Below are 72,089 nucleotides of genomic sequence, written 5' to 3'. Positions count from 1 at the left end.
GGAAAGACATTGAGCAAGGTCCTCAGGTAAGCAGGCTAGTGACATTTGTGTTTCTTATTGTTGGTAGTACATTAGTAATATATCATGGTTACATTTTTGGAATTGCTAGATCGATTCAGAGCAATTCGAGAAGGTTATGCGATATATAAGATCAGGTATCGAAAATGGAGCTAAGCTCGAAACAGGAGGAGAACAGTTTGGATCAAAGGGATACTACATTCAACCCACTGTTTTCTCCAATGTCAATGAAGACATGTTGATTGCACAAGATGAGATATTTGGTCCTGTTCAATCTATCTTCAAATTCAAGTGAGTTCTTTTTTCATTCTTTGTACCAAGTACAACTAAATGTACAACACCTTTTTTTTTGTTTCAAAATTATGGGACTAATGAATCAATCAAATATTGTTTCATCATCTATTTATAATGTAGGGACTTAGAAGAGGTGGTTCGTCGAGCCAATAACACCCGCTATGGGCTAGCAGCCGGAGTGTTCACCCAGGACATTGACACTGCTAATACCTTATCTCGTGCATTACGAGTTGGCACGGTTTGGGTGAATTGCTTTGATATCTTTGATGCAGGCATTCCATTTGGTGGGTACAAAATGAGTGGACAAGGAAGGGAGAAGGGCATATACAGTTTGATGAACTACCTTCAAGTCAAGGCTGTAGTTACTCCTTTGAAGAATCCTGCATGGCTGTAGAAGACATACATAAGATACAAGGGCTGGCAATTCGTGCCAGTGGGTCGTGTTCGTGTTTGGTTTCGTGTCTATTTCGAGTTGACCCCCAAATGTATCATAAATGATATAAAAAGTGGAATAGTTGCATAATATGACAATTGTAACTAATCGGGTTGACTTCGTGTCATTCGTGTTCGTGTTTTCTTAGTAACTTCAGGTCGGGTTTGTGTCATGTTATTAGGTCGTGTCAGGGATTGCCAGCCCTATAAGATACTACTCTCTCCGTTTCCGGAAGTTCTTCATTCTTTGACTTATTTCCTCTCATAAAAAGATTCGAAGTGGGAACAACAAAATAAAACGGATAGAGCAAGTATTTTGTTGTGATATCCTACGGCATTTTTCTACCGACTGAAATAAAAATGGGGTTTTGTTTGTCTTGATTTTATTTTTCTGACCATATGTTCTATTGTTTATTTGTCTTGAATTAGTTTATTAATTTCAATATGTTTAAATAAGTCAGGTCGATTAACAAAAGTAAGATTAGCTTGTAACAAGATTTGAACCCATGACCTCTTGCTATTATAACATGACACAATTACCATCTCAACCAACTTTTACTCATGCTTTAAGTATCCACAATAAAAATTTGAATTACCATCTAGTTAAAGACATAATACAATAAGAAGCCACCAGAGAATCAACCCTCTTGGTAAAAATAAACTCGGAGGCCATCGCTTTGCGTTATGAAAAAAGAAAACCTCACTTACAGAAGTGGAAGTAAGGATGTGCAAATCAATAAACATTAAAAAAAAATCTACCAATCTATTTAGCATGGAAACTCTCATGAAGATGATATTTTCCATTTTCGAAACTCGAGAGGACAATTTTTTTGTGTGTTGACCCTTGAGTTTTGAAGATGACCTAACCACAAAAGACATAGTATATTTTATTTCTGTTGTTGCAAGGTAATTCATGCTCGAGCTAAGAGAATACTTGATTGAAGATTAAAGCGGAGAATTAATCAAGATCGAAGTAAAGATGTTCGAGAGATGAAGAATCAAGATTGAATGAAGATTAGAATCATTAGGGTATTTATTAATCTTCTTGTTAAGGTTGAGTAAAGCTTAAATTAAGTTCGTGGTGAATTCTCAAGGAACTTGGTTCTGTTCCCATGAAAGGAACAAACCTGACACTATAGGAACAAGGCTAAGGAACAAGACTTAAAGATTAGGGAACAAGACTTAAAACTAATTTAGGAACTCCTAAGGAACTCTAATATTGTGCGCCTAAGTGAAATCTGTGTCCAATATAGTTGTTAGAGTTTTTAGGGATATTTTGACTAAGATCCACTATTTTAGGAATTTAGTTTAAGTTTGTCAGGAAAAGATTTTAAAAGATTTTCTGATTTTAAATTAACTGATTTTCAAATATTATCTTTTTAAAGTATACTTTTAATCTTTATATTTTATTTAAAAGATTTAGTTTTCAAAAATTTAATATTTCCGGTTTTTAAATGTTTCGGATTTTTTAATGTATAAAATTGTTTTTCCGGTTTTATAAAAGATTTTGAAAAAGATATTTTTCCTAAAAACTAGCTAAAGTATTTTATTTATTTATTTCCTAAAAACTAGATTGCACGCCTAAAAACTACAGCTACACGTTTTATGTAGTTAGTGGATTTAGTGGCTTAGTTAATTATCCTCCAAGTATTTATTTAATTAAATAAGTTTAATTAATCTCAAGTTTGTAAAAACCACGTAATGTGTTACTGCTTCTATGAAGTGAAGTAGTGGATTAGTGGATGCTTTACATGACATGGAATAATTAATTTAATTTAATTAATTAAAACATCATGGAGATCATGTGATAATGGTCAATTAGTGGAAACATGTCTTGTCTTAATTGTCTATAAATAGGCGCCTAATTCATTTGAGCAAAATTGTGTCTGACTTAGTTAATTTGTCTTAAGTTATCTAAAGTGTCAGTGCCTTTTCCTTAAGAGAATTCATACTTACATTAATCGAGTTTATTACTCTTCCATTATTTTATAAAGTGTATTTTTGAGAAAAAGGGTTTGAGTGAACTCTTTGTAAGTGTGACAAAGCTTTGAGTGAAGCAAGAGAAAGAGAAAGAGAAAGAGAAAGAGAAAGGAACTTCGAGTGAAGTTTGAGAGAAAACGTCAGTTGTGGGAACTGTCGTTGGGAACTTGAGTTGAGTGACTTAAGTTGAGAATCGAGAGAAAAGTAATAGGTTGTAATCAGAGTTGTTTTGGCCTATTATAGTGGAAAGTTGTTTAAAATCCCTTGTGGTCGAGGTTGTTTCTTCCTACTAGGCCTAGGAAGTTTTTCCTCGTAAAATCTCTCGTGTTCCCATTTTTTGTTCCCAAGTTTACTTTTAATTCCGCAAAAAGTATAGCTTATTCTCTCACTATAATTCACCCCCCCTCTTATAGTGCTCATATTATACAACATTTTGACAGACCAGCAAGTTTCCTGCCTCAATGATCTTCAGTAACAAAATGATATTTTCCCAATTAAAAATCAATTAGCTAACTCTATAGTCTATATCCTATTATATACATCTTTTGTCGGTAATAAACAAAACTACAACATATTTCTATGCAACAATAATTATTTAATCCTAAAATTAGGGTTTCATTGGAAAAGAGTCAAGTGGCTTGGAACGAATATATGGATGCATTTACGTTCGATTTGACGGCAATTTTGGGTTTCACTAGCAATGAACAAATGCATCGTTCAAAGGCTTTTCGAGGCAATGCAAATAGTGCGAAATACCTGCGCAACATTATAAGTCACGTGGGCTTTCCTCGGAACGTTTCAAGAAAATATGACCATGCCCGGAGAAGTCCAAAAATGTCCCAAAACAACTAATATTGAATGTTATAATACACGCTTTCGGACTTTTCCTAGGCTCGAGCTACTTATGCCACATGATGTCCCCTGAGAACATGGGAGGTCATTGGAAAGAAGTAACGTGGTTTGGAATGAATATGTGGATGCCTTTATGTTCATCTCGAGGCAAATTTGGGTTTCACGAGAAATGAACAAATGGGGTGTTCAGAGGCTTTTCGAGGCAATGCAAATTGTGTCAAGCACCCGCGTAATTTTACAAGTCACGTCACCACTCTTAGAAATGTTTGGGGATCGGAGAAAATATGATCAGGCCAAGAGAAGTAAAAAATTGTCCCAAAAACAGCCAAAATTGAAGGTTATATACATGCTTTCGGACTTTCCCGGGGACTGAATTCCGAACGCCACAGGATGACTCCTAGGGACATGGGAGAGCATTAGAAAGGAGTCATGTGACTTGGAACGAATATGTGGATGCCTTTACGTTCAATTCGAGGCAATTTTGGATTTCACAAGAAATGAACAAATGAGGTGTTCAGAGGCTTTTGAAGCAATGAATATAGTGCCAAGCACACGCACAACATTACAAGTCATGTCGGCACTCATAGTAATGTTTCGGGAGAAAATATGACCAGGTCCGGAGAAGTCTGAAAATGTTGCAAAAATAGCCGAAGTTGAAGGTTATAATACATCTTTTGGACTTTCTAAGGGCCTGAGCTCCGAACGCGACGGAATGCCTCATAGGGACATGGGAGGTCATTATAAAGGAGTCATGTTGCTTGGAACTAATATATGGATAACTTTAAGTTCATTGCTAGGAAAATTTGGGTTTCACGAGAAATGAACAAATGAGGTGTTAAGAGGCTTTTCGAGGCAATGCAAATGGTGGCAAGCACATGCGCAACGTTACAAGTCACTTCAATACTCCTAGTAATGTTTCAAGAGAAAATATTGTTGGAGTATGTCCTACGATCAAGTGCATAACTCAAAAGTTATAAATTATTAATTATATCCCATATAGTTTGGGTAGTCATGATGCTTTGCTAGGAGCCAATCTTGGCTTGTAATATTAATAAAGTATAATATTTATTACTAAACTATATATTGGACCTACAGGGTCACACATAAACTACATTGTTGATTAGTTAGTCTTTTTAAGATTAATATTATACAATAATACCAATATGTTCTTTTGTCCATAATAAGTTATGGGTAATATCTTGTTATATTTTGGATCAATATCAATCATAGGATAATTGATTGATATAAAGATATTAATTGATTGAGAAAGTCAATCAATTAATGGATTGATATCCTCTCAATTGAAAGGAAATCAAGTCCTTCCTTATATATATGCCAACAAGAAATAAATAGGCATGTAGATTAGTTTGACTAGATCATTCATATTATTACAAAGTTGCCGTGAGTTTTGGTATGTGAGCAAAAGGTTTCTCACAAGATAGAAAAGTTCATATAAAACATAAGGGTTTGTTTTGGGTTCTAGTAAACCTAGGTATAATCAACTTGTGGTGGTGGACCTTTGTAGAGGAACTTCAATTGACGTTCTTAAACATCAACGAGGCACGCTTCAAAGATATAATAACTTAACTCCCTCCTGTAGATTCATTATAGTATTTTAGGGTGTTCTTGGGAATAGGTTTTGTACAAACTGTTTGTATTTCCGCATCGTAAATCCTATTAGTGGTATCAGTCGCCTCCCTATTTATGCTATTTTGATCTTTGAGATGCATATTATTTAATCTTGTTAGTATTAAATTTGGACTTGTGAAATTGCAACGTATTTTTTGTTTTTTTTATTGAATTCGAATAATATTATATGATATTTTTTTCGTTTTCAATTTATTATGAATAGTTTCATCAATTTTTTTTTTCGATTTGTCTTTGTTTTTGATTGAATGTTATTTTTATTAAATTTAATTTATTTTAACAATAATAAAAAGAAAAGGTTGAAATCCCTTACTCAATTTTTTTAGGTGTGTATATTTTATTTCTTAAATTACGCAAATTTGTAGGCAAGGGTGTCTAATTTGTTTAATTTTTCAAATTGAAATTACACATTTTAATTATTGACAATGAGATTTTAATTTTTTTTTTTTTAAAAAAAATAAAATAAAAGTCTTTGGCAGAATGTTTACAATCTTTGGCAGAATGTGTAAGTCCTCATCTCTTGATTAGAATAAGTAAAACGTTTTCATGATCAGTACATGTAAAACGTTTACATGATCAGATATATGTAAAACTTTTTCAATCTTTGGCAAAATGTTTTTTTTTTTGATTGTCAGGCTTCTCACGAATTGTGTTGTTTGGCTTCCAACGTCTGGGCTGGACTTATGTCTGGCCTGGACAGCTGGGCCGGACAACCAGTCTGATTTGCTATCCTCTGGGTCTGGCAGTGGTTCTTGTGTGCCTACTGTTGGGCCTGGGTTATAGCATGTTTATTAAAAAAAAAATATTTTCGGCTTGTTTTGCTTGTGTGGACAACATTACTTACACTTAGTTTTTGGGCTTAAAATATGTTTAATAAATCTCAGTTTCTTCAATCCAAATTTTGAACCTAATAGTTAGGTGATCCATTTCTTAGTGGGAGTTAATTAGTTTAATATTTAACTCTAAAAGTGTTTGGACAAAGTTGCAATTTTATTATCATGATAATATAAAGTCCAAGTATAATTTCTAACATATTAAATATTTTGTTAGTTTTGAACTAATTAAAATTGTTGATTATTTAACTAATTTTTTTTATTAGAATCGTCTAATATAAACTGGGTCACTTACTCTAAGTAAGTGAATGAATGAATAATTTTATGCTTGAATGCCGGATGACTAGTATGGCCCAAATTAGGATAGAAAATACGGTCTGCGTACCATTTATGTATTTTTGTATCTTAAATACGACTGCGCGCCGTTTTGTATTTTTGTAATTTTATTTAAATTTCAAATAACTTGTATGATGATTCGAGAATCAAGCTTTGATGGAGATCAAAAGGCGGATACAAGGAAGCATCTTCAAGTTTAGATTAAGATGTAGGGGCCATACTAGGATCATTTAAATTATGCATTTAATTATTGCTTTTATTTTGTTATTATGCTTTGTTCTAATTACTATTAGTTCACTAAATTTAGAACTGACATAGTAACTTAAGTCCTCCTTTTAATTTTTGAATAAATTAGATACCCACCCTTACACACCTCTATTCATGTCTTTGATCATTGGTAATAGGCTTGCCAAAGCAAGGTATTATTTTTATCTTAGAATTTTAGAGTATATTTAAGATATTTACAAGTATGTAAGGTTTTATTCAACAAAGTATCCAATTAGGACTTGGGCTTTGGGGTATAGGAATGGGTTTTTTCATGCGATGTTTCCCATTAACCAAGAGTTATGGAGTATAACTAATAAATGTTATTTACCTAAATCATTTATTCTTAGGTGACCGGCCAAAGCTGGCTTAGGATTAAATGAGTTGGGGTCTTGGAATCTTTTAGCCTAATTGAGGACGTTTTTTAGACTAAAAGCCTTTAACTTGTTTTAACTTGGTTAAAATTTGAAGTTATTGTTTATAATCATAAACCTAAAACTTTACTTTTTCATTTGTAGATGGTTACTCCTAATTCAAACTCCGCTATGTCATCTAATGGTATTCGCTCTATTCTCGAAAAAGAAAAACTTAATGGCAACAATTTTTGGATTGGTATCGCAACTTGAGAATAGTTCTTAAGTCTGAAATGAAACTGGATGTCTTGAAAATCCTCTCCCTGCTGAACCTACCCTTCGAGCATCTGCTGAGACTCGAAAAGCATATGATACGCAGTAGCTAGATCTCTTGATGTCACATGTTTGATGTTAGCATCCATGAATTCTGAATTGCAAAAACAATTTGAAAATATGGAGGCTTTTGACATCATTCATCAGCTCAGAGCTATGTTTCAAAAACAAGCAAGAATTGAGCGCTATGAAACGGTTAAGGCTATCCTTGAGAGCAGTCTCAAAGAAAGTGAACCTGTTGGTCCACACGTTCTCAAAATGATGGGTTATTTTGAGAATCTGGAACGATTAGGTGTCACTTTAGGTGATGAGCTACCAATTGACATCACTCTCCACTCCCTTCATAAGGGTATGACCAATTCGTGTTAAACTTTAACATGAATGAGTTGGAGAAGACTATGAATGAGCTTCTAGGAATGCTCAAGACTGCTGAACCAAGTATCAAGGTTGCACCTAAGAATAATGTTCTTATGTTCAGAAAAAGAAAGGGATTTTCAAGAAGAAAGGCAATAAAAAGCAATACCCACAGAGTAAGGGTAAGGGCAAACAGGTTGTCAAAACTAAGGCTGGAGCTACTCCAGACCAAGAATGCTTTCATTGTCACAAACCAGGTCATTGGAAGAGGAATTGTCCTAAGTATCTAGAGGACAAGAAGAATGGCAAGATTCCTTCTACCTCAGGTATACATGTTATTGAAGTAAATCTCACTATTTCTAATTCTTGGGTATTTGATACCGGATGTGGATCTCACATTTGTACAAATGTGCAGGGACTAAAGAAAAGTAGGACTTGGCTCGGGGAAGTGGACCTACGTGTTGGCAACGGAGCAAAGATTGCAGCTTTAGCCGTAGGCACTTTTAGATTAATAATGCCCTCTGGGCTTGTTTTGGATTTGAATAATTGTTATTTTGTTCCAGCCATTTCTAAAAACATTATTTCTGTTTCCTGTTTGGATACAGAAGGGTTTACTTTTGAGATTAAGAATAAATGTCTTTCTTTTCAAAAGGATGGAATGTTTTATGGTAGTGCTCACTTATTTAATGGGCTCTATTTACTAGATTTAGAAAAACAATTTATAACATTGATACTAAAAAGGCCAAATCAAATGATTCAAATAAAACTTACCTTTGGCATTGTCGTCTTGGCCACATAAATGAGAGACGTATCCAAAAACTTCAAAAGGAAGGACTTTTGGAATCATTTGATTTCGAATCATATGATACATGCGAATCTTGCTTACTTGGAAAAATGACAAAAGCTCCATTCACTGGTGTAAGTGAAAGAGCAAATGACTTATTAGGTCTCATACATTCTGATGTTTGTGGACCAATGAGTACAAATGCTAGAGGCAATTATCAGTACTTCATAACATTCACAGATGACTTCAGTAGATATGGGTATATCTACCTTATGAGGCATAAATCTGAAGCTTTTGAAAGGTTTAAAGAATTTCAAATGGAAGTACAGAATCAGCTTGGCAAGACAATAAAAGCCCTTAGATCTGATCGAGGTGGTGAGTATTTAAGCCAAGAGTTTGATGACCATCTCAAAAGTTGTGGAATTCTTTCCCAACTAACTCCTCCAGGAACACCACAATGGAATGGTGTGTCCGAAAGGAGAAATCGAACTCTATTAGATATGGTTCGATCAATGATGAGTCAGGCCGATCTTCCGATATCATTCTGGGGTCATGCCTTGGAAACTGCCGCACTAATCTTAAACAGAACTCCAACCAAAGCTGTTGAAAAGACTCCATATGAGTTATGGGCTGGAAAAACTCCAACTATGTCTTTTCTTAAAATTTGGGGATGCGAAGTTTATGTAAAACGTTTACAATCTGACAAACTTGCACCTAAATCTGACAAATGTTACTTTGTGGGTTATCCAAAGGAAACAAAGGGGTATTACTTCTATAATAAAACTGAGAACAAAGTGTTTGTGGCTCGAACTGGTGTCTTTCTCGAAAGAGAACATCTTTCTAGAAATTCAAGTGGGAGAAATATTCACCTCGAGGAATTCGAGCTGAAAATGAGCCACAATATCAGGACCATCCACAAGTTATTGTGGAAACTGATAAGACTCCACAACCTGTTGAGGAATCTACCTCTGTGGCACCACCCCCTCGTAGGTCTACTAGGAAAATTTCAGCACCTGAGAGATATGGATTTCTCATGTCTGATAATAAAGAAATATTGCTTTTAGAAAACAATGAGCCTACTACCTACAAAGCAGCTATGGCTAGTTCAGATTCCGACTTATGGTCAAAAGCCATGAAATCCGAAATGGATTCCATGTATGAAAATCAAGTTTGGAACTTGGTTGATTTGCCCGATGGGGTTAAACCTATTGGATGCAAATGGGTTTTCAAGTTGAAAACTGACATGGATGGAAATGTATATATCCATAAAGCTAGGCTGGTGGCACAAGGTTTCAAACAAATTCATGGTATAGACTATGATGAAACCTTTTCACCAGTAGCTATGCTGAAATCTATTCGGATACTTCTAGCAATTGCCTCATATTATGACTATGAAATATGGCAAATGGATGTTAAAACCGCTTTCCTAAATGGTTTTTTGGAAGAAGAAGTGTACATGACACAACCAGAGGGTTTTATTGATCCTAATGCACCTAAGAAGGTATGCAAGCTTCAAAAGTCCATTTATGGATTAAAGCAAGCATCAAGGAGTTGGAACCTCCGATTTGACGAGTCAATCAAAGGTTTTGGTTTTTCAGAAATGAAGAGGAATCTTGTGTTTACAAGAAAGTTAGTGGGAGTAAGATTGTTTTCTTGGTCTTGTATGTAGATGACATACTTCTGATTGGAAATGACATTTCCATGTTAGAGTCTGTAAAGATATGGCTTGGAAAGTGTTTCTCAATGAAAGATCTTGGTGAGGCTCAATACATACTAGGCATTAAGATCTATAGAGATAGATCTAAAAGAATGATTGGACTAAGTCAAGAAACTTATATTGATAAGGTTCTGACTAGGTTCAATATGAAAGGTTGTAAAAGAGGTTTTCTACCCATGTCTCATGGCATAAGTCTGAGCAAGACTCAGTGTCCTTCGACAACTGATGAGAAAGACCGCATGAGCAAGATCCCATATGCGTCAGCTATTGGATCCATCATGTATGCCATGATATGTACTAGACCAGATGTTTCCTATGCTTTGAGCATGACCAGTAGATACCAAGCAAATCCAGGTGATGACCATTGGACTGCTGTGAAGAATATTCTAAAGTACCTTAACAGGACTAAAGAAAAATTCTTAGTTTATGGAGGAGAGGATAAGCTAAGTATAAAAGGTTATACTGATGCTAGTTTCCAAACAGATAAGGATGATTTTCGATCGCAGTCGGGATTCATATTTTGTTTAAATGGAGGAGCGGTGAGTTGGAAAAGTTCCAAACAGAGCACCATAGCAGATTCTACAACTGAAGCTGAGTATATTGCTGCATCAGAAGCAGCAAAAGAAGCTGTCTGGATTAAGAAGTTCATTTCTGAACTAGGAGTTGTTCCGAGTATTGCTAGTGCTTTGGATGTTTATTGTGATAATAATGGAGCTATAGCACAAGCAAAAGAACCAAGATCACACCAAAAATCCAAACATGTACTCAGGAGATTTCATCTGATTCGTGAAATAGTTGATCGAGGAGATGTTAGGATATGTAAAGTTCATACGGATAGCAATGTTGCAGATCCGCTTACTAAGCCACTTTCTCAGCAGAAACATGAGACTCATATTTCAGCTATGGGAATTAGGAACATTGGAGAATGACTATTAGTTTTTTAATATTGAACACATTTCATTATTGAAATAAAAGGTTTATGTTTATTTTTATTTTTTATATAAATATATGTTTGTTTAAATTCGGTTTAGTATTAAAACAAATGTCCAAAGTAATCAGTTGTTTTAAATAGGATGTTGAGTACGAGACTCAACTATGGAACCCTATTAAGTGAACTAAAATAAATGATTACCTGATCCCTAATCAGGTCATTAAGTAGGTACATTAATGACCTATAATGATTAGTTTATAGATTGATTGATGATCATGTTTCATGGATCATAGGGGCATTGGAGTCTAATCAATTATATTAATGTGAATTGGTGAATACACATTGGATTTGACCCACATAGAGAAATCTTAAGAGCTGAATGTCATAAGTTTCTCTTAACTATATAAACGAGTTGATTCCTCAGACTTGAGTTTACCACTGATTCCTTACATTGATGACTAGTACACTTTGGCATTGTCAAACGTCGTGCCGTAAAAGGAGACTATAAAGGCGATGTTCATGTTGCTATGAGTCGTGTGAAGGATAGAGGGTAAATAAGAAAGAATTGTCCTCCTATTACATAGGAATGTTGTTTTGGGCCTCTCGGAGAGTTTAGACTGTAAAATGCATGGCCGTGCTCGAATGGATTGTGATTCAATCATTCGTTTGACAGTTGAACTTGAGACTGAGAAATATTCTGGACTTCATAAGGATGACAAGTTTTCTTACCTTATGTTCAGATATAACAATAAGAGACAAAGGGATTATAAAGCACCACTTGCTCTAGGACAAGTGGGAGATTGTTGGAGTATGTCCTATGATCAAGTGCATAACTCAAAAGTTATAAATTATTAATTATATCCCATATAGTTTGGGTAGTCATGATGCTTTGCTAGGAGCCAATCTTGGCTTGTAATATTAATAAACGATTAATATTTACTACTAAACTATATTGGACCTACAGGGTCACACATAAACTACATTGTTGATTAGTTAGTCTTTTTAAGATTAATATTATACAATAATACCAATATGTTCTTTTGTCCATAATAAGTTATGGGTAATATCTTGTTATATTTTGGATCAATATCAATCATAGGATAATTGATTGAGAAAGTCAATCAATTAATGGATTGATATCCTCTCAATTGAAAGGAAATCAAGTCCTTCCTTATATATATGCATACAAAGCAAAATAAATAGGCATGTAGATTAGTTTGACTAGATCATTCATATTATTACAAAGTTGCCGTGAGTTTTGGTATGTGAGCAAAAGGTTTCTCACAAGATAGAAAAGTTCATATAAAACATAAGGGTTTGTTTTGGGTTCTAGTAAACCTAGGTATAATCAACTTGTGGTGGTGGACCTTTGTAGAGGAACTTCAATTGACGTTCTTAAACATCAACGAGGCACGCTTCAAAGGTATAATAACTTAACTCCCTCCTGTAGATTCATTATAGTATTTTAGGGTGTTCTTGGGAATAGGTTTTGTACAAATTGTTTGTATTTCCGCATCGTAAATCCTATTAAATATGACAAAGCCTGAAAAAGTCAAAAAATGTCCCAAAACAACCAAAATATAAGGTTATAATACACGCTTTCGCACTTTTTTGGGGTCCGAGATCTCAACGGCATAGGATGCCTTTTAGGGACATGGTAGATCATTGGAAAGGAGTCATGTGGTTTGGAACAAATATGTGGATGCCTTTACGACGTTCATTTCGAGGGAATTTAGGTTTCACGTGAAATGAACAAACAGGGTGTTAGAGGCTTTTTGATGCAATGCAAATTGTGCCAAGGACCCACACAACGTTACAAGTCACGTCGGCGCTCATAGGAATGTTTCGGGAGAAACTATGACCAGGCCTGAAAGAGTCCGAAAATGTCTCAAAAACAACCAAAATTGATGGTTAATACACACTTTCGGACTTTTTCGGGGCTCGAGCTCCGAACGCGACGGGATGCCTTATAGGGACATGAGAGGTCATTGGAAAAGAGTCAAGTTGCTTGGGACTAATATATGGATGACTTTACGTTCATTGCTAGGCAAATTTGACGGTTAATACACACTTTCGGACTTTTTCGGGGCTCGAGCTCCGAACGCGACGGGATGGCTTATAGGGAGATGGGAGGTCATTGGAAAAGAGTCAAGTTGCTTGGGACTAATATATGGATGACTTTACGTTCATTGCTAGGCAAATTTAGGTTTCACTAGAAATTAACGTTAACAAATGAGGTGTTAAGAGGCATTTCGAGACAATGCAAATGGTGTTAAGGACCCTTGCAACATTATAAGTCACATCGGCATTCCTAGGAATGTTTCGGGAGAAAATATGACCCAGACGAACGAATTCAAAAAATGTCCCAAAAACTGCCAAAATTGAAGGGTTATATACACACTTTTGGACGTCCTCGGGGTTCGAGATCCAAACACCACGGGATGCCTCCTAGGGACGTGGGAGGTCACTGGAAAAGAGTCATGTGTCTTCGAACGAATATTTGGATTCCTTTACGTTCATTATGAGACAATTTTGGGTTTTACGAGAAATCAACGATTGGGTGTTCAGAGGGTTTTTGAGGCACTGCAAATTGTGCCAAGCACCCGTGCAACGTTACAAGTGACGTCGTCGGCACTCCTAGTAATGTTTCGGGAGAAAATATGAGTCAAAAAATGTCCCAAAAACAGCCAAATTTGAAGGTTATAATACACGCTTTTAGACTTTCTCGGGCCCGAGCTCCAAATGCCACGGGTGCCTCCTAGGGTCATGGGAGATCATTGGATAAGAGTAATGTGGCCTAGAATGAATATATGGATGCCTTTATGTTCATTGCGAGACAAATTTGGGTTTCACCAGAAATGAACAAATGAAGTGTTCAGAGGCTTTTCAAAGCAATGCAAATGGTACCAAGCACACGCGCAACGTTACAAGTCACGTCGGCACTTCGAATAATGTTTCGGGAGAAAATATGACCAGACCCGAAGATTTAAAAACAATGTCTCAAAAACAGCCAAAATCGAAGTTTATAATGCACGCTTTCAGACTTTCTCGGGGACCGAGCTCCGAACGCCACAAGCCTCTTAGGGGCCATGGGAGGTCATTGGATAGGTGTAATGTGGCTTAGAACAAATATATGGATGCCTTTACGTTCATTTCGAGGCAATTTAGGGTTTCACGAGAAATGAACAAATCGGGTGTTGATAAACTTTTAGAGACAATGCAAATGGTGCCTAGCACCCGTGCAACGTTATAAGTCACATCGGTACTCCGAAGAATAATATTTCGGGAGAAAATATGATCAAGTCCGGAGAAGTACAAAATTGTCGCAAAAACAACCAAAATTGAAGGTTATAATATATACATGCTTTTTTCGGACTTTCCTGAGGTCCGAACTCCGAACACCACGAGATTCCTCCTAGGGACATGGTAGTAGGTTATTGGAAAGGAGTCATGTGGCTTAAAACGTATATGTGGATGCCTTTACGTTCATTTCAAGACAATTTAGATTTCACGAGATATGAACAAATGGAGTTTTAGAAAATTTTCGAGGCAATCGAGAATTTCAAAACTAAAATCCTCAATTATTAATCGAGAAGTTCAAAACTAAAATCCTCAGTAATTAATCTCCTACTAGAGAACTTCGTCTTACCTAAAAAAAAAAAATATATAACCATGGTTGCAAAACTTGCAACAACTCAGGTTCGTTCAAGGACAAAAACTATTTGTTCAAGCACAGAGATGACCACACTTAACACAATAATACTTAATAAATTATGTATGTGTACCATGTGATTTGTGATCATAAGATCTTCTTTTACAGGTATGTCACTAACAATTGCATAGTTGTTCACTAGTTTTGTATACTTATTTTGTACATCTATTCAGCAAGTTGCTATATGTTTAGTACTTGCTCCTTTCATCTGCAAATGTGTCCATTAAACATAATCCAAATATTATCGAATAAATATCACATTTTTGGATAGGAATCTTTTGTTTTTCCAAAAATAGTCTCTTCTTAAGTGCTTTAATTTATTTAAAACATTATTTATTTTAGATATTCTTTCTCTCTATTTCTCAAATACGTCTTCCCTCATGTTGCAACTATTGAATTATAACATAGAAAATATAAAGTAATTTTTATGTTTCAAAATACACATTTCTCTTAATACGTTTGTCAATGCATGTTTTTAACCATTAATATATCTCTACTTCTTTATATGAGTAAGAATTACAAAAAAGTCAATTTCTTAAAAATATACACGGAGCCGAATCTAACAAGATCTTATGTTACCAAATTTTTTTCTCACGAAAAGATCACAAAATACAGTCAAATGAGAGTGTATGAATAATGCAACAAAGTCAAATCATGTCAAGTATTTTAAAACTGAGTGCTGTAACAAGGAGTGATTTTATACTTTTATATTTAAAAAGATATCCTTATGATTTCATTTCATCATATGTGCTGAAGGTCAAATTATATCGAGCATAAAATAGTGCAAATGATTATAGATTAAGCCATTGTTTAATCTTACACACTAATCAATAACGTATAATAATATTAATCTAAAAAAAGAAGATGAAGTAATAACACCATTTTCTATATAAAGTGATCAATATCAAGATTTCAAAATGTACATGCTTTACTGCCTTCAACTTCAAGTGGTGGGTTGTTGCCATTGTTACTGTCTTCTCTCTTTATTCAAAATCACACTAATTGTTTCATTAACACTAATTTGTTTTTGTTTGATGCTTTGCAACAGAGAACAAAAATGGCTACCCACAAGTTTTCATCTTTCCTATCTCGCACTTTAGCTTCTTCATTAATCCGTTCTCATTCTCATGGTACACTTTCTACCTCAAATTTTTAACTTTTGAGTATGTATGAAAACTAGTCTTATCCTAGGTTGTTCGATCTTGGGTACCATGTCTGATACGAGTATGTGTTTAAATATCTTACTCGACTATGTTTTTTTAACTCTTTTAATTTTTTGGCCTATAAAGATTTGACACGGTACTTGACGTTAAAGTCCAAACAACTTAGCTCTTGGCTATGCATCTTCTTATTGTATATTTGTATATGATTTGACGTATATTTTCAAAATATCAATGTATAGATAGTGAAAAATTTCTAATTTATTGAATGAACATATTTCATTTTTAGACGTTCTTAATTTTTGACAACTTTTATCTATCTATCTATATATAAAATTAAGATCTTTGTACCCCTACCTCATTTAAGAGCAATGAGTCATTAAACTTAAGTTTGCTTGTCAAAAAAAAAAAAAACTTAATCTTGAAATATTTAGATGCCTTGAAAGAAGGAAGCTAAGTACTAATTTAATTAGTCCTTTCAATTCTCTCTTTTTGTATCCTATTTTGGATGATTAATAAGTTCATTCATCCGGTAGCTCATTTGGAACTTTTCTTTTTAGTACATTTTGCTCATTTGAATTATTTCAAACGAGCAATGAGCAAAACAATAGCCTTTTGGTGTACTATGCGCATGGTACACCCGGTGTATGATAAAATTTGTACTGGTTAATTGGTTCTTGCAACTGGCTTTGCTACATCATTTCATTTCCACACAGTAATTTGTGAAGCTAAATGGATCCTTTAATTCAAATAAATGTTTCTCTTTTTCTAGTTAAGCAACTAAATACATACTGATCATAATTCTTATTTTGATAGTAGATTACAATACTTATAGTATACACCCTTTAGTTTCAATTCATAATTAATTGACTGTTAATTAATTGACTTTTAGTTTTATTCAAGAGTGAAGACTAATGCTGCAGCTTCTACAATTGTTCAGGAAGAACTCATCAATTTAGAAGGGTGGTGAGCAGATACAGCACTGCTACTGCATCTGAGGAACCTATCACTCCACCTGTGACTGTGAAATACACCCAGCTTCTTATTAATGGACAATTTGTGGATTCCGCATCAGGTGTGTAACCTCAGAAACACGTATACCTTTCGTATATGAGGCTTCCCTATTTCTGAAACATTTCCGTTCTTGAAACTTCAGCTGTTTCCGTTCTAATGAAACCTGGAATAACAGGAACCTGAGGTTTTCCTGTTTCCATAACCCCAACCGTTTCCATGCTACATAGATAATGACTAACCAGAAGTAGAAAATGAGTCATTGGGAATCATAAGGTGTTGCTATAATTATCTCTATAACTATCTGTGTGTTTCAGGTAAAAAAATGAAAACATATGATCCTAGGACAGGAAATGTGATTACTGAGGTTTCGGAGGGTGATGCTGAGGATATCAACCGCGCAGTTTCTGCTGCTCGCATAGCATTTGATGAAGGGCCTTGGCCTAAGATGACTGCATATGTAACTAGCTATCTTCTTACATCAATGTTCTGTTCTGTATTATAAGTATTAATTCTAAATCAAGCCTTGCTTCTTCAGGAAAGGTCAAAAATCCTGTTTAAATTTGCTGATCTACTTGAGCAACACACTGATGAGATTGCTGCTCTCGAGACTTGGGATAACGGAAAGCCATACGAGCAAGCTTCTAAAGTGGAATTACCAATGTGTGTTCGTCTAATGAGATATTATGCTGGTGGGTGATAAAATTAGATGATAGTTTTACCTTCCTTCCTCTATAGTACAAAGGTCTAATGTACCAATGTGTCTTAGCTTCACCTAATGAGATGTTTCTAAGAACAATTTCTTTTGGTATTCTTGACAATTATTGGATGTTGAATTTTCTTAGGATGGGCTGATAAGATCCATGGTCTAACTGTTCCTGCTGATGGACCATATCATATGCAAACCCTGCATGAACCCATAGGGGTAGCAGGCCAGATTATCCCATGGAATTTCCCTATTCTCATGTTTGTGTGGAAGGTTGCACCTGCCTTAGCATGCGGAAATACCATTGTCTTGAAGACCGCTGAACAAACACCACTGACTGCCTTATATGCTGCAAAGCTACTCCATGAGGTACTAAATTGTTGCAGCATTGCAGTGCTTTCCGTAGTGATTTTACAAATATGAAGTATATGTTGCTAGAGTTCAATCTAAACCAATCAGTCTATGGATCACCAGGCTTCTTAACTGTACGATAGAAATATATTGATATACATATCCTGCTGCAGGCTGGACTTCCTGATGGCGTGCTAAACGTGGTCTCCGGTTATGGTCCTACTGCTGGTGGAGCTCTTGCCTCTCACATGGATGTAGATAAGGTAATAACCGCCATTGAAATTCAAAATGACATACTTACTTTAGAGTTTATGCCGAACACCTCAGTGTGGAACAAGGGGTTAGATCTTGCCAATTACTCATGAGACCCGTTATGAAGTATTTATCATAGGAAAGAAAGTAATAAAGTTTGTGCATACTCTCTTTAGTATAGAGTAACATAATTTTCAATATTGCAGCTAGCTTTTACTGGATCAACTGTGACTGGAAAACTGGTGCTTGAGATGGCAGCGAAGAGTAATCTAAAGCCAGTGACATTAGAGCTTGGAGGAAAATCTCCTTTTATCGTGTGCAAAGATGCTGATATAGACAAGGCAGTTGAACTAGCCCACTTTGCTCTCTTCTTCAATCAGGTTAGTCAACTTTAAAGTTTAAGTTTCCTGACTCATGAGTCATTTCACAGAAACTATACTAGCTAGTTATAGAGTCAAACGACAAAACTAACAATTGTTTCTCAGGGACAATGTTGCTGTGCTGGCTCTCGTACATACGTACATGAAAGTGTATATGATGAGTTTGTCGAAAAAGCAAAGGCACGTGCCATTCAGCGTGTTGTTGGTGACCCTTTCAGGAAGGACATTGAGCAAGGTCCTCAGGTAAGAAATGGTGAAGAAATGGACTATAAATGACAGTTCTTGGTTAAGAAAAACTCTATCTAGCTAAATCTTAGCTAGCTAATCAAGAGACAAGTATAGGCGGACCTTACAACAGTGTACAGTTACAAAAGTGCCCGTGCAATACTCATGGGACAAAAATTTAGCTAGCTAAAGTTTAGCCAAATAGTCTCACTCTTTGGTTAAACCTAATAGTATATAAGCCACAATCTTACTTAGATTCTTGTTTTTGGTATAGAATTCATGCTCTTTTCTGGAATTTGTCAGATCGATTCAGAGCAGTTCGAGAAGGTCATGCAATACATAAAATCAGGTATCGAAAGTGGAGCTAAGCTTGAGACAGGAGGAGAAAGGCTTGGCTCAAAGGGATTTTACATTCAACCTACAGTTTTCTCCAATGTCAATGAAGACATGTTGATTGCACAGGATGAGATTTTTGGTCCTGTTCAATCAATCTTCAAATTCAAGTGAGTTCTTTTTGTACCACCAAAGTACATAATTTCTAAAAAAATGAGAGTAAATATCTTAGCTAACTTCATCATCTACTCGTAGGGACTTACAAGAGGTAGCTCGACGAGCCAATAATACTCACTATGGGTTGGCAGCAGGAGTGTTCACACAAGACATTGACACTGCCAACACCTTAGCGCGCGCTCTCAGAGTTGGCACAGTTTGGGTGAACTGCTACGATGTTTTCGATGCAGCCATACCATTTGGTGGGTACAAGATGAGTGGACAGGGAAGGGAGAAGGGTATATATTGTCTCATGAACTACTTACAAGTCAAGTCTGTTGTTACTCCATTGAAAAATCCTGCATGGTTGTAGAAAAAAACACAGATTATCATTGTTCTTGTTCATTATTTCACTTACTGATCATTTGACTGGAATAAACAGGGCTTCAATTGATATTGACTTATTATATCCATTGTAATTGCATTTGCATGACAGTTAGCGGAGTTAGCGTTAGCCGTTAAACAAAAAAGCACGGAGGAAGTATAAAATTTGCGTTCTTGAGAGGATTATTAACCAAAAAATCACTCTTAATTAAAAAAAATTAAATTGAATAAACCATTATATGTGAAAAACTATCTACTCAAGGCCACCCTTCAACAGATTTAGTGTTAGGCTTGTGATCAATGAGAGAACCGGATATCCCACTCCAAGGCACGGAAACTACGCTTTCCTATTAGTTTAATTTCTCCCCTCTAGGATCACCGGGTTAACACGAAATAACTAATGAGATACAATGGAGAGAAACAATCCACTTAGATGATTTTTCAAGTGAATCAACAAGAACTTGTGTTTTTGTGTTTGTGAAGAACACTCAAGAGAAGATTGCAAGGTTTCTCTTAAGCTAAGCAAGAAGACTTTTGAGAGAGTATAGAAAATTCTGATTTTCTTCTTACCCCTCACTCATAGGAATCCAAAGGTTATATAAGCATAATCAACCTTTCATTGACTAGAGAGGTTAATCACATAACCCTCATCTTAATCACTCATCAAAGGCCTTTAATCTACTGATTTAAGGACCTTAAAAGTCATTAAAATGATCAACAAAGCATCACAACGGATATAAAACCGTCGAGGCATTTTTTCGCATTCCAAGGCAGAAGACGCGTCGCGACCCGCGACGCCTGTCGCGACTCGCGACGGGCCACTGTTCGCGACTCGCGACGGTTGTCGCGACTCGCGGCCAGTCTTCTGTCTCCCTTGGTATATCAATGCGTGTTTCCACTTGATGCACTCTAACTTTTGCATACTAGACCTCCTCCTCTTCTAGTACATACCCATATGAGTTTCAAACCCATTACCCTATAAATGTTCCAACAATCCTCCTCCCATTTATAGGGTAATGTTGAAAAGTTTTCAACTTGCTATAAATCGCAAACACCATGTTCATGCATCATGGAAATATCTAAGATTGAATTTCCATTTAGTAAAAGTAATCTTTACAATAATTTAGATCATAATGATAGACAAAGCTTTGAATCATATAACCATTACAAATTATTGAAGTTACTAATACACACAAACATAAACTAGGTTCTTAAAACCTCCGACACCTATGAAGCCTTGGTGTCCATATCCATTCATAAGCATTCCAAGTCAAGCCTTAGACTTGATGAAGCGGCCAAACTTCTAGCTTACATAGGTAAATCTTTCCGAACATGCTCCTACAATTGAGCACCTTATCAAAGATTTATTAAGAATAAAATTCAACCTCTTTATCATTGTAGCAACAAGCACTAACCTCGGGATGTATTAAACAAGTGCTCCCAACCTCTTAGAGAAGTACTATCCTCCTTGAATTTGAGATCTAACGTTGTATTAGACATCAAATAGAGTTTTCCTTCACCATAGGTTGATCAATAGGCTTAAGACCCATCCCTTTGTTCATTTTGTTCACTAGTTCCCTTGACAACGGTTTTGTAAACGTATCCGCCAAGTTCAAACTAGACCGAACAAAATTAATAGTTATACAACTATTCCTTATCATTTCCCGCACATAGCTATGTCTAACTCCAATGTGCCTTGACTTGCCATTGTAGACTTCACTATATGCTTTAGCTATGGTTGATGCACTATCACAATGGATAGCAAGAGGTGACATTGGTTTCACCCATAAGTCCACCTCACTCAACACATTCCTTAGCCATTCCGCTTCTTGGCAACAAGAAGCCAAAGCAATGAATTCCGATGCCATAGTGGAATCCGTTATACATGTTTGCTTCTTGGATGCCCATGAAATGGCACCTCCTCCAAGAAGAAACACCCAACCACTAGTGGATGAATAATCTTCCTTATTCGAAATCCAACTAGCATCCGAGTAACCTTCTAAGATAGAAGGTTCTCTTTGTATGTTATGACATAATCCAAGGTCTTATTCAAGTACCTTAACACTCTTCTCAATGCTTGCCAATGCAACATACTAGGATTACTAGTATACCTACTGAGCTTGCCAATAGCAAAGGCTATATCCGGCCGAGTGCTAGTCATAGCATACATCAAGCTTCCAATTAAGCTTGCATACTCCAATTGTGAAATTGGAGTACCACTACTCGGAACCAAGTGAATACTAGGATCCATAGGAGTAGCAAAATGAGTCGAATTTGACTCATTATACCTCTTGACCACTTTCTCAATATAATGAGATTGTGATAAAGAAAACGACCCTTTCCCTCTTATTATTCTAATACCTAGAATAACATCCGCTTCACCCAAATCTTTCATGGAGAAGCTAGAGGAAAGGAAGACTTTGGTCTTTTCCACTTGTTCCAAATCAGTCCCAAAAATAAGCATATCATCAACATATAAGCAAATTATAACTCCTTTACCGTTATTATCAAATTTGCTATATACACACTTATCGGACTGATTTTTTTGAACCCACTAGACAACACAACTTCATCAAATTTTTGATGCCATTGCTTAGGTGCTTGTTTAAGACCATACAAAGATCTAACTAATTTGCAAACTTTAGTTTCTTGACCTTGACCACAAACCCTTCAGGTTGATTCATGTACACTTCCTCCTCCAATTCACCATTAAGAAAAGCAGTTTTTCATCCATTTGGTGAATTACTAGACCATGAATCGCAGCTAATGCTATCAATAGTCTAATAGTAGCTATTCTAGCTACTGGAGCATAAGTATCAAAGTAATCGATACCATATCTTTGCCTAAAACCTTGGACCACTAACCGGGCCTTATGTTTTAGTATGGTTCCATCGATTTTCTTTTTCCTTACAAAAATCCATTTACAACCTAGGGGTTTGCAACCGGGAGGTAAATTAGCTAAAATCCAAGTGTGATTACCCATTATAGAATCCATTTCATCATTCACTGCCTCTTTCCAGAAAGCAGAATCATGAGACTTCATAGCCTCATCAAAGGACCTAGGATCCTCCTCCATATTGTAACAATATGAAATTTGAGTCGAAATTGACTCCCTTGACCCTTCAACTAAATATAGTTGAAAATCCGGTCCAAAAGATTTCTCTTTTCTAATTCGTTTACTTTTCCTAATTTCCGGTGTTGTAGTATCATGATCATTTGAAATGTCATCTACAACATTGGAACTAGTACTAGGTATCATGTCCTTTGGTCTTGGAATCGATGAGAATCTAGTCTCATCAAATATTGCATCCCTTGACTCTATCACGGAGTGAATAGAGACAAAGTCATTGGGCTCAATGACATAAAACCTATAGGCTTTGCTATGTACCGCATAGCCTATAAAAATGCAATCAATTCCTTTTTCACCTAAAGTTTTCCTTTTAGGTTCCGTCAATTTGACAATTGCCCTACAACCCCATACCTTAAGGTAATTGAGATTAGGTTTTTATTACACCAAAGTTCATAAGGGGTAGTCTTATTCCTTTTATTAGGAACTCGATTTAAAATTAACATGCAGTTAAAATTGCATCACCCCAAAAACCGTCATTAAGACCCGAATTAGAAAGCATGTGTTAACCATTTCTTTTAGGACCCTATTTTTCCTTTCCGCTATACCATTACTTTGAGGTGAGTATGGGGCGGTTGTTTCATGAATTACACCAATGGAACTAAAATAACTTGGATTATAATATTCACCACCCCTATCCGTTCGAAGTCTTTTAATCTTTTGATTAAGTTGGAGTTCCACTTCGATTTTAAAGGTCTTAAACTTTTCTAGTGCTTCATCTTTAGTAAATAATAAATATATGTAACAAAACCTTGAAAAATCATCAATAAAAGTTACAATATATTTTTTATTTCCTAAAGAAGGTGAACTATGAAAGTCACACAAGTCACTATGCACCAATTCAAGCAATACCGTTTGCTAGTCACACTAGGATAAGGATTTTTTGTAATTTTATTTAGCACGCAAGTGTGACACTTCTCTAACTTTAAATCGAAAGGAGGTATCAACCCCATTTTAGACATGTCATATAATCTACGATAATTCACATGACATAAACGATTGTGCCATAGAGAAGAAAATCAAGCATGTAAATAGAACTAGTACCAATTTTATTATCAATACTAAATTTAAACATTCCATTACAAAAAGAAACCTTGTCCAACAAAAATACCACCCTTGGAAATCAAATTTATCCGACTCAAAAACAACTTTAAAACCATACTTATTCAAAGACCTCCGACACAAGATTCTTCCTAACTTCCGGTACATAACAACATCCCGGAGAGTTAAAGTCTTTCCCGAGGTTAACAACAATTCTACTTGGCCTATGCCTCTAGCCTTTACCGTAGAATCATTCCCCATATACAAGATTGGACCATCATCCAAATCTTTCAAAGACTTGAAGAAATCCTTGTTATTGCACACATGTCTAGAGGCTCCCGAATCTATCCACCAAGAATCATCAACCTGCACACACATAATTTCAGAAATCATAGCAACAAAATGCATTTCTTCAATTACATTAACATGTGCATTGTTACCTTGGTTTTGAACAACACTAGGTTGTGGTTCTTTGTCTTCTTCTTGTTGTTAGAAGGACAATCCCTCTTAAGATGAGGACCATTGCATATCCAACAAGAGAGGGTCTTCCTCTTCTTGTTTGCAACATTGGTTTTGTTATTGTTGTTGTTGTTGTTGATTTCTTGGTCTTACTAGACCCACCAACCTCTACCAAATTAACGGTAGATTAGGAATACTAGGAGTAGTATCCTTAACCCCATCTTGAGCCCGGATCCCCTCTTCAATACGAAGATGAGTTCCTAATTGCTCCATGGACATGTCTTCCTTTTTATGTTTTAAAAGATGTTTTGTATCTTTCCAAGAATTTGGTAATTTGTCAATGATTGAGGCAACCGCAATTGCCTCATCCATCACCATACCATGTGACTTATTTGGTTCAAAATATGATGAACCTCATGGAATTGCTCCATAATAGGCCGATCATTAGTCATTTTAAAAGAATTAAAATTACTAACAAGGAATTTCTTACTTGAAGCATCTTCCGAAATGTACTTGGCCTCAAGAGCATCCCAAAGTTCCTTTGCACTCTCCACATTTTGGTAGAGATCAAAAAGCGGGTCGGTGAGAGAGTTGAGAATATGACCACGACAAATGTAGTCATCATTCTCCCACTTTATCCTCTTCCTATAGTCTCAAGAGGCTCTTCCTCTCCATCTTCCGGGAGTGGTGGCATAGGTTGATAAAACATACACCACATTCAAGGGTCAACAAGAAGTGCATCTTCTTTTGCCACCTCGATACCCACCCCTCAAACTTATCCAACTTTTGGAAGTTCATAGTCATGTCCTTGAGTGATTGAGCCATATCCGAAATGAAAAGATTAAACTAATAGATTGTTAGGCTTGTGATCAATGAGAGAACCGGATATCCACTCCAAGGCACGGAAACTACGCTTTCCTATTAGTTTAATTTCGCCCCTCTAGGATCACCGGGTTAACACGAAATAACTAATGAGATACAATGGAGAGAAACAATCCACTTAGATGATCTTCTAAGTGAATCAACAAGAACTTGTGTTTTGTGTTTGTGAAGAACACTCAAGAGAAGATTGCAAGGTTTCTCTTAAGCTAAGCAAGAAGACTTTTGAGGAGTATAGAAAATTCTGATTTTCTTCTTACCCTCACTCATAGGAATCCAAAGGTTATATAAGCATAATCAACTTTCATTGACTAGAGAGTTAATCACATAACCCCCATTTAATCACTCATCAAAGGCCTTATTAATCTACTGATTTAAGGACCTTAAAGTCATTAAAATGATCAAACACATCACAACGGATATAAAATCGTCGAGGCATTTTTTCGCATTCCAAGGCAGAAGACGCGTCGCGACTCGCGAAGAAGCTCGCGAGTCGCGAGGCGCTGGTCGCGACCCGCGACGCCTGTCGCGACTCGCGACGGTTGTCGCGACTCGCGGCCAGTCTTCTGTCTCCCTTGGTATATCAATGCGCATTGTTACCACTTGATGCACTCTAACCTTTTGCATACTAGACCTCCTCCTCTTCTAGTATATACCCATATGAGTTTCAAACCCATTACCCTATAAATGTTCCAACATTTAGTAGAAAAATCTTTCATTTTAAGTTTAGTTAAGATTATTCAATATTAGAACTTCTAATTTACCTTGTATTATTCGTACGTCATGTTGTGATAGATGTAATTAACGAAACATATAATAATGAACAATCGACATAAGAATTAACGTGGTTTACTAACAATGTGTTAGCTACATCTACATGCAGAGGAGAAACAGTTTTATTAAGTTCGTTTGTGCTAGGTTAATAATCCTCGCGCCAAATAAATAATTCAAAATATAATTCAACACGTTACATCCTCAATCTACATAGAGTGAGAATAAAAAGGTATCATCAATATTATTCACTTCATGTAAAGGTAAGCTAAGGGCAAACAAAGGATATTTTTATTTGGCCTTAAATTGCTAGTTTAGTATGACATTTATGATAATCTTGCGACAAATTAATGAATTTTTGAATCAAATATTAGAGGGTAAGCATTAAATTGATTATGATTGTTAAACATCTTCCAAAAATTACTTAAAATTATCATAACTCTCCTCTAAAAGTACCATTATACCATTATATGTTGTGTTCATGGGGCCAACGTGCAGGCCACACGTTAGTCCCATGCAATTTGTTAAAAAAAAATTCCCTTCTCGGAAAAAAATTACGTTATCGGAAGACATTGTTGTTGTCGGTGAGTTGGCTGTAGCGATTTGTGATTAGTGATTTTAGGTGGTGGTGGAGAAAGAGTTGTAAAAGCAGCCAAAGATATAATTGTACATTTACATGATAGTTGGGACGATTTTAAGTAATTTTAGGACGATGAATAGAAGTTCGGATTTTTATTTTATTTGTCCGTTACATGATTCAAACACGTGCTTTAGTGGGGGGTTCCACTTCCACTCTCCAGAATTTTATCATCATTTTGTGTTATTCTTGTCTACCATTTGTGGTTTTGGATTTTGCTTCAACAGTAAACGACGGATATGCTGATGAACGAAGTTAGAATTTTATAAAGTATTTTGTCAATTGTAGATTCGTAGGGCAAGTTGGACAAATAATAGAGAGTTTGGTAGTTGTAAGATTGTTTTCATTCACATTTCATATCAAGATCTTTTTCAATGGAATACTTCTTCTTAGTTAGTTCCCATCAAAATTTGGGTCAATTCCTTATCCAATGATGCTATTTTCCTACATATTTTTGGTTTATACTTTATCGGTTTCCTAAATATCAAGAATTCGAAATAGATTGTGGTATCGAGAAAATATAAATTATGTAGATCAATTAAACAGTATAAAATAATATCAAGAAATTGAAAACAAAGTAAAAATACGACAATCTTTTGAAAACGACTTATATTTATTAAAATGGGTTATATAGAATAGAAATTAAGAGATAGACTAAGAGATAAAATGTTTGATCACAAGATTCAGTGGTTGAAACATCTATTTTAAGCCTCAATCACTAGTCCTACATGAATGTTGTAAATATCACAATAGATTTCATTACAAATTATGAGCACCTTTCAGTCTATAATGATAATAATAAAATAAAATATAATAATAATAATAATAATAATAATAATAATAATAATAATAATAATAATAATAATAATAATAATAATAATAACAACAACAATAATAACAATAATAATAACACCGAAAAGTCTATGGTCAACACCGAAAAATGAGATTAGGTTTCATCTTCCAAAAATAATTTATTTTTTGGTTTGTTTCGCAAAAATGCTTTTAGGGTTTGTTTTCGCAAAAATAAACCTTAAAAAGTTTTTTTTTGGGGTAAATTTTCCTATAAATTTAATTTGGTGTATTAGGCTTTTTATCATGCATATTTGTCTAATTAACAATTGACATTTTGCACCAAAGAAGAAAAAGAAGTTGGGTACGGCATTATTTGTGCCTTTCCTTGTGAGTGTTTCTTACCACAAGCACTTGGCATGTGGAAGCATTTTAAAGTTGTGAAAGTATTGGGTCAGATCGTCTGACCCAATACTTTCCGTCGGACGGGCTTAGCCCATCAAAAATGCGCGGACTTTTTTTTTCTTCATATTTGCTGATGTTATTGGCTTGGATCAACGAGTTAGAGAATCAGATCTTGACAAACTACCATTCTTCCGATGTTGCATAAAAGAAACCCTACTCCACGAGACTGCTGAAGATGCTGTCATTATTGGAGGTTATTCCATTCCAAAACAATCTCGCATTATGATCAATTAAATTCTTGAATTCTCTCTCTCTTATTTCTCAGAAGTTCCTTTTCATATATCGTTTTTGCACATCGTTTTTTTGTTGTTGTTAGTTACTATGGCGAAAAGGAAAAGAGTAGATGATCAGAGGTAGTTTGATTTCGTGTTTTATGTATTTTCGAGTACATCAAAGAGGAGAAAAGAAGACTAGAGCCACGCCAGAAAATCAGATCTTCTTTGGCATCTTCTTCCCATTTATTCTTTCAGTTGGTATTTTCCATTTTCAGTTGGACTATTCTCCATTTTCAGTTGGACTTTGTTTGGTTTCAGTTGGACTTTGTTTTGTTTCAGTTGGACTTTGTTTCGTAATATGTATACCAACTGAAACAAATAATGGACCAACTGAAACAAAAAATGGACCAACTGAAAGAAATAATAGGCCAACTGAAAGAAATAATGGACGACCTGAAAAAAATGAAGACTACCTAAAAAAAAAATGAAGACTACCTGAAAAAAAATGAAGACTATCTGAAAAAGAATAAAGACCAACTGAAACCCAAAGTAAGTCTAACTGAAGCACAAAAACCAACTGAAAAAAAAAAGAAGACTAACTGAAAACAAAATGAAGACTACCTGAAAAAAATGAAGACTACCTGAAAAAAATTGAAGACTACATGAAAAAAATAAAGACCAACTGAAACTCAAGTAAGTCTAACTGAAGCACAAGTGCTTCTAACTGAAGTCGTCCGACGAGAATATTGCATCAGACGAGTCCGACACAATACGTTGTCTTTAAAGTTTGTTTTGAGCTAGCCATGATTTTTTTATAGCTATTTTAGGTCTTCACCTTTTGTTGCCATTTATGGTAATATTTTGCCTTGGGATGTTTACTGTAGTTCGTTATTAAGATACGAAAGTTTATTGTACTTGTAGTTGTAGACATCTTGAGTTAAGAAGTCATTTTAGATCATAGTTGTGCAGTCTTATCATAATTGGTAAAAGATGTATAGTCATAGGAATAATTTCATTTGAATATTTGATATATTATTAAATAATCGAGCTTGTTAAGTTCTCCTAAATGATTTGATAGGAAAATTCGCGGATAATAATTTAATATGAATTTGATTCGAGATTCACTCACTTTGATCTGAATCCTATAAGAGGTGTACCCTAAGTAAAACTGCCACAAATTCATGTAAGTCATGTTACAAGTAATTAAATATTTATAATAGCCATGCTAGTTACTTCTACATACATAGAAATAGAGTGAACATATGATATGCCACTTCGTTAAAAATTACGAATGCGTTTTTCTTCACCTTATCTTTTCTTGAACATATTCGAATTGAACTTTTCTAGACTTATGAGAACTTATCTAATAGACCCGATGAAACTAGATTGGATAATATTGTAACTCATTGGAAATTATTAACCTTGATTGGACATAATTGCAACTTATTAGTCCCGATTGGACTTGATTAAACTTACTAAAATTCATTGAAAAATATTAGTCCTGATTGAAACTTACTAAAATTCATCAAAAAATAAACCTTATTGAAACCTATTAGGCTTAAATAAATTTCTTATACCTAAAACTCTTTTCAACAAAGGTAAATAAGTTTTGCCCGAAATTTCCGAAATTAGTAAATTTTTATGGGATTTGAGTCAAAACCCTGATCCAATTACTAACCTTGACAGACACATACCAATATTTAGGAACAAGTGTGAAATATCATAACTCATTTTCACAAATTAACATCCAACATCTACCATAATTTAGAGATTAGTCTTACTTTTTAATGCTACTTTACTTTCTCTCTTTCCTTTTCCATTTTGTCGTATAAGATAAAGTCATGTTTGGTTTGTCAAGTTATTGGTAGAGGAGTTGGTTTCTCATGCACCTCCTCTCCCTCACTCTTTTCACATTCTTTCTTCACTTCATTTCATACCCTTCTTTTTAAAGGATCATCATCATATAAATAAACCCAAATCACAAAATAAAAAAGGGAAAAAAAAAAGATTCAATCTTTTTTATCTTTCTTTCCTCAATCAGAGTAAAAAAAAATGGCAAGTCGGAGAATTTCATCTCTGTTATCTCGTTCATTGTCCACTTATCTTAGCTCTCCTGCTGGTAATTCATAGTAATTCTCCTTGTGTCCTTAATTTTTTTTTTTCAAATGTTGCATAATTTTGTTAAATTTTGTTATATTTGTTGATTTATGTCTGCTTTTATGATTTTTTTTTTTGTTAACTTTGTTTTTCTGGTAATTGATAATAATTTTTCTTGTTTTTTTCTTTCAAATTTGCATAATTTTGTTAAATGTTGTTTTTTTTGTTGATCTTGTGTCTGCTTTTATGGGTTTTTTTGTTAACCATGTTTTTTTTAGTTTATATTTCCCAGAAGTTGTTAATTTTATTTCAATTTATTCTTTTCATTTTGATGGGTGTGTTAGTTAGTCTTTCTGCTTTGATGGGTTTGTTTGATCTCACTCTAATGACTGATCATTAGTTAAAATTAACCCATAATTCTGGGTTTCAGGCTTTTTACCCAGAAAAAAAAAAAGAACCCTTTTTTTGTCAGAGAAAATGCTGATTTTCATGGTATTGCTGATTTTGTTTGTGGGTTTTGAGCAAATGAGCGAAAAAGAAGAGAATCATACATTGATTTTTGTGAGTTTATGACTTACACATATGGTTCAGAGTTATTGCATGTTAATCAAGTCAATATAATAGATTACCCACTCCTAATACGTCAATAGAAAAATAACTGTTAATGTCGAGTTGGATTCTACCTTACATTAAATTCGGTAAATTACCCACTGGGTCAACTAAGTTTTATCCGAATATAATATGGTTTAAGAATATATTCTTACACTTTCCCTTTGTTTAACTCTTTTTAGCCGCCAAAGAGGACTCTTTATCTCTTGATTGTAATTGATAATATCAAGATTTAATTTTTTTTTTGGAAGTTGCTGAGGTTGTGGATATATGAATTGTTTGTTGCTAAAATGCTAACCTAATGTATGTATAGTCATTATCTGAATTTACTTACTTCTTGCACCATCCTAAGAAGGATGTCACATTTTTACATTGTACTTCTATGTGTCAGCCCATTTTGATGGGCCATTTATTGGCAATTGGCTCAGTTTACTCCAAGTTCCAAACAATTTGATGTGATTTCGAAAGGATTTGATGGGGTAAAACATAGTTGAAATGTCAGTGTAGATAGAATGATTGATATATTTTGTCTGAAATTCTCAAGTGGTCAAATATGGTTTCGGAAAATCTAGTGGTTAAGAATGATTTTAAATAAAACAATGCGGGTCCGAAATAATTGATAAAGTTATCTAGAGGAAAGATAAGGTAGGACTTTTATCATTTTTGGCCTCATTATGACAGCAACTTTGAGTACTCCATGTGCTAGTTTTGAACTCCTTGCCAGAGCTTATGTAAGATAATGTATGGTTCTGAACTTCTGGTAGTGATCCTCCTCTAAGTAGCTGTAATTTATTGCAATTAGTAATAGGATGATTCCCAAAAACTCATCACATTTTCAGTAATTGATTGCAATTGTGTTTTAGTGCATATTGTTGCATTGCAAAATGACTCTTGGTGCATCAACTGCTTTCCGTAGAATAGGTTGGACTTCGAAGTAGTTATGAGTTATACAAGGTTGTTATGTTTGAGATACAAGCTAGACTTTTCTGAACTAGTGGTTGCCTGGTTGGTACCTGTTGGCAGGGTGGTTCTATGATACAAAACATATACATGAGTGCATGACACTAAGTGAATGTCATTAGCCTCCAAATTACATGAACCATGATAAGGAGTTTGTTACTTGCAAAAAACTCGTTTCTGCCCCCAACCTTATGGATGATATTTGCTTTTTATTTTTATTTTGATATGGTTAGTAACCGACCACAGATTGCACAATCTTTGTGAGATGGTTGAGGGGACGAGGGGTTGTTATGAACCAGTGAAATTAGTTTAAACTAATAACTTTGCATACATGAAAACCAGTTGTGCTCGTTCTAAATCCTTGCATATGAAACTTCGAAAGAAACTTATATTTATGGAGAGTAGTAGTTTTCCTAGTTGCCAACCAAGCAACAGTTTGGATTTTGGAGTAGGTGTTCGTTATCTATCTATGATCAAGGGACTAATGCAAGTTATATCTATGATCAAGGGAGTAGGTATTCTTGAAAATATATAATTTGCCCCGTTCTAAACTAATGCAACTCTTTGATTTTTGTACAAATCATATGAGAATGCATACTTACATGAGAAATGAGAATAAATTTTACGCGATATAACTCTTATGAATAAGTGATTTAACTCCAAAAAAAAGAATATTAGAAAGAAAAAATACAATTTTTTTTTTTTTTGGCTCAAAATTTTTTAGGGGGTGTAACTCTAATTCAATCGTGTGGTTGAGATATATTCTCAATTCTCACTTCTCACGTGATCTTGCCCATATATATATATATATATATATATATATATATATATATATAATATAATATATTATATATATATAATATATATATATATAATGTTACTATGTAAAATCTTGTTTCATTAGTCTTGATGAACATTATGCTTTTCAACCTTTATAACTTTACTAATAGATAATAATACATAGGAAAAATTGACAATAGAGGTCTGAACTTTGGGCGATAATTTTTAAAAGGTTTGAACTATTTATTAACCTATGTAGGTCCCAACTTTAGGGGGGTCTTAACTTTTAGCGGGTCTCGGTGACTTAAAACTGACGATTGTTTTTAAAATCTCACCTAGTTCCTACTTTCCTCCCTCAATTAACCCTTGTGATGTGACCCAAGTTTTACAAGTTATGACCTATTAAGCCAGTTTCAAGTCACTAAGGCCCGCTAAAAGTTAATACCCTCTAAAGTTGGGACCTACACAGTTTAATCAATAGTTCAGACCTTTTAAAAATTCTCACCCAAAGTTGAGACCTCTATCGTCAATTTTTCCTAATATATACTAAGGGTCGAAGTTGTGCATCGGTAAGTGTGGATTGTGAACCAATTGTATTAATAATGAAAATGTTGCATTTAGTTGGAAACAGGGGAAGTATGATTTATTAGAGGTTTATGGAGGAACTGGTGTCTATTTAGTATTTACAGTCTTTTTCTTTTGCTGATAATTCTGAATATCTCTGTACTTCTTCAATCTTCTATGAACCAATTGTAAGAGCTGTTGACAGATGATGACTGTCTTGCAAAACTCTCTGTCAATTACTTCCATGATTCATGATTTTATCATGTCTTATCAGTATGATATGAACTTTCTTTAAATGTGTTCAATTAGGGAGGAGCTCATGTGTAAGGAGGGGACTTCAAAGATACAGCACTGCTGCTGCCATTGATGAACCAATTACCCCACCAGTGGAAGTAAATTATACAAAGCTTCTAATTAATGGCCAATTTGTAGACGCAGCATCAGGTCTGTTTTCAATTTCTGTTTATTTGTCTGAGATAAATGTGATAGGAGGCTTTTTTCATAATGTTTATGGTGCTTTCAGGGAAAACTTTTCACACAGTGGACCCTCGGACTGGGAATGTGATTGCTGATGTTGCTGAAGGAGATGCCGAAGATGTGAACAGAGCAGTGTCTGCTGCTCGCAAGGCATTCGATGAAGGACCATGGCCGAAGATGACTGCTTATGTAACTAATTTCTCAATTTTCAAGATTATACTCCGAATTTACATTATGATTGGTCAGCCTGAACTCCAAGTTCATTGGTGATTTTGTGCAGGAAAGGTCAAGAATCCTGCTGAGAGGTGCTGATCTAATTGAAAAGCATAATGATGTGATAGCTGCACTAGAAACATGGGATAACGGGAAGCCTTATGAGCAATCTGCGAAAGTTGAAATACCAATGCTTGTTCGACTTTTCCGGTACTATGCTGGTAAGGACGACAGAAACTACTTGATTACCCTATGAGATTATGGACTATACCCTTATTAAATAATAATGTTGCATTCCTTTTTTTTAAAGCCTCTATCGGATAACTGATTGTGATTGAATTTTATCCCCAGGTTGGGCTGATAAGATACATGGTCTCACTTGTCCTGCTGATGGACCATATCATGTGCAGACCCTGCACGAACCGATTGGTGTAGCAGGGCAGATCATTCCGTGGAACTTTCCCCTCCTTATGTTTGCCTGGAAGGTCGGACCTGCCTTAGCATGTGGTAATTCAGTTGTTCTAAAGTCAGCAGAACAGACTCCTTTATCTGCACTTTATGTGGCTAATCTACTTCATGAGGTACTATCCTGAGAGAAACACACCCTTTACTCATTAGTCATCATTTGTAATACGCTTGCTTGTGAGGAGTTTGCATTGAAGCTGAAAGAGAGAATGTAAAATATCCGGGAAATTGATACTCAATAAGATAGTCTCAGAACAAGAAATATACTCCGATTTCACATCCGTTTTCTGATAGATGTCTCTCTTATTTGATGGCAGGCTGGACTCCCTCCAGGTGTTCTGAATGTGATTTCTGGTTTTGGCCCAACTGCTGGTGCAGCTCTCTGCTCTCACATGAATGTTGACAAGGTAATCAAGAGTGTTTGTTCTTCTGGTGCTTGTTCAATTTGTTAGAAACTGTTCGTAACCACTTCAGTTTTTAGTCTTTAAGTTTTTTAAGGCATATGGTATACTCAAACTGGTCGTGCTTATTTTGGAAAATGGCAATAGGAAACCGAAAATGCTTTTTCTAGTTTCCGTAATATTGTTTTTAGATTTTGGAAAATTTGAAGATAGGATACAGAAACGGATAATGAGCGGGCCCTCAGTTGTCCTCCGGCATTCAAGATTATATCCATCCTTGGCCAATTGATAAAAGAAGTCTTTTTGGCCAAATTTACTTTCTGTCTCCAAGATTGTTTTGTGTAATGTAATACTTACTACTTATGATGCTAATTAGTATCAGCTAACTCTTTTCCACAGCTTGCTTTTACTGGATCAACTAGCACTGGAAAACTAGTTCTTGAATTAGCAGCAAAAAGCAATCTGAAGCCTGTTACTTTGGAGCTTGGTGGGAAGTCTCCATTTATCATATGTGAAGATGCAGATATAGATGAAGCAGTGGAGACTGCTCATTTTGCTCTCTTTTTCAATCAGGTATGACGAGGAAACTTTTCAGCTAGGGCTTGCCTATTGCCTTTGTGGCTGATATTAAGATTACTAGTACTAGTTGTAAATTTAGTAATTTGGTTCTCTTTAGGGACAATGTTGCTGTGCTGGGTCACGTACCTTCGTCCATGAAAATGTATATGATGAATTTGTTGAGAAAGCAAAGCTGCGAGCAGCAAATAGATCTGTCGGTGATCCATTTAAGCAGGGGATCGAACAAGGTCCACAGGTAATCATAACTTTCAATATGTAAAATTCTTTTCTTACCAAACTCATCGTGGCGTTTGTTTCCAAAGACTATTGGTATGTTTAAGATTGTTTAATCATGTTTATGGTGACACTTTTGAATTATGTAGATTGATCCGGAGCAGTTCAATAAGATTTTGCGGTATATAAAATCTGGTGTTGAAAGTGGAGCTACCCTGGAAACTGGAGGGGACAAAATAGGCTCCAAGGGCTACTACATTAAGCCCACAGTTTTCTCAAATGTTACGGTATAGACTAACAACTTGTCTCACTTCTTTCAATTTCATCTCTGTACTTGTTTTTGATTAATCATAGCTCAACCCGTTATAACTGGCTTCAGGATGACATGTTGATAGCACAAGATGAAATCTTCGGTCCCGTGCAATCTTGTCTCACTTCTTTCAATTTCATCTCTGTACTTGTTTTTGATTAATCATAGCTCAACCCGTTATAACTGGCTTCAGGATGACATGTTGATAGCACAAGATGAAATCTTCGGTCCCGTGCAATCTATCTTGAAATTCAAGTGAGTTATCATACATCGCATTCATTTGTTTAGAAGTGAAGTGAAATATAAGGGTGCATTCTCTTCATATAAAAGAAAAAGTTTCAGGTCAAACAAGTTTAAATAGGTTCTGATGACTTATAGTCAAGCTTCAATAAGTTTCAATAAGTGAAGATATGCTGAGATAAGTACCAATAAAATCAGATTAATTAACTTCAAATAATTTCAGCAATCATATGTTGAAGGGAAAACACCCTAAGTTCATAATGATCGCCCAATCTTATCATTAAATGTATCTTATTTCTCCGTAATAGGAGCATAGATGAGGTGATACGTCGAGCAAATGCATCTGATTATGGGCTGGCCGCTGGAGTTTTCACTAAGAACATCGATACTGCTAACACTATATCACGCGCTCTTAAAGCTGGTACGGTGTGGATAAACTGTTACGATGTTTTTGATGCTGCAATCCCTTTCGGCGGGTACAAAATGAGTGGGATTGGTAGAGAGAAGGGAGTTTACAGCTTAAATAACTACTTGCAAGTGAAGGCCATTGTCACTCCCTTGAAGAATCCAGCCTGGTTGTAGACAGTACAAGTTATTCTCTTTTCTTATAATAAGAGGTGTAGCTTAAGCTATATATGCTCCTTTTTTTCTTTTTTTTCTTTTTTTTCTTTTTCAATCTCTTAGTGATTTTCCCATCATTTTTACTTACATTGATGGTGAATGATGATGATGATGATTGTGATGATGCTGATAACTGTGATAAGATCCTTATCTAGAACATTGCAAGTTGATAAATTTGGTTGTTAGCAATGCATAGTTCTTTAAACTGTAATGTGTGGCTATTACTTATTCATAACATCCGTTTTTGCAGCCTACATTAAGTCTGGTTGTTAGTTAGTACTACTACTACTTGCAAGTGAAATAATCACAGTTGACAACTGCCATGGAATTTAAAAGAATCCAGCAAGTGTGCTATATACTCCGATGTAATATTTGCTTTTTCGGTGGGTGGATTATTAAATCAAATGTTGTATCGTAGAAGAATTAACATGAATTAGCCTTATTGAACAATTTATCATAAAACGATAAAACATTATTTTCCATGTATAATAAGCAAAATAGGAAATATGAATTGGCCATAACAATCTAAGCTTGGCCTAGTGGTAAGGAAAGAACATTTCAACATTAAAGCTAAGGGTTCGATTCCCGTAGGGACACTTTGGGTAAGGGTTTCCTCTTACCATTTTCCATAATCTCAAAGTGTGGCTGCGAACCCAAATGGGTTGACTTTCGAGAGGTGTCAGTCTGATAGAGTCCTTCATCTTACCATGGGATCCCGAGCAGCGCCAAAAAATATATATGAATTGAGCATATTGGATACTTTTGGTTTGGGGTTGGACCCAAATAGCAAGTCTACTTTTGCTTTATTAAGTAGAAACTTTGTTGGACTTTATCTCTATTTTTTGGAACCCCTGTTTCCTATACATAACAACATTATTTGTTGATAATTGATCAACCGTACTTGTTTACCAAGTTGATTAGCAATAGGACTAGTAGGATTAGTAGATCTTAAATCTTATCATAAGCATAGTCTGTAAAATTTTTTTTTTTTTTTAATTTGCTACATTGATTTTTGCACGGTTTTAAGATTTTTTTTTTTACTCTTAATATATATTATTCTTTTGAAGTGTAAATTATAAAAATTTAATATTATAAATCTATACATCGAGAAGAATCTAAGACCACAAATGATTATTTTTTACTTATAAAAGAATTTAAATAATCGGTCAAAGTTGGTGTCTTGATTTCCCAAAATAGAAATGTAGCAAATAAAAAGACACGGAGAGAGTAATATAATCATGACATATGAAAATGGACGTTGAATGTTCTTTTTTTCCTAATGCAATTGGGCCTAGGATTGACCCTACTGCTTGGGTATTCCTAATTGAAGGGTACTCCCAATTTAATATAGTCCAGACATTTTTTCAATCACTAGAATAAGTCAAGCTTGTCATAAACAGTTTGAACTCGTTGTGGCTCAGCTCGAGACTTTAACGAGCCGAGCTTAGTTATGACAAGCTCGGCTCGAAAAGCACGTAAACAAACTCAATTGCTTTTTATATATATATGGAAATAATCTCTATTATATAAGCCAAGGGAGGAGGTGTAGTGTCCTCATTTGAAATGACTTGAATACCCTCTAATAAATTAAAATTTGTTTTTATATTAAATTTAAAAATGAGAATCAATGTAACTTGCCATATGGAATAAGTCAAAAGTGGAATATACAATCACCATTAATAACTTGACTAGATTGACACAATCAATTCACGAAATTAATTAAAATCTTCAATTTAAAAAAAGTTAGTGATATATCATGACAACATAATACTTCGTATTTACAAAGTTCAAACAATATGCATGATTTATTAACATTTACAATCGTTAAATAACTATACTAAAGCCGCTGATAAAGAATTATTAAATCTCGACCAAAATTTTCTAACAAGTAAAAATCGGTCATCTTTAGTTAAAAAAGATAATAACATCAACAAAAAAACTCAATAATTTAAATCACTACCAAAATAATTTTAGATTAAAAAAAATATATGTCGACGCACGCATCGCGTGCATATACGACTAGTGTATTATATATGTGTACACACACACACACACACACACACACATATATATAATATATATATATATAATATATATATATAATATATATAATATATATATTATATAATAAATATATATATATATATATTCATTTTGGATAATGCACAATAATAACTTAACAGTTTTATCAAAGAATAAACTCAATAAACAAAAAATATTCAAAAAAGTAATATATAAAAGACGAGTAAACTTAAAGATAACAACATGTCAAGCTTGTTCGAGAATAGTTCAATAACGATTTGATCAATGTGCAGTCAAAGTTCAGCTCAGTCAATACTCCATTCATCAATTTTCAAGATCAGTTCGTGTTCGGATAAACTTAAATGAACACAAGTTGAGCTAATAAAAAGTCAGGCTCGACTCAACCTATAAGTACCCCCTCATTGAAACGATTACTTTTCTTTACCTTCAATGCAGTGCTCGTACATATATTTTATCGGTCGGCCTAATTAATCTTGTGGGACATTAGCTAGACAATCTCTTATAGTATTGAGAATCTTTGAGTAATCCTGGCTTGTTTGAGAGCTGTTTCGAGAATCTGTGATTAAAAACACTTCTATAATACAAGTTGCTCCGCTCTTAAAACTTCATAGGTTAATTATGGACCATAATGATATAGCTAATGATGATGATGATGATCGATAAAAATCAGAAAGTTTGATATGGTGGGAAGACAAGTAGAAACAATGAAAGCAAACACAAGATACCCTGTACACTGCATATTACAGCAAAGTAAATCAGCACCTTGTATTATTAAAGATATGTAATCACATGATTAACAGGCCTCTTTAGTCTAATCACTCTTAAATAATGCAACTCTTTTCTCATGTTTTGGCTCTTTAGACTTGGAATGAACATGAAATCTTACCAAAGATCCTTTATATGTTCTTATTTGTTTGTTAGCTTCACAAGTATTAATGGCCCACTATTTTTTTCTCCTATTACGAGGAGTTTCCCATCGCCTATGGCGAGTGGACTAATTTCTCGCGAAAGTTTGCATGGGTATCTCAAAGGGCAGCATCTTCAGTTGGGATTTTTTCCATACCCAAGGCTCAAACCCGAAACCTTGGTTAAGGAGCGAGAGGCCCTTAACCACTCACGCCAAGCCCAATTGGTTTTAATGGCCCACTAATGCCTTAATTGAGAATATAAACTTAAAATGGCAATTATATGTTTTTATTTAAGATGCGTTTTCTTCATTTGAGTTTTCTTTATTAAAGCCTTAAATAATCTCATTATCTAAAATTGGAGGAACGAAGGGATTATTTTTTTGATAAAAAAAGTAACATAAAACATTAAGTGGTTCTAGAGCACCAGCAATAGTAAGTTTGGTCACCTTTCTCATTCTTACTTCTCACATTCCACTAACTTTGTCTCAACACTCGCCTCAAACTTTTTTCCCCCACAACGATAAAGTTGATTCTCCTATTTTTCTCTCCTACTTTAAGTATACGCTGCCATGTACTCTCTAACCTACCCAATTTATTTATATATTCTATACTTTCCTCATCGCGTCAAGTGACACTCTCCAAATAGTTGAAATTCAAGGACCACTTAAGGGATTGGGGAAGAGCCGACTATTAGAGGGAGCAAACCTGAGCGACTGCTCAGGGTCCCCTTTTTAATGGACCCCGTCTTTTTTAGACGCTTTGGAAAATAAATTCTTAAATAAAGTTTTTGAAGGTTGTGTTTTTCTTCTAATTAAACTCCTCTCATCTTCAATGTTTTCTCTCACTTTATTTAGTTCTCAACTTTTCACTAGATATGGCTCATAATGTTAATAATTTTTTTCCTATTTATTCTTCTTAATTAGTTAAACCAACAACCATGCCAACAATTTATATCGTGCCCTTTCCCTTTTTTCTCATATTAAATTTTTGTGGTGGCCGGCTAAAAAAATTCAACAATTTAAATTAGTTTCCAACAATATATACGAGGGGCAAAAATTTCAATAATATCAAACACAAATTTCGATAAATATGTCTCAACAATTTAAGGGTCCGTTTTTGAGTTTTCATCTTGTACTCCAAAAATATTTGAGACGGCATTAATCATTGGGGAAATAGTAAGCACCAAGCCACCAACCCCTTCTTCCCCATACATGTCTCTAGCCTCAACACCCCATATTAGTCAGGGTAGGCTCAAGTATAATCTTAATCTTGACCCTCTTACCTCAACTAACGACCAACAATCGTGGATGTTTTTAGGATTTATTTTATTTTAATAGGAAAAATCATTAATGTAGTTTATTTACATTTGATTATTTTATTTTAAATAACTATTTTAGGGTTAATTGACATACTTTGTATAGACCTTCCAATAAGTGCATATATAAGATACCCACCAACCAAGCTTATTTGGCGGAGGTGGTGGGGAACTCATTTTGTGACCATGTTACAAGTTCGAATCTCATTACCTACTTGTGCTTGGGAGAAGGAATTTCCTTATATCCCCCTTACTCTCAAGCGTTAACCTGTGTAATTGGACTTGCCAAACTGCAATAAATTACTGTCCAATATAATCATTCTTTTTACCAATGGGTCTCGTGGAGCTCCTAAAAAAATATACGATACCCCACCAATAGCTTTTTGTTTTCCTTTCCAAAATTATGTCAAATTTTCAATCACTTTCTATCAACTTTATGATTATATAATAGTCAACCGAGGGAACACCGCAATTTCGTCTAAACCCAAATTGCCCACAAAAGGATTTTGGAATCAGAGGTATTTTGTGATCCAGCTCATGACATTTCTTCTCTTTAGTTCAATGTTTATAGCTGTCTTTGATTTAGACATTATTTATGTTCTTGGATCCTTAACAGAAATGCATGCATAGGACAAAATAACTTTATATTGTTATTTATAAAAGTGTCTGATTTCTTTTTTCAAGTGAAGATATAAAGTACTAATTTTTATTTCTTTCATGTGGGTACACAGTGATCTTTGTTTTTATGTGTCTATTTATTTTGTTGGATAAAGTTTGCTAGTATCTATGTTATGCCATGTAACAACAAAATAATAACTGCATAAACACATTATATATATATATATAATTGCTACACTTTGATTTCCCAAACTAGGACTTTGGTACAAATTTTAAGGTCTCATGTAATTACATAATCAATCTTTACTTAAGAATATGAAGTTAAAAAAAAAAAAGAATCGTTACAAAAATATATAAAGAATATAAAAAATAAAAATAATTAAATGAATCCTTGTTATCTTGTGTTACATTCTGGTGGTAGGACTTTGTACCTACGTTTATCTTTACAATAAGAGTAGATCATTTGCTTGCTTCTTGCCCATTGAAGTCCCTTAATTTGCTGATTTGATAACTTAACAAAATCTTGACCATCTACGGGGTCCAAACTTGATGGACTACTACTCTTTGAACATGATTTACCCGAAAGATCCGTCGGGTCATAAACGCAACCCGCCATCTCCATTTGCCCTAATGAAGCGGTAAACGGAGCGTACTTATAATTAACCGGGTATTTTCCTCCATGAGTTGCCCAATCGGATGCATCCCATATAGTAGCATAAACAGACATAGGTTTTGATGGGTAAGATTTGGACATAACAGGCGTGTTTAGTACTTCTCTTACTGGTATATTATCCACTAGAAACCTGCATTTCATAAACAAATATAAGAATATATGATTACATATTATTGCATTTCATAAACAAATATAATAATTTGTTTTATTCAATAATGTCAAAAAAATAATGCCCAAGAGGTAAGGTTTATTTCATAATGGATTTCGCCTAACTAGACATTTACGTTGAGTGTGGGGGAGTTTGTGTCTAGTTGTTGTGAGAAACTTCAAGTGATACAACTCATAGTGTTTTGGCCTTTGGGCATGATGTCTATAGTGGCTCTACCTAGCTTACTATTTAGTAAGTTACTACCAACCACCCAACTGACGGACTCTAAACACAATCATATCGTAGTTATTTATTTACAAGATTTTTCCTCTTATAATTTGAAATACTATCTCTTTCATAAATAGGTGAACACTTCTCTCTTTTATGTGAGTTTTTCTGAGAATAGTGTTTCACTTATCTAAAAAAGGAGGAGTATAAGTTTTCATATGATTTTGCCAATACCAAACACTTTTTTGTTTGGAAATCTTGGCCATAATTTTATTTTCATTTAGTGACAAATTAGGTTTTAACTGTTTCTTAGTAGAACTTTTAATTTTCTCCCCCACAAACCAGTTGTCATATTAAACCATAATATGTACAAAAAATTGAATGACATGATTTTTGGTAGGTAAAAGTAGCAAAAGTTGGCATTTGCTTACACAATATGATGACTATTCCATATGATGCTGTATTCATGAAACTGTGTAGTTGGGTCAAACCATAGCCTAAACTTCTCTTCTCTCCCTGTCTTTACACTTCCATTCCCATACATGTTTGTTTGCAAAACCCAATTTCTGCTTTTTTGATGCCCAAGTAACTCAAAATCAATTTCATCATGGTTATGTGGAAAACGATCTGAATTAGACATCTGAAATCATATAAGACAGAGAAATTCAATTGTCTAACAATATATATATCTTGTAATATAATATATTCGCATAAGTTAAATGTAATACTTCCTCCATTCTGAAATAAATGAAATGCTTTTTTTTTTTTATGTGAGAGTTTTTGACATAAACGTTTCATTTATTTCAGAATGGAGGGAGTATAACAAAGTCAACTACTATAGGTCAATTGAGATATGTATTTTCGAGAAATGCCTAATAGTATTATTACGAAATTGATGTTTTGAGCTGAAAATATCTTATGCAACTGTTGTATACTTCCTCCGTTTCATAATAAGTAAAACACTTTTTTCTTTTATGTTAGAGCTTTTTTAGAGAAGTGTTTCACTTATTATATAACGAAGATTGCGCGTAATAAAAAAAAAAAGGCATAGAAGTTTTGTGACTTACATAGAAGGCAACTACAATACCAGAGGTGAAACCAGGGGGAAGTTTGATAGCAGCACTAAAAAAACCATAATTGTAATGATTCTTGGAACCAAAACCTGAACCTGATTTGATCACATAACATAACAAAATACACAAATGAATAAAAAAACAAAGGAATCTAACTTGATCACTGAATGACAGTTAATAGTATTAAAAGCATTATTATTCTTCAAGTATATAGTAATTTAACCTACCAGTTTTTTTGTCAAGAGAAATGTTAGCAAATGATCCATTGCCATAAATTTGAACATTAGAGTCTCCAAAGATTTGGGAGAAATCATTATTGAAGGAAAGATGAGGGAAAAGGCTAGTTAATCGCGGTGTGTTCGAGCTCGAAGGCGAGTTTTGGGCATTAATGGTGATAATGCAGCCATTTTTTGAGGTTTGGAGTAAGATCATGTACAAAATTATGGCATATAAGTAGAGGTTCTTGCTATGCAAGTTTGCCATATTTTGTTGAAGGACACTAGTATTATTACATGAAATGAAGGAGTGTGGAATTGGACAAATAGAGAGTGGTCTATTTATATGGAACACAAGACTTAAGAGGGTGTTGGCTGGCTGAGTTGGTGCAAGCTGGAATTTTCTATTTTCTCCTCTGTCATTGCATATTTGTATGTCAAGGTTGTAGCTCTTAGTATTTGAAGAAGACACTTTTGTTTGTGTGATAAGTTGTTTGAAATTGATTTAATTGGTTTGAATATATTTCTCTGGTTTTTAAAGTGGGAAAAGTTGAGTATATATAAGAAATAATATTTTATTATAAGAAATTTAGATACTTGAAACAATTTGAATCTCTTTTAAGTTAAGTGATTTAGAAAACTGTAAGATAGAAGTATATGATTAACATAATTATTACTCCCTCTGTCTTATAATATAGTGTTTGATTGTATTTTTTATGGATATTAAGGTAAGTAGAATATTTGCGAGGAATGTAAATTGATTGTTGTGAGAACAAGTTGATTTTTAGAGAAAGAACGAAGAATAATTAGTAAAAAAAAAAAACAGTAAATGTATTGACTAATTTAACCATAGGGTATTATGGAGGTTTTGCACAAATATGAGGATATACAATGTATGCCCTTTCTTATTTTTCCTTTAACTTTCTGAACTATCAGAAATTTCAAATTTAAGTTTATTTAATGCAAATCCAGTTAAGTATTGGGAGTTTAATAAAAATATATAGCCAACTACTATGAAATATTAACTTTGTTAAAAGAATGCATTACAAACCCAAATTCTTGAATGAGATGGGCGTACAATAAGTTATTAAAATATGGAATAATTTTTTGTCTTAAATAGGTCGCCTTTACTTGTATAGAATTGCCAAATTTAAAGTAAAAATTTACCCTTTGTTTAATGACCCCTTTTGACTTAAAAAGTTATCCAATTTGACTTAAGAATTGACCCATTTTAGCTATAAGTGACGTGGTCTCATAATAAATTTAGTATACACCCGGTGCACAAAATACTATTGAATAAGTATAATGTAGTGTATTGTCATGTATACTCTCAAACAGTACTATTGGTTTAATAAACTCATAGCAAAGAGTTCAAATCTTTTGTCCCACTTATTTGTACCATTATATGTGCCACTCAATATTAAAATCTAAGTCATTAAATTTAAACAAGTTTCTTATTTTAAAATAAATAAGATGAATAACAATTAATATCATCCAATAAGATTACACCTTTATAATAAGATTGTGTGGCATAAAAAAGTGAGGCAATTCACCCCCTAGATTACACCCTCATTATCCCTAAATACTAAAATCAAATTAATACTTACTTCAGATTTTGTAACCGATATTTTGGGTATTTTACTCCCTAATCTACACCATCTCATTACTGATAGAGTATAGATCTATATTTGAGATCCCAGAAATAGATCTATACTCTATCAATTACGCTAATTATTGAAATTAAAATTGAATAATATCAGCTATCTTGAATTATCTAAACATGCCCATAAAAGTATTTGAGGCATCATCTAGACTCTGGATTAACAAACAAGCTAGTACTTCTCTATCTATATTTACTTGTAATATTTTCAAGATATTTTTTTAATCTTAAACATCTCTTATTTCATTCAAGTAAAAACATTAAAAAAATTAATATTATGAATCTACACATCGATTAACCTATCAAGACCATATGTAATTATATAATATTTCATAACTTATAAATTTAAAGAAAACAAAATAATTGATCAAAGTTGATAGTTTATTTTCAAAAAAAAAAAAAAAAAAGTGTATTGAATTGTATTCAAGCATGTGGGATCGAATTGGGTATGTTTGGGTAGAGAACAAATGTAGCATAATTAATGCGGGTAGCGCTCCGGGTTTTGCCCAGCTTGTCAATGCATGCCTGCTGCCTTTAACATCTAAAGTTCTAAGGGTAAGTTCATCTGTTCATGGACTTTTCACTTTTGTACAGAGATACTAAACTCAAAAATTCAAACAAAAGGATTTTTGCTAACCTAAGGAGGAATTCAGATGGACATTAATTGATACATCTATTTTGATATTTTATCTCTAGTTGATAGATTATATATTAGGTAGATGTTTCTAGTGAAACTTGCATATAGGGATCTTTTAGAAAATTTGAGGATGAGGTAGGGTATGTAAGAGAACAAGCCAAACGTCCGGAGCTGGACTATCCCGAAGGTGGTTGTGGGATCGTCCATCTGATATTTAAGTCAGTGACTAATCAAAGGGTAAAGTCTAGACAGAGAAAGTGTATAGAGCGAGTGAGTCTGTTCATGTACTATTCATTACCTGCATTATGAGGATTTGGTCCCTATTTATATCAGCGCCACGCGGGCTCCTGGAAAACTGGACTAGCAATCGTTGTAATTTAAGTCGTCTTATAATATAAGAGTATTTTGGTAACTTCACTTTAACTTGTGGGTCCATTCGAGCTTGGGCCCAAGCAGACTTGGTCCAAATTCAAAGTTAGTCGTGCCTTATGCAAGTTGACTACACTTGAAACACCTAGGATTCGCAAATCGTATTGTAGGGTGCTTGTTTTTTACTCATGTAATTAGTTTTAATCTTATGGTGCTTATAACTTTTTTTTAAGATGTTGCTTATAATTTATAAGTCTTACTTTTGTGTTTGCTATTGATCACTTGGCTATCTCATGGACTTGCCCAACAAAAAAATGCCTTTAGCTATAGACAGTTTTTGGCATCACAACTTTTTATGATTTGCTTATTCGTAAGACTCTTTTGTTACATTGTTCCTTCGTAACTTGTACGTTATTCTCTTTAGCAAACGGAACCTCAGACCATGTTATATTTACAATGCCTTTTTGCTAGACAACTTTTAAACTAAATCATGCAGCACATGATCATTTAGTTTGTAGTTGCATCCTCAGTTCCTCGTTCACCAACAAGCAAACTTTGATAATGATTTTAGCTAGTTAGGAAGAAATCGAAATAGTAATTACGACATCTGTTCTTTTTTAATAGTTATACTTTCACTTTTGATACTATTAACAAATTTTCTTTTCACTATCATTTTTGATTTATGGTTAAGAGAAAATATAGTCATGTGAGGTCTTGTTTGATTCGTCTTGATATGTATTTTTAGAATATCGACTTTTTATATTTTTTACAAATACAAAATTAAGAATATAAAGGCTCAAAATAATATATTGGCATGATATTCTTAACAAATTGTCTTATTACTCATTCATGATATTCTTCTTCCCACAAAAATAATAAGGACTTCCATATCAACCCTATTATGATCTACTACTTTATGTTCCTATTCAATTGTAAATCAAATCCTCCACTAACACATCCTGTAGTTCTTGATGTACTTGCTAATCCATAGTGATAGCATGATGAAAAAGAATTGGCGTCTCATAGTGAGATGTCAAAATGACATCTCATACAAAAAGACAAAAAAAATTGGTGTCAAAGCTAAGTTAAAGTGGTACCAAAATAGAGTACTTTGGTAACAATTCTATTTTGGTACCAACTTTTAGTTTGGTACCAACTTTTAGTTTGGTACCAAAATCACATTTTTATTTTGGTACCATTTTGACTTAATTTTAATACCAAATTTTATTATTTTTTTACGTGAGATGTCATTTTGACATCTCAATATGACACTTAAAGTTAAAGATAGAAAGAGTAGTACACTTTTGGTATACCTGCACAACAGCACAAGTAGGAAAGAATGAAGATTTTGCGCACACCAAAAAAACTAAGATTTGTGGTCCAATTGAGAGAAAAAGAGAGAAAACCCTAGGTTCTCCCCTTACAGCATGATGCGGCTGCCATGCCAGATTGCCAGCTACTTAGTGGTTTGATTTTTAGTCGGTTGACACAAGTTTATATAGTGACATCTTGCATGCAACTTTGCTATCCCATTATTGGTTTGTTTGCGAAGGTACCATACTGATACTACCATCTATATTTGGTCAATTGGTTCTCTGGTAGGCGCAAAATTTTCTGTCTTTTTGTTTACTCAAATCTCCACTAAAACATAATTTGCCAACCACTACCAAGTACTATATGGTTAAAATTGAGGTATTATGAACGATAGGTTACGGGTTCGAATTTCCCCTCTTATTTGTACTTTGTAGTTTCTATTACCTTCGTGACTCATATAGATAAAAAAAGTAATCTGCCAACCACTTAATTGGTTTCTATTTTATAATTATTTATTATTATTAGTTTAAACTTACATTATGTGAGGATGATTCTATTATGATTTATGCTTTATTATTATTGTACAAAATATTTGTTGTGCTTTCTAGTTGTAACATATGTAAGATACGAGCTGAGAGATAGAAATAAATGAGAGAAATGCAAAACCTCCCATAGTGCTTTCGAGAGCACTTAGAATTAGGTGTTCCGTTTCATACTTTTTGCATAAATTATATCCATTTGTTGCAGTTATTATATTATGGAGGAAATATTCAGATTTAGATCGGGTTCGTGTTAGATAGGCATAAACTTCACCTCTTGCCGAATTTCGATCAAACTTGTTAATGGATCTGAGTTGGGACCCTGAAGGATCCGTACTAATTTATCATCCCAAAACTATAACCACTCTCTAACTACTCTCTCTACTGAATGTCTGAATATTAAAGAGTTTGGCGACTTCTAGTAGAGTGTACTGTGTACTCATGTCTCATATAGAGTTATTGGCTTTAAATCTCTCAACTCTACCCTATGCCATCAGCTCCTGAGTTACAATAGTGGAAATGTTTTTAGGCTCATTCCCACCCTATGATTGCCAGAATGTTATTGGCCACTTAATTATGACTCAATTAAGTGATCAAGCTATGAAGAGAGGGAATTCAATTATTAGCCCGATAATGAGAAAGTGACTTAGTTAAAATACTTACTACTTTTGTGTTCTTTGCCTATATGCGATCCAAAGCTTTTGGTATTGTTCATCACTTTTATATTTTACGGGAATCGATACTCAACTGCAACTTTTGTAGTAGTAACTCATGTGGAGCGCACCATCGCTCCATCATGTCTATGTCCACACAGCAGGAGAGAGTATGTAGTTTGTTATACTGTTACTATTTTGGATTCGATTTCAGGTCCATTCTGTTTAGGTTAATGATAAAATTATAATATAAACCTTTTAATCAAATATGTTTTTGTTTTTACATTTTGTAATCTATACTCGATCTCTCCTAAATCTAATAAAATTAGTTCTTCCAGCTGTGTGGATATAGCAAATACATTGTTTGTGAACCACGTTAAATCTCTTCGTGTTATTTTCAGAATTCCGAGTCAACGCAAAGGGTCCCAAGCACCCGAAATACGTTGCAAGTGATGTCGGTCCCGTAGGAAAGTTTTAGGAGAAAATTATGATTGAGTCTAGAAAAATCCGAAACGCCCTTAAAACCGCCAAATTTGAAGGTTATAATACACACTTTCAGACGTTTCCGGGACCCAGGCACCGGAGGCCATGAAATGCCGCATCGGGACATGTGAGGTCAATTTAAGAATTGTCATTGATTTGACCTGGCATATAACAGCTTTTTTATGACTATTTCAAGGTTGCACTGTAAAAAGTACAAATGGGGGTATTTAGAGCTATTCTAAGGTAATGCAAAGAATTCCAACTTAGGATACGTTATAAGTCATGTTGAATCCCTTTGGAAGATTTCGGCAGAAAAATATGACTGGCGCTGGAGAAGTTCGAAAATCCCCCCAAATAATCATTCGTAATTGCTGGTTATAATACACACTTTCAAACGTTTCCGAGTCCCGGGCACCGGTTTCCATAGGATGCCTCGTGGGAACATGGGAGGTAAATTTAATGGAATAAGTGATGTCGGTCTCCGTATGAAGGTTTTAGGAGAAAAATATGATCGGGTCCTGATAAATCCGAAAATGTTCTCAAAACCGCCAATTTTGAAGGTTGTAATACACGCTTCCAGACATTATCGGGCCCAGGCACTAGAGGCCATGGGATGCATCTTGGGGACATGTGAGCTCAAATTAAGAACTCCCATGGCTTAGAATGGGCATGTAACAACTTTCACGACCATTTTGGGTTGTACCGAAAAAAGTACAAATGGGGTATTTAGAGATATTCTAAGCAATGCAAAGGATTCCAAGCATTTGGGATACGTTATAAGTCATGCCAGAGCCCTTAGGAAAGGTTTGGGAGAAAAATATGACTGGCTTCGGAGGACTCTAAAAATGCCCACAAATCATCCAAAATTGTTGGTTATAAATACACACTTTTAGACGTTCTCGAGGCCCGGGCATCGGTTGCCGTTGGATGCCTCGTGGAAACCTGGGAGGTTTATTTAATGGAATACCATCGCTTGGAATGAACATATGACAACTTACATTGATTTCGAGGCTAATTCGGGTTTGCACTAGAAAAGTATAAATTGTGTATTTTGAGGCATTATGAGGCAACACAAAGGGTCCCAACCACCTTAGATACGTTATAAGTAATGTCGTAGCCCTAGGAAGGTTTCAGGAGAAAAATGTGATAGGGCTTTGAGAAGTTCGAAAATGTCTCAAAAACCTCTAAAACTAAAAGTATATACACACTTTGAGACGCTTCGATCCGGCCTCGAGCAAATAAGGCCATAGGATGTTTCTTGGGAATTTGGGAGGTTAATTTTAGAACTCCCATGGCTTAGAACGAGCATATAACGACTTTCACGGTCAGTTTGGGGTTACACTGAAAAAATATAAATGGGGTATTTGGAGGCATTATGAGACAATGCAATAGGTCCCAAGCACATGGAAAATGTTGTAAGTCATCGTGGAAACCCTAGAAAGGTTTCAGGGAAGAATACCACCACAAAAAAAGCTCATACAGCGACGGATTTTTGGCGACGGATATATATCCGTTTCTAATTTAGAGACGGGATATTGATAATCCATCTCTAAGTTTATTTAGGGACGGGTTATCAATATCCGTCTCTAAATTTAGGAACGGATTTTAAAAATCCGTCTCTAAATTTACATATGAATATTTTATTGCACTTCTTTAGTTTAGAGACGGATTTTAAAAACTCGTCTCAAATTTAGAGACGGATTTTAAAAATCCGTCTCTAATTTAGGGACGGATATTTAAAATAATCTGTCTCTAAAGTTAGAGACGGATTTACGATTCCGTCATTAAATTTAAATATGAATGTTTTATTGCACTTATTTAATTTAGAGACAAAATTTGAAAATCCATCTCTAATTTAGGGACGGATTTTTAAAATCCGTCTCTAAATTTAAATATGAATATTTTATTGCACATCTTTAATTTAAGGACGGATTTTGAAAACCACTCTCTACATTAGGGACGGATTTAAAAATCCGTCTCTAAATTAGGGACGGAATTTTGAATCCGTCTCTAATATTTCTTCTACATATTAACAATACTACGTAGAGAAGTATACAAGTTGTATTTGGTGTAGTTGGTTGGAGCTTCTCGTTTCTTTGAGCTCACAAGTTCGATTCCTACGAACAACGGTTCTTGCGACTGTGGATTCCCCTTATCGTTTCCCTTGTAGAGTTGAACCGGGTTTACTTGAGGGATATTCCGAACTGGTAATGAGATCAACTTGAACTAGGTAGGTAATAATAGGTGATTAATTAAATATAATCATGATAATATTAGGAACTATGTTGTTAACTTCATTTATTTTTTATTTTAAGTGAATTTAGAGACGGATTTTGAAAATCCTTCTCTAAAGTTTAGAGACAGATTTTCAAAATCCATCTCTAACTCGAATTAGCGACGAGGGTTTTAGAGAAGGACAATATCCATCTCTAAATCCGTCTCTAAGCCCATATATCGACGGATTTTACCTATTTAGGGATGGATTTCGTCCGTCTCTAAATGGATCGGACTTCTTTTGTAGTGTAAGACAACCCAAAATTGAAGGTTGTATAATACACGCTTTTAGACAATCACAAAGCACAAACACCGGAGACCATGGGAGGTAAATTTAAGAAATTCAATGGCTTAGAACGGGCATATGACGGGTTTTCACGGCCACGTCGAGGCCAATCCGGGGTTGAACCAAAAGACTATAAATGGGTATTTATAGGCATTCTGAGGCAACACAAAGGGCCCAACCACCCCTAATACGTTACAAGTCATGCCGACACAAAGGCAAAAAATGTGACCGGGACTTGAGAAATCCCAATATGCCCCAACAACCGCCAACTTGAAGGTTAATACACGCTTTTGGACTCTCTAGGGCCCGTACACGGAAGGCCATGTGATGTTTCGTATGGACATGTAAGGTCAATTTTAGAACTCCCATATCTTCAAAAGGGCATATAACGACCATTTTGGGGTTGCATTGGAAAATTAAATGGGGTATTTGGAGGCATCATGAGGCAATGAAAAGGTTCCAAAGCACTCAGGTATATTACAAGTCATCTCGGATCCCTCGGACAACTTTCAGGAGAAAAATACGACTAGTCCCACATATTCTAAAAAAAGTCCCAAAACAGCCGAAATTGAAGTTTGTAATACACGCTTTAGGACGTTCCCGTGGCCCGGGCATTGCAGGCAATGGAATGCCTCATAGGGTCATGGAAGGTCATGCCAAATGACTACCATAGCTTGGAAAGCACATATGACGGCTTTCATGGCTATTTGGGGTCATCCCAAGATTGCACCGAAAAAGTAGAAATGGGGTATTTAGAGGCATTCTAAGGTAATGTATAGGGGCCAAAGCACCTAGGATACGTTACAAGTCATGTAGGATCGCCTTGAAAAGTTTCGGGAGTAAAATATGATCAGACCTGGAGGAGTTCGAAAATACCCCAAAACCACCAAAATTGAAGGTTATAATATACAATTTCAGACGTTCTTGGGGCCCGAATACTGATTGACATGGGATGGCTTGTGGAGACATGGGAGGTTAGTTATAGGTCTCGCATGGCTTGGAACGGATGTATATATATGATGACTTTCACGGTTATTTCGGTGTTGCACCGACAAAAGTATAAATGAGTATCATTCTTAGTTGATAAATGAGCAGTGGTGGATCTAGCGTGGGTTCAACTGAACCCACGCGGATCCTCGAAAGAAACTGACCTTATTAGAGGACAAAAAAAGGACTTATAACAGACAAGCGCCAAATAATGAAAAGGATGACAAGTTGGCTCAGCGGTGCGCTTCGTGTAAATGATGATGCCTTGCACGCAAGGTCGCGGGATCGAATCCCGGCAAATACCTTGTTCTATCTTTTTCTTCTTTCTTTTTTTTTTCTTCTTTCTTTTTTTTCCCCTCCTTTTCTTTTTTATTAATTCAACTTATGTTTTTTTACCTTGTTCTATCTTTTTTTTCTTTCTTTTTTTCTTCTTTCTTTTTTTTTCTTCTTTCTTTTTTTTTCCCCTCCTTTTCTTTTTTATTAATTCAACTTATGTTTTTTTCTTGGTTTTATTTTTCTTTCGATCCTCCATTTTCTAGCTTTCTTTTTTCACAAATAATCCCCTCCAACCAAGTAGTAATATATTAATAGGAAATGAATCTGGTTTAATTTCCCTTTACATTGAATTAACTTGCTCTAATAATCAATTATTGATAGCATTAATAATTTATAAGCAAAATTATATTACAAAGACCTTGATGTTGGAGTCGTTAATTATTAGTAGCATTAAAAATTTATTAGTCAACATGTATAAATATTATTTAACACCTTGTATTAACAGTAAAAATTTGTCGCACGCTTCGCGTGCGTATAAGGCCAGTATTTGTTCTATGTTTAAAAAAGTTCGAACCCACGTTGTTCAATTCCTGGATCCGCCACTATAAATGAGTATCATTCTTAGTCGATAAAAGGATCACAAATACCCAATGTACATTATAAGTCATGTCAGAGCTCCTTATGCAACGATAAGTATGTTATATTGGAAAAGAAAATAATAACACTTATAAACCGAGTTAAGACAACAAATGGGGACTGAACTTCACGTTTTTCACCTTTTGGGGACTCATCTTTTTTTCTTCACTCTTTGGGGACTGTGGTTAAATATCAAGTCATTTAACTCACCAAAAAAGTGATTTAACTCACCTGAGCATTAGTTGATTAATTAAAAAAAATCTTAATTGTGAATATGACTGAATTGTGAAAATAAAATTCTGAATTGAGAAAAGTGATTTAAGTCACAACATTAACTGATAAGTTTTTCACAAACGATTATTCACATCGGGATCAACCGTTTCTATCAGACATATCATATTTTCCAGCAAATAATTAAAAGAGACCCACTTTAACAACGGCAATCCGGCGAAATCAAAGGACGATGGATTGCTTGACCGGCGGCACAGGATAAGATGTAAACGCATAATGACGTATTGGGACAAGCCCTCGCCGCAAATTATAGACAAACTGGCGAAAATTCAAGGCCAATACGCCAAGAATTGGGAGAGAAATCGAAGGATTTAACCGTCCAAAATTACAGCTATTACTATTCAATTAATTCAGCACTATTCGCTTATGATCAGAGGACATAATGCAGCGTTTATATTCAAGAATTTCGGCAAATCAAGCTAAGAATTATTCGAAATTTCTAGCCCAAACTGACAAGAGTTTGAGGCTAAAACCATCAAGAACAGAGGCAGTTCGTAGCGTGAACAAAATCAATCATTTAATCTGCCAAATACGCTTATGTTCGGATATCGATTGAGGCAGCGAATTTAGTAAAGAATTTCCCTAAAGTCAGAGGAGAGATAAATCAATTTATTATTTTACAGTGAAACATAAATCAAAGGTTGGAGAGAGAGAATAATAGGCAGTAAAAAAAAGATACTCCCTCCGTCCCAAAATATAGTTCCCATTTTCATTTTGGGTGTCCCAAAATATAGTTCCCATTTTCATATTTAGTTCCACATTTTTCCGTAATTTGTCTAGAAAAATCGTTCCCCATCATTTATTTGCTTCTTGAAATTTGTTTTTTCCTTTGTTTATTCAACCAAAATGTTACAATTAATGCTCTTTCACCAATTATTCTCCATTCTCTCTCCTAAAATCATCTTTTCCCATACAACATTTATTTAAATAAACAAAAAATCATTCTCTTATATTCTACTTGCATAAATTACCGTGAAAAGAGGAAAATGGGAACTATATTTTGAGACGGAGGGAGTATTTGTTAATAGGGGGCCCATAAACTAACTATAGTTAATCCCTTTACAGTAGAGTCCCCAAAAGGTGAAAAACCATAAACTTCAGTCCCCGTTTATTTCCTTAACTCCTTATAAACCTAAGAAAATTGCTAATCATTGTTTATGGGGTGGAATCTTGAACGAAAAGTGGTCTTGCTTTGTTACTTAGGTTTCATAAATTTTTACAACCACGAGCTAAAAATTTAAAATGCTCCCCTTTATTCCACGACAAAACCAGAATATAAAATGATAAAAATATAAGAACATAATTCAGTTGTCATGTCTCGCAAGTTGAGATACAATATTGCATGTTCTACGTCAATAGAAACGAAGGGTGGTTCTGTCATCTGTGCTTGACCTGGATGTAAGATCTACTATATCTCTAGTCCCGGGATATCGGCAACAGTTTTTTGCGATGAAAGTGCTCAAAAGGCAGCAATATGAAGCACAACTCACAAATACATATACAACAATAAACCAATGATACATGTATGAATGATGCATACTATAATTGGCATATATCTCATAATCCAAATCGGATACATCTAATAAATTAGAAGATTTGGACTTTGTCAAAGTAATGTAATCCCAAGTTATGATAAGTACCGTGGGTATCACTCAAGTGTGATAACGGACACTCTTGAGAGGTCCGTGAACACTCTAGAGGACGCGACAAACATCATCTACAGCTGCAAAAGCGAGTTTACTAATATGGCCCGACAACGTCGTTGGCGGACGTCTAACAAGGCAAAATAGAGGAATATTTCTTTCTGTCAGATACCTCATAGTCGTACACGTGTCGAACGATTATTACATGTCTTGTCAGAGGAATAGTACTTCTATCAATAGCCCACCAGTGCCATTTCTACAAGTTCATTTTACACAAATAGCTTATCTCTCTATACTTTCTCTCTCTTAAAATTCCTCGTGGGCACGTGCTGACTTGATCGTCCGGGGGGTTCCTCACATCCCTCCAAGGGTAGTTTACATTTCCTATCTATGCATGCAGTTATTCACTAGCGGACGCTAACTCCATTATTTGACGGACTCTTTTCAGGACCGTCAACCCGTTCTACAACCGGAACAAATACCATCCCTAAGACCCTAACTTAAGTTAACTACCTTTCAAAAAAAAAAAAAAACTTATGTTAACTAAAATAGATGGTATCCACAAAAGTAAAAGTGATATAATCGTCAAATAGCTAGCTTAATTTAAATACAAAGATACTTACCATCTAAACATCGCCTTACATTTACAACATCATTACTTTAAATATGCGTTGAACTTCCTTGTTTTCTCCTCGCTCCCTCTTCACACACTCCCGTATCTCGTCTCCGACCACCGTTTTAACCAACCAACCGCTACAAGAAAAAAGATCACTGGAAAAAATGGTTAGCATAGTCGTCAATGTAACCCTTATTTTGCAAATGTACTATGTGATGTGTTAGAAAAAGCTGGTCACTAGATAAAATGGCTAGTTGAATGGAATCTTTAAATGGATATAACTTTGGCTCCGGAGCTTGGAACAAGGTAAATCTTTTTTTTCAATTCACAACTTAGGAAATCAATGCTTGATATAGAGGGAAGAAAAAAAACGAGTTCGCCAAAAGAAATGGCATAATTAGCGAAAACTTTGAAGCACGTAAATTTGGCTTTGCAATTTCTAAAGGGGTCATTTTCAGAGAAAAAAATCATCACAAAACTTTTCAAGATTTACATCGTGATGCGACCATTAAATAATTTACCTATAAAACTTGCATGTTTAGGGAAAATTTTGAACGGACAAAACATTTCTTTAGTGCTTTGGACTTGGAATCTTTAAAAAATATCATATATAATTTATTGAGATTTATATCGTGTTGTGGCTAAATTAAAGTTCACCGAGAAAATAGATTATTTAACACAAATTTTAATAGAATAACATTGAAAACAAAGATTTTTCTTCAAACACATAATTTTTCAAGTTATAAACGTGATTTAGTGTTATATAACTTGAAAAGTTATACGATTTTGAAATCATATACCTCTCTTCGTGATATATGGATTCCACTAGTACCCTCATGTAACTCTTTAAATAAAAGACAACGTGATATAGCCAGATAAAAAGTCACCAGAACATAGTGGCTTGAAATTAGAATGCCTATTTCAAACCCAAAAAAAAAAAAAATTCCAAAATCTTCTTGCATTTTTCCTCTTTATACACATTGAACCACCAAATAAGAAAATAAAACTATTCTGGGAGAATAAGCCCTCAAATTATCTTCGTGGGCTAATATTTGAACATGCAAATGATAAGGTTCGCAAATGTGACATAGAAATAACAGATTACCAATGTCTCCGACACCATATACATTGACATCCGGCCAGTTAATAATGGATCTGGTCCAGCAGAATATATATCACTTAGTTTTGGACCCTAGGCCTTACTTTGCAGCCTTTACTCGAAATCAACTCGAGTCAAAATCATTATATTTCTTTCGTTTTTTTTTTACTTGTGATACTTTTTGTTTCATCAACTCCAATACAAATTTGGGTATGAGAGAGGTAGAGAGGAAAAAAAAAAAAAAAGGAGAGGGGCCCAATGTGATTGGAGAAAGATAGAGAGAAAGGAAAAACAAAAGTAGAAAGTGTTGCAAGTAATTAATTATTTCTCTTTTAAAAAAGTGTTACAAGTAAAGAAACGAAGAAAATAACTTTTAAAACACAAACTATTAGGAAAGATGGTGTGACAGTCACATTATTAATTAGCTAAATGAAAAGTAATGAATGTTAAATATAAAAATGATTATGTAAAATGTTTTAGAATTATAAATGCTATGTTTGGGAATGAGCATTTCATTTCTAAATGTGAAATTGGGCCAAATGACATGTTTGGGAAATCCATGAATTTGGATTGGAACTGGCCCAATTCCAACCTCTATAATAATAACCCAATGTTAAGAATTCTGAAATTTCATGTGCAATGGTGTTATTTTGCAAATTCTAAACCCTAACTATTTTCTACTTTCCTCTTCAAGTGTTCAACATATTCCTAACTTTCTCTCTCCTCAATTATAAACCCTAGCTTTCTCTCCTCCACTAACGAATCTCTTAGCTTTCTTTTCCTCCATTAACGAATCTCTAACTTCTAACTATTCGATTTCCTCTCTGTAAATTCTATGGTAAGACAAACAATGGAGATGGATTTGAAATCCTAAATTTAAAATTCTTAAGTTTACCAAACAATGAATTTGATTTTAGATTCCATGATTTGAGAATACAAATTTCAAATGAAATGTTCATTCCCAAACACTACCTTACTGCAATTGTTCCATCAACTGAAGTTCCAAAACCACAATTAGTGCACAATTGGGCAAACCCCTACATGGGGTAAGATCTTGCTCTGGTACCATCACAAATACATCATTGGGCCTGCGGCTTGCCTGCATATACAAGCCCAATTAGAGGAGAGAGTGACCACATACAAGAGCCCAAACTTATAACCAATTGACAATATGAGGAGTAGTCCATTAAGCTTATATGTTAGTCATTCTCTCTATCTCTTTCTTCAATGTGGGAAAAACTCACATGTGAGATAACACCTTAACAGAATAGTGCAAAAGTCAAAATGTTTCACTCAAAAAGAAATAGAAGATGTATATCTTATGAACTAACAACTTCTGCTGATAAATTGATACTTTTTTTTTTTACAAATTGAGAAAGTGATTTTTTAAAATCATAGCTTTTGTTTATAAATTGATAAATATTTTCTATAAATTGATAGTTTTTGTTTACAAACTGATACTTTTTTTTTTTTTTTTTAAACTGATACTTTTATTCTTATAAATTGATAAAGTGATTTTCTAAACCAATAGTTTTTTTAGTTTATAAACTGATATCTTATATCTATAAACTGGTAAATATATATCTTATAAATTGATATTTTTTTTCTATAAACTAACACCTCTATTATATAAACTGTTAAATTAAGTGTTTAAACTGATAAGGTCATTTTTAAACTTATATCATGTGTTTATGAACTAATAGGTTTATAAACTGATAACAATATGTCAATAACTGATTACTCCCTCCGTCCCAAAATATAGCTCCCGTTTCCATTTTGGGTGTCCCAAATATAGTTCCCATTTTCATATTGAGTTCCACATTTTTCCGTAATTTGTCTAGAAAACCGTGTCCCGTCATTCATTTGCTTCTTGAATTTTGTTTTTTCCTTTATTTATTCAACCAAAATGTTACAATTAATGCTCTTTCACCAATTATTCTCCACTCTCTCTCCTAAAATCATCTTTTTCCATACAACATTTATTTAAATAAACAAAAAATCTTTACTATCCCTTTTATATTCTACTTGCATAAATTACCGTGAAAAAAGAGAAATGAGAACTATATTTTGGGACGGAGGGAGTATAATTTATTGAGACGTGTCTCAACCAAGACCTATTCATATATCAACACATCTCAATAACTAGTTAATCCAGCCAGTGGGTGGATATATAGGTATGTGCAAATAACAGTGCAATGTAGCAAACCAATCAACTAAAAATAGAGAAGCAAACAAATAAATATCAATACAAATTACTCCCTCTCTATTTAATGGAGTACTAAATAAGGATTTATCTATCTTATGCCACAAAGCATAAGATTAGAAACATTTATTAATTAAGAAATGTGAGTGGAGCTTGTATAATTATTCTTAAATTAATTAGTTCAACATTTTTTTCTTATCAATGTAACCCCCTCTCTTTGGAGTCCGAATCTTCTATAATTTTATTCAATAGTTAATATTATTCAATCTTTACTTTATATAATAAAATATCCAAACACCTCTCTTCTTTTTTATTATAAACTAGTGTTTAGGCCCGGGCGATGTCTCAGGGTTTTTCTGTGCTATAATTTAGTAGTAGTTAAATAAGTCATCTCATACTCATTTAAAAGTTATATCATTCATTATATGAATTTTGAAAGTTCTCTTTTCATACATCATCATTAATTTTGATTAGATAAACAATAATAGTTCCCCTCAAAAAAAATAAACAATAATAGTATAGTGAAATGATGGTTGTATCTGTTTCTTTCATACTTGAGGTTGTGAGTTCGAATGTTCACGTATGCTTCTTTTTTTTTACTATATGAGAAAGACGTGGATATAATGTTATTCAATAAGGGATGGTGGCACATGACACATATACGTTCCAAGGAATGATTCTCAATATATTAGACGTGGATACGACCTAGGCCCATATTTAATACAAACTTATGATCAGATTTTGTTTATAGTATTACTCACTACTACAAAAATGGCCAAAGAGACTACCTATAGGAGACCGGTTGAGGTTACTAACCCATTTCTTAAATATAGGAAACCATTGATTATCTAAAACCAGTCTCTTAAGTTTAACTATTTGACTAATTAAAAAAGTTGCTGTGAAATAAGAGACTGCTTCCAAGTAAAACCGGTTTCCTTGAAATATTTTAATTTTTTAATTCATTTTTTTTTCAACATAATACACTATGATACGTATATATTTTTCTTGATGTGATATAGGAGACTATTTCTAACTAGAACCGATTTCCTTTATAAAATATTTTAATTTTAAAATAATTACTCATACCAAATTCAAGCCATTTAAAATTCAAACTCTCCCGCCTTAACAAAATTCCCCTCGAAAAACTCCCACCCCATCAAATTAAAAAAAGTCTTCCAACTTCCCCCTACTTCCTCACTCTCCCAAATTATTTGGGACTTTCCCGCTTCATTCAAGCCCACGTACCAGTACCACAATTCATTTTTATTTTCACACCTACACTCTCTTTCTCTCTCCTCTTTTATGACCCTTCTACTTCGCTTCACTTCTCCGGTTGTCCCTCTTTCTTCGCCGCCTCACTCATCTCTTTCTCCTCACTCAAGCTCTCACAATGGCGAAATGAAAATTCGTCAACGAATAAACCTCATTCTGCTTCTGCTTCTGCTTCGTCGAATAGTAAGAAATCTAAGGTAATTGAGAGTGAACAGGTCGACAATAGAGGAAGTGAGAATATAGGCTTAGTTTTAACGAGGAGAGAGAAAATGAAGATTCTGCTGAATCTTCGGTGAGTTCTGGCCGGAAAATTGCTCGGAAATTGGTTCAAAATGAAGAAATGGCCGGAAAATTCCTTGGAGATTCTCTTCCGGCAGATGAAGCTAAGCAGCGGTGGGCGGTGGCCTCATCGTCATCTTCCGAAGGTTTTTTTTCTTGATTTTTGATAAAAAAAACTACATTTTTTTTTGGTAACTTTCTGATTTTTTTTTGTGTTCTTTGTGATTTAGGTTGGATAAGGATCAAAGAGACCTAAAACGTATGTTTACGATTTACATTTATAATCTTATTAAAGTTTATGAAGATGTATTGAATTTAGATCTTGAAGTTTTGTTATGTTATCTTCTTCAATAATACACTGTTCTATTGTAGTGTAAATTAAAAACTGAAATTTGGTGTAATTTTAGGTTTTTTTGTGTGTGAATAATTTGTTTAGGTTTGGTTTAGTAATTTCTCATGATGATTTTTAATTTTCCTATTGTTTTCTTCCTACTCTTATTTGCAATTTTGAGAGCTAATTAGCTCAAATTTGTATGCACTAGAGATTGCTCTAAAAATTATAAAATTAGTGATGTTAGAAGGCATTGGAAAAGTGTTGCGTGATGGAGAGTGAATCGACCAAAATTGTTGGAAAATTGTTGTGTGATGATGAATGGAACGACCAAGAACATAATTTTTTTACGGTTCATGTTAATCAACGGAATTATAAGTTCTGGTCCCCTTCTTTTGACTATAAGTTTTGATCGACCATGGTGGTGTGACTTTGTCTTGTTCAGTCCCTGTTCCTCAGCTGCCCAGGCTGCAGGAAAATGTTGCAAACTCCATGTTCTTCTGCTAAAACCCTAAGATGATGGCTGACTAAGTTAAAAAGGCTCTTCTATTTCGCCAATCGTTGTGTTATTGTGTAAATACTTAGGACCACTTGGGAAGTGATGCGCTTGATTAGTAATGTTAGCTGGTTTTGAGCTTTTGCATTCTATATATGTGTTGTTGGGGTAGTTTAAGATATAGCTTTAGTTGTCGGCTTGTTCACATCATAATTATTATTGCCTTTTGACATCTCTAGTTCAGAATATCTTTAGTGAACTTTGTATTGGACTAGTGAACTAGATATAGTGATTGAAGCATGTTAAACTGAATCATAACTAGATATTATATTATTACCGTCATCTTCTTTTTGTGCTTCTATTTTTCTTAAGAGTCATTTGTGTTGGAGTTCGAATTGCAGGCTATGGATTATCAGGGCGATGGATTTGAGGGCCGCAGCGCAAGACTATCGAGGGAAGAGAAAGTTGGTGAAGATGGGCTCCAAAGCCGTCCTTGGTGCTATGAGATGCTATGAGAGCAAGCTGACTGTCCTCTTATTATTTAAACAATCACTTATTCCCAATACATAATTGACGAGCTAAGAGATATGTGGGTGAATTATTTAAACTATCAAACACAAGATGATGAGGATTGAAGACGACGATCTTGCTCTTGTACATATTATTTGATTATTTTAGAATTTTAGTTTTAGTAGCTAGCATTAGATTATAGAAACTTTACTTTAAGACATTATTAGAAGAAATTGATGCTTTGAATGAAATTGATTTTGTATATAAATTAAATGTAGCAAATATTTTTTTGACGTGATGAATAAAGCAAGCAAGAATTTATGTTTAATGATATTATTGTGGCTATCTATAAATCATTATACAAACCTGTCAAAAAATTTTTCAAAAATATATTTTTTTATTAAAAAAAGCGTATATACAAGGAGCCGCAAATACATGATAATGTATGTATATTGTAACATTTTACTTAAAAAAAAACGTATAACAAACCTAAGAAACCGGTTGTCGTCAATAAATGGTTTCAAAGGGTTAGGAAAGGAGACTGGTTTTTAATGTCAAATGGTCTCCTAGCCTCTTTACATATTATATATACACTTATCTAAGAGACTGATTTTACCTGTCAACTGGTCTCCTAAATAAACAAAGAAACCAGGCATTTTAACCGGTCTCTTAACCTAGGACACCTGTGAGATGGAGATGTGTTATAGTCTGGTTTCCTAGGCCATTTTCAACTGGTTTCCTAGGCCTTTTTTGTAGTAGTGACTATAAATATAAAGGTAGTAATACTGTAGTGGTCAACACTGCTCTTCAAATGGTACCATGCATACATAATTAATTTTAATGAACATGCAAATTTATTTATTTTTAAGGACGCAATGGATATGTTTAATAACATTAACTAATTACAACACATATTTATAATTTTGTGAAAACATGGATCACTAAGAGATGTTAGATGATATGGTAATTTTTTTAAGGAAAATGATATACATAGCCCTTAGGGCTATGTATAAGGTGCTTAAAATGGAAATAAAATATTGAATCAAGCATTTATTACCTCAATTGATGTGAAAATGTGTCTTGAATTCTTAAACTGTTTCCATTTAAAGAAATGTATTTAATGCTTATATTTAACCCTAAGGGCTACATATATCATTACCCTTTTTTTAATATATTTGTATAGATGCTACTTATCCTATATCACAACGCATAAAATAGACAAAAACTAAATGAGTTCACTTAGATTTAATGCCTTGGAAATGAACATGAAGTAGTATTATATGCAGCCAGAAAATTCATGCGTGGTTTCCTCCCAATGAGCGCCTCACAAGTCAAACTTAGATTTAATTATACTTGTACTAAATTATCACAACACATACCATGTTGTTACAACCTGTACACTCCTGCCCTTATAATTATTTCACGCACTCAAATCATAAATCAAGAAGATTCCCGTTTTCAAACACCGGCCCAATTTTTTTTATAATTTTTTGATTATGAGTTTGATCACCAAATTTCCTTACTTACACATGTTTTGATCATTTCATGAACAAATGTATCACCTTCACCCCACTCATGAACAAAAAAACCATCAAACTCCACTTTATCTCTCCTACTTTTCACTACCTCACCTCAACTTTCTCTCTCCTATTTCTCTTTGCTACTTCAATTAATAATATAATTTACATATTAAAAATAAAAATGAATCATCTTATGATTACTTCAAATTATAATAATTAAGTATCCAAAATTAATTATCATTATTGGGTTATTAGTATAAATTATAGAGAAAAATGATGTATAAATATTTTTAAAGCGAGGAAGGTGAGGAGGAGAAGTTTTTTTTTTTTGTTCTGAAATGTATCAATATGGGTATCATTTCATAGAGGGGGAAAAAATATGAATTTTGGTATTTTTATTTTTATTTTTTGAAATAGGGATTTTCTAGGAAATTCCGTGGAAATTTCCACGAAATTTCCCAAAATTACACAGCAGCAGCCACGTGGCAACAGTCATGAGGTGATGAGTTTGTTCACCATGTAAACAATGACATGTTTTGTCATTTGGTGATGGATTTTATGTCACCAATGGGATGTATGTTTTTTTTGTTCAACCCAAATTTTCTGATTTTGGTGATGGGTTTGATCACCATTGGGAGTGCTCTTATTGTTTAATCCACAAGAAAATTCTTAACCAATTCAAGAAAATAGACATGGTCCTCCTTGAATTTCAGAGTTTTTTCGGAGATATATCAAGATAATATAACATTTTATCGTAATACACCTCACTAAATTTTTTTTGGAGCTATATCGATCAACCTAAATTTAAGTTTTGAAAAAAAGTACCAAAAATACTATTTCCGACAAGAAAGTCAAATTTCTGTCTTTTGACTTGGTAGGAACTTGCGAGTGAATAGAAGCAATTGAATATCACGTACTATGAAAAGATTAATTAAGCAATTCAAAAGCTGGAAATTTGACTTTCTCGCCAAAATTAGTGTTTTTGGTACATTTTAACAAAACTTAAATTTAGATTGGTATATTTCCACAAAAAAAAAAAAAAATAGTGATGTATATCTCCAAAAAATGATCTGTTACCCTAATATATCCCCGCAAACACTCTAAATTTCAAGAAATACGAAATAGATAGTTTCCAAACAAGTCTCATTCTCATACGCCCACAAAATAAATAATGTACAATGGCTATATTAGATTTGCTATCACGGTAACTTTTAAATCAATGTCCAATTTAACAAGAGGACCTTGCATTGTGTAACTATTTAAGTTCCAACGAAAAATTCCCTGGATAACAAACTGTTGTTTTCTTTAAACTTTAGTGACATTTTTCATTCAGGTAATTTTGATGGCAGTTTCATTCATATATCAAATGAATACAAAAGGAAAACATTTTCTTGCCTTCTTGGTTGTATATATATACACTTTATCTGTTTCATTATTATTGCAATATCAGCTTTGACACTTTTTTTTTAAGAAGTCATGTAAATAGGAAAGAGAAAGAGATTGAAAAAAGTGGGACATACTTCCTCCGTTTTTTAGATGAATGATCGATTTTGACTTTTGATACTATTTAGAATTTACATATATAACTTTGACTATCTTTAGTGATTTGTACTTAATGAAAAATTAATATAGTCATATTGATTTTGTTAGATTCGTCTCAATGTATATTTTTCAAATGTTAATTTCTGGTAAATTTTTGCTCATTGATAATTAAAGATATAAAAGTTCAAAATAGTAGAATGGCAAGTATGCTGAGAAGAAACGGGTCAATTTGAAAAACAAAGGAAGTATATAGTAGACGAGAGAGAAAAGGTATTACCAATAGATAAAATTTGTCCTTTGAAGCTGAACGGCTCATATTTGAAACTATTATGGTGACAATTACTCCCTCAGTTCCTTTTAATCTACGCGCTTTTCTTTTCTTTCTAATCTACACAATGTTGTTTTTTCTATTCTCGTTAACATGCTATATTTATATCTACTTTCTTCTCTTATTCCAATCATGTAATTCGCATTTTAATATTTTACTTTTTACATAGTTTCTCACCACACACACCTTTTCAATATCCTTCTAACATTTTTGAACTTCTTCCGTAATTCTCCCCCAAAGTTAAGTGAGTAAACTAAGGAAAGAACATATGTAGGCCCTGTTTGGCACTAGCGTTTGAGGTAGCGGTTAGCGGTTGGACAAGATTGAAACGCTACTTAAGAAAATTATGAGTGTTTGGTAAGGTAGTGGTTGTAGTAGCGGGTAGCAGTTGGAGTAGATTATGAGTAGCGATTGTGGAACGTTACTACAAGTAACGTTTGAGATTTAGAGGTAGCGGTCTAGCAAATAAACCCTATATATTAGCATAAGGTAGATTAATTAATTATTTTTTTATCTTTTACAATAATTCCAACAGCTACTTTTGCCAAACACTTCTAATTAAACAACTAATTCAATCGCTGACCGCTCACAATTACTAGTAGACAGCTAGCAGCTACCCCCAACAGCTACCGCTACTATAACCGCTAACAGCTACTAGAATCGCTAGTTTTGCCAAACATGCCCGTAGTATTTATCTTGTAGCTACATAAAGAACCTTTCTTTTTAACTATTTTAAGAAAAAATGACATGTCTTCCTTAGATTTGAAGAAAGACAAAATAAATATTTCCCAAAACAAGTCTCATAACTCCCACAAAAATGTCGGCTGCCACTTTTAACGTAACCTCCATCACCATGCACGAGCAACGTAAGTTCCTTCCTTCAATCTCTCTCTTCCACGTGCCCCCACACCCTCCAAGAAGCCTCATCAACGTATCATCCCATGCCACGTGTCCCCTGTTCTACAACCATAAAAGTAGCTCAACCTCACAAACGTCTTTTTTCATTCCATCCAAACACAAAACACACACACACAAATCCAACAAAAAATCCACAAAAAAAAAAAAAAAGTCAAATGTTACATAACTCGGATGAGTTGACTCGCCGGACATTGAGTTTTCCGGCAGTAAAACCTTGCAAGTCAATTTCCATAACTACCCTTTTCAACTCTATACTTTCTCTCTCCAAACAAATATGCAACTTCAAATCTCCTGAATTTGTTTTCACCTCCAACAAAAGAAATGCCAAGAATGCCCTTCGGTTAATCCAAGTTCTTCACCTTTTTCTAGAAGGACTACAAGATGCTGGGGTGCTTGATATGGTAGGCAAATCCGTCATTGCATCTTTTTTGGATCTCCATGTGGCGCTTCAGAATCTCAACTTTCTTTTACAAGATTGCACGCGCCAAGACGCGCGTGTTTGGATGCTCATGAACTACGACCGAGTGGGCGGACACTTTCGGGCCTTGCTCGGGTTGGTGGCTGCCTCTTTGGATGCACTTCCATCGGATGTGATTAGTGTTTGTGATAATGAGGTGAAGGATTTAGGTTCGTTTTTTATCCATCAAAGGAAGCGGGTCCTTTTTGAGGCCCAAAATGAGGATGATTGGGCCTCAAATATGGTGAAATCGGCATTGGGCCAGTTCCAAAACCGGGTCATACCCGACCCAAGTGAGCTTAGATTGATCATGAGCTACTTGGATATCAAGACTTGGACGGATTGTAATGATCAAGTCAAGTTTCTTGAGGAGGAACTCGAGACATATTCGAGACCCACTGCCAAGTTTTTGATCCATATGAGCCACCAATGCAGTACAAAGTACAAACCTGTTGCCAAGTTGATGGGTCTAATGGTATATTGTCGTTGTGTGCTCTTTGATTGCATTGATGGTGATGTTACAAGAGTTTACAACAAGATATCTAACTACAATGTTAGTTGCTTGAACCCGGATGATATCAAGTGCCCTATTTCACTAGAGATTATGATGGATCCTGTTACAATCTCAACGGGTCAAACCTATGATCGGATCAACATTATCAAGTGGTTCAAAGCGGGCAACCCCGTTTGTCCGAAAACGGGCCAGAGGGTCCAAAACTTAGATTTAGTGCCTAACATAGCACTCAAGAAGGTCATCAAGCAATATTGTTTAGAAAATGGGTTCCCCTTTCCAATTATTTCTAAACAAAAGAGATCAAGCAAAACAAATAATGCTAATTATGTAGCAGATTTGGCAATTGAAGAAGCTACTACAATGGTAGCTGATTTTTTGTCAATTAAGCTAGTAATGGGAACAATGGCAGAGAAAAGTAAGGCAGCCTATGAGATTAGGCTGCTTACTAAAAGGAGTGAATTCAACAGGGCATGCTTTATAGAATCTGGGACAATCTCATATTTGTTGAATCTCCTTTTATCTAAAGATTCAATAGCCCAAGAGAATTCTATGGCAGCCTTGTTGAATCTCTCCAAGCACCCTAAAAGCAAGCCCATCATTGTTAGCAATGGGGGCTTAACTCTGGTCATTAAGGTGCTCAAAAAAGGAATTAAGATGGCGGCAAGGCAGTATGCTGCCGCCATCTTATTCAATCTCTCCTCGATAGAAGAATATCGAGGATTGATTGGAAACAACTCTGAGGCAATTCCATCTTTGGTAGAATTGATCCGAGTTGGGAGTGATCAAGGCAAAAAGAATGCCTTAGTTTCCATTTTTAGTCTCTTGTTGCTCCCAAGTAATCATTGTAGGGTGCTCAACACTAAACTAGTCCCTCTTCTTATAAGCCTATTAGATGTTGTGGAATTAAGCGAAGATCTTGTTGTCAATTTCTTGGCAGTGCTTGCGGTCTTAGCAGAGAAAACCGATGGAGCTAGGGCAATCTTGCGCGCTAAGGCCTTGGATGGTGTCATAAGAATCTTGTGCTCGTCTTCATCTAGTTCTTCTAGGTTTGTAAAGGAGCATTGTGCATCATTGTTGCTTGCAATGTGTATAAATTGTGGGAGAGAAGTGATCGAGGTTTTAGTGAAGAACACTTCTCTCATGGGAGCTCTATATGCACTGCTCCTTGAAGGAACTACAGTGGCTAATAACAAAGCTAGCTCGTTGATTAGCCTTCTTCATGACTTCTCCGACAGGAGTTCATCTCAACTCATACCTCATACTTTACCACGCGAAAATTTTATTCCTGTGTGGTAAACTTAAGCCTACATATTCTTCAAAATCATTTTTTTTCTAAGTTGTAGATAGATATATACCACATAATATTGTTGTATTATATGCTGCTTCAGGGATTTGCTCAAATTTTTGAGAGCTAATCTTATAGTGTACGAGCTTCCATCTTTTTCGTGAAGCTCGTTTTGTAGAGATTGTGATATTTTTAAATTCTTATCAACAAGTGATGTACAAAAATTGCTATACATAGCAATAAGTATTGTAAGTTACTCTGTAATATGCTTGAGAAATTAGGTCGAGTTTTTCAGGGCTAATATGTCATAGTGTATGAGCCTCCAACTTTTTAATGAAACTCATTTTATAATGTCAACTTTATTATTGGATATATTATGTAAATTAAACTTGTTAATAATATAAGTTCGTTCAAATTTCTTATTTTTAATACTTTAATACAACATAATGACGAGACTAATTACAGTAATTCAAAAACCTTCAGAATTTATCTTTCATAACCCAGATATGGCATTTGAGAGAATGTGTTGCATGTACAGGTTGGTTGACACGGTGGAAAGTGTGTGGTGATTGGCTGTAGTAGTAGCTCCCATTGTTGTAAATGCATCAGTCAGCTTGTTGTACAGCCATGCTGCTACCAATGTGACCTAATACTAGTTTGTGTGCATCTTATCCATAAAGACTTCTTCGGCATTTCTATAAGATATATTCCTCTGTGTGACTGTGTTTTAGCTTTTTATATGCTATATCCCGTCGTTTTTTCTTTTAAATTGTAATCTTGAACTTTTCTTTTATGAGACGACCCTACCTTTAATATAAGTATAAAGAATTGAAAATAAGAAACTAACAAAAAACCTAAAATTAAATTACAGGAAGAATCTCTATTATATAAGGCAACACATGGGGGACACCAAAAAATAAAAAAAGAAAAAAAAGAAAAAAAAATAGAGGATAACTTACCGTTTCATTTGAAAGAAAAAAGGGGGGGAAAGTAGGACATTTAAAATATCAGTTTTTTGAGAAAATAAAATGTAAAAACAGTTTTTCTACCCAATTAATTTTATTTTCTACTTCATTTGTTATCACACGTTATCGCACGCATTATCAGGGAGAGAAAGTAAAATGTTGTGAGGAAGATTATTGTTCTCCCCCTTAAACTATATTCTCTACTAAAAAAGTAACTATATTCTCCACTAGTGTTTGTGCGAAAATAATGGACAAGGTAGAAACTAGAAAGTTGGCCACACAGCACACTCACCAGTCAGCGCACTAGTTGCCCGAGGGCCGAGTCCAACTTTTTACATAGTGGACTGAAATCTTTTTTCCTTTACATAGCCTTAAGGTGTCTTAAAAGACAGGGGTCGTAGTTATGGATGTGCAAAGAGCTCCTTCATACAGGGTTTCTGGTTTAAAATATTTTAGTTTATTTGAAAGGGCTCAATTTGAAAAATATAATGCTTTGTATAAACCGCAAACGCTCCACATCTTCGTCTCCGGACTCCATAATTCACGTTATCCCATATCATCTTGCTCAATCTCTTTCATCAAAAAATCAATCTTTTATATTTTTAACTTTGGTATTGTCATTAATACTTTTTTATAATTATCAATAATAAATCAATCGATCAATTAGTATTGATTCTCATTACTCTCTATGAAAAATTATAGTCTTTTTCTATCATTAAGGGGAAAAAAATGTGCCCAAATTCCATTATAGAATAGGGCCCCGTAAATAACCAAGACCGTCTTGCTAAAAGATATAAAGTGGATGAATAGTTACTTTGCTCCTTTTGAACCAATAACTCCTTGGATGATACTTCAACTCTCCTGCATGTAATCTCGTCTACATTATCTGCCCTTTTACCTTCTTACACAAAAAGTTTCAGGTTGATATCCTTGGATCAAATGAGCCAAAACCAAGACAAAATCGAACCAATAGCCAAGCCAAGAATCAAGAACACCGCAATCAATATCCCAGTTGTTTCCGCATGTTGAAGTTGGACCCTTTTCGGAGCTAAAATCATCACAACACTAGCAAAGTACCCAGTTGTAAGCCCCAACAAACATGTCAAGCTTATCACAGGAATCTCGGTTCGAAAAAATTCAGGACCATCCAAGCATCCCAAGTACAAAGGGTAGAACAACAATCTAGCAAAACATGCACCCAAGGCAATGTTTGCATTGTCTAGAAGATACACAGCAGTCAAAGACTTGCCAACAAAATCGAACACATTGAAGCAAGTTATTAGGAGAATTGCATACCAATCTCCAAGAATAATAGAATGTACATCTTCAGTCACTGAGCCAGGAAAGATTGATAAAGTCACAATATATATGAGGCTGACACCAAAACCATACCATTTAATTTTTTGCATAATCTCCCAAATGGAACCAGTAGATAAAGAACAATCATTCTGATCGCGTTTATTCTGGCTTACGACCTGTGTTCGAAGCTTGTTGTAGTGCTTGATTATAGGAAGGTGACTTACCACATTATACAAGAAAATGCAAATGACAACAAATAAAATTGCGACGATGAAGTATAGGATTGCACTATCCCTTAAACCATGGATATCTTGTGGATACACTGCTTTGGTAAAGATTCTCATAAACGAAACAAGAACCCCTACACAACAATAAATGCACATCGTTGGTTCATGTAATGTTATGTGCACATAAATCTAGATTGAACACACATTATAATAATCAACCAATGAAAATAAGTGGCACGTATGTAATGG

The 72,089-nt window shown here is 34.5% G+C and overlaps 6 protein-coding genes across 8 annotated transcripts in view; 4 read left to right on the top strand and 2 right to left on the bottom strand.

The window, feature by feature from the left end:
• Positions 1–1,130, top strand: part of LOC104897406 (aldehyde dehydrogenase family 2 member B7, mitochondrial) — a 6,112-nt gene extending 4,982 nt beyond the window's left edge. For both annotated transcript variants that reach the window (XM_048646217.2, XM_010684275.4), the window contains exons 9-11: positions 1–26; positions 110–309; positions 433–1,130. The exon at positions 1–26 is cut by the window's left edge and continues 112 nt beyond it. In XM_048646217.2, coding sequence (XP_048502174.1) covers positions 1–26; positions 110–309; positions 433–706 — 500 coding nt within the window. In that variant the 3' untranslated portion in view covers positions 707–1,130. The remainder of the gene's footprint in view (positions 27–109; positions 310–432) is intronic.
• Positions 1,131–15,712: 14,582 nt separating this feature from the next.
• Positions 15,713–19,881, top strand: LOC104897407 (benzaldehyde dehydrogenase, mitochondrial). The gene is made up of 11 exons (XM_010684276.4): positions 15,713–15,790; positions 15,889–15,970; positions 16,941–17,075; positions 17,329–17,471; positions 17,550–17,703; positions 17,857–18,086; positions 18,242–18,331; positions 18,527–18,700; positions 18,806–18,943; positions 19,229–19,428; positions 19,514–19,881. The coding sequence occupies exons 1-11, from the start codon at positions 15,758–15,760 to the stop codon at positions 19,785–19,787; spliced, it is 1,653 nt and encodes a 550-aa protein (XP_010682578.1). The 5' UTR covers positions 15,713–15,757; the 3' UTR covers positions 19,788–19,881.
• Positions 19,882–29,981: 10,100 nt separating this feature from the next.
• On the top strand, positions 29,982–36,964 carry LOC104897405 (benzaldehyde dehydrogenase, mitochondrial). Of its 2 annotated transcripts, XM_010684273.4 has the most exons (11): positions 29,985–30,300; positions 33,501–33,635; positions 33,715–33,857; positions 33,949–34,102; positions 34,233–34,462; positions 34,664–34,753; positions 35,147–35,320; positions 35,424–35,561; positions 35,689–35,826; positions 36,043–36,104; positions 36,398–36,964. In XM_010684273.4, exons 1-11 carry the CDS (start codon positions 30,234–30,236, stop codon positions 36,669–36,671), a joined length of 1,605 nt encoding a protein of 534 aa, XP_010682575.1. In that variant the 5' UTR covers positions 29,985–30,233; the 3' UTR covers positions 36,672–36,964. The 2 variants fall into 2 exon arrangements, with proteins under 2 accessions (XP_010682576.1, XP_010682575.1); XM_010684274.4 differs by lacking the exon at positions 36,398–36,964 and having other exon boundaries at positions 29,982–30,300; positions 35,919–36,105.
• Positions 36,965–41,793: 4,829 nt separating this feature from the next.
• LOC104897404 (probable xyloglucan endotransglucosylase/hydrolase protein 33) lies at positions 41,794–44,402 on the bottom strand. Its single transcript, XM_010684272.4, has 4 exons — positions 43,944–44,402; positions 43,711–43,811; positions 43,075–43,283; positions 41,794–42,397 (listed from the first exon to the last, which is right to left on the bottom strand). Exons 1-4 carry the CDS (start codon positions 44,197–44,199, stop codon positions 41,989–41,991), a joined length of 975 nt encoding a protein of 324 aa, XP_010682574.1. The 5' UTR covers positions 44,200–44,402; the 3' UTR covers positions 41,794–41,988.
• A 22,795-nt stretch (positions 44,403–67,197) lies between these two features.
• Positions 67,198–69,707, top strand: LOC104897403 (U-box domain-containing protein 19). Its single transcript, XM_010684271.4, has one exon. The coding sequence runs from the start codon at positions 67,249–67,251 to the stop codon at positions 69,358–69,360; it is 2,112 nt and encodes a 703-aa protein (XP_010682573.2). The 5' UTR covers positions 67,198–67,248; the 3' UTR covers positions 69,361–69,707.
• An 87-nt stretch (positions 69,708–69,794) lies between these two features.
• The window catches only part of LOC104897402 (equilibrative nucleotide transporter 1), a 7,000-nt gene continuing 4,705 nt past the window's right edge, over positions 69,795–72,089 (bottom strand). Inside the window, exon 2 of the mRNA XM_010684270.4 lies at positions 69,795–71,974. Coding sequence (XP_010682572.1) covers positions 71,250–71,974 — 725 coding nt within the window. The 3' untranslated portion in view covers positions 69,795–71,249. The remainder of the gene's footprint in view (positions 71,975–72,089) is intronic.

Source organism: Beta vulgaris, chromosome 6 (genome assembly GCF_026745355.1).
Source record: "Beta vulgaris subsp. vulgaris cultivar EL10 chromosome 6, EL10.2, whole genome shotgun sequence".
NCBI classification, from domain to species: domain Eukaryota; kingdom Viridiplantae; phylum Streptophyta; class Magnoliopsida; order Caryophyllales; family Amaranthaceae; genus Beta; species Beta vulgaris.
This window is presented reverse-complemented; position numbering and strand designations above follow the sequence as displayed.

Bases quoted from the DNA above. Each gene is read 5' to 3' on its own strand.
- LOC104897403 (XM_010684271.4), top strand. From the start codon at position 67,249: ATGTTACATAACTCGGATGAGTTGACTCGCCGGACATTGAGTTTTCCG.
- LOC104897405 (XM_010684273.4), top strand. From the start codon at position 30,234: ATGGCAAGTCGGAGAATTTCATCTCTGTTATCTCGTTCATTGTCCACT. The intron at 33,858-33,948 runs GTAACTAATTTC...GATTTTGTGCAG, and splicing joins GGCCGAAGATGACTGCTTAT to GAAAGGTCAAGAATCCTGCT. The intron at 35,321-35,423 runs GTATGACGAGGA...GGTTCTCTTTAG, and splicing joins TTGCTCTCTTTTTCAATCAG to GGACAATGTTGCTGTGCTGG.
- LOC104897407 (XM_010684276.4), top strand. From the start codon at position 15,758: ATGTACATGCTTTACTGCCTTCAACTTCAAGTG. The intron at 15,791-15,888 runs GTGGGTTGTTGC...GCTTTGCAACAG, and splicing joins ACTGCCTTCAACTTCAAGTG to AGAACAAAAATGGCTACCCA. The intron at 19,429-19,513 runs GTGAGTTCTTTT...ATCTACTCGTAG, and splicing joins CAATCAATCTTCAAATTCAA to GGACTTACAAGAGGTAGCTC.
- LOC104897404 (XM_010684272.4), bottom strand. From the start codon at position 44,199: ATGGCAAACTTGCATAGCAAGAACCTCTACTTATATGCCATAATTTTG. The intron at 43,284-43,710 runs GTAAGTCACAAA...ATATGATTTCAG, and splicing joins GTATTGTAGTTGCCTTCTAT to ATGTCTAATTCAGATCGTTT. The intron at 42,398-43,074 runs GTAAGCAAATGC...TATGAAATGCAG, and splicing joins TGGAATAGTCATCATATTGT to GTTTCTAGTGGATAATATAC.